The 72,089-nt window shown below is 35.2% G+C and overlaps 1 pseudogene; it reads right to left on the minus strand.

The window, feature by feature from the left end:
- Positions 1–1,091: 1,091 nt before the first annotated feature.
- Positions 1,092–40,272, minus strand: LOC141401818 (fatty acyl-CoA reductase wat-like; annotated as a pseudogene).
- Between the last annotated feature and the right edge of the window lie 31,817 nt (positions 40,273–72,089).

Consider the following 72,089-nt stretch of genomic DNA (forward strand, 5'->3'; position numbering starts at 1 on the left):
TGTTTTCTCATAATTACAGCACACAAAGTCTAATAATTTATAGTTGAAGCAGATAGGTACTTCAAAGGGCAAGGACGACCGACTATTAATAATGATGGTCATTATAGGCTACAACATCACAATTATCATCATTAGGAAAGACTTCGAAGTGAGTGTAAACCGTAAATGTATGTTTTCTTGTCAGTGTTTACCACAAACAAGAAAGACTTTTAGTTGTAACACCTCATTTCCCTCTTTTCCCTTTCTGTGTGTTTTTTCTCTTTACGCTTCGAATGTGTTTGAAGTTGCAGTTGTTGTTGAGGATTTGTGGTATTATTATAAGTTATGTTACATAGAATTTAAATTTTCAGTTTTGGTATAGTTTTAAGATGTTTAAAATAAAATTTAACCAGATACATTAGAGTAATAGATACTTCTATACCAACTTACAAAGCTCTATCTTAAAAATTGCGAGCTGTATCTTGATTTCAACAGACGGATGGACGGACAGACGGACATGGTTATATCGACTTATAATTTTACCCTGACCAAGAATATACATACTTTATAGGGTGTCCGACGAATATTTCGATGTGTTACAAACGGAATACCGAATTTGATTATACCCTCCATACTATGTATGGTTAAGGGTATAAAAATGTTAGGAAAACTACAAGAAACAAATATCTAAAATACATTGATTATGTAACTCAACCTAGGAAGCGTAGAGTTACATTATCAATACTTTTTCCCTAAAAATTTGTTTATGACAGTAATATATGTATGTATTAGATAACCATACATATTTTATACCTAACCGTAAAACGCGAAGTTCAACGCAAATCCAATGTCGCATTGTTATCATTCTTTTCATGTTTATTCCTTGGCCTATATACGAGTGTGTATATGACAAAAGTTTCCTTGACTTAAAACGTCATACATATCACAATGAAATAAATATCTTCTTTTTGTAAGGAGAAAAATTGCCACAAATAAGAAAGCAATTAAAATGTAATTAAAAACTACTAAAAATCCAAAGAATTTCAATGAATTATCCGCAAACAACATCTTACCTTCGATATACAGTTTTGCATTTTTCCTTGAAGACATATTTACGAACGAAAATAATATGTCCAATTGATGGTGATTATGTTGAATTGCAAATATTGTTTCTCTTTACCCGTCAATAGTTCATCCAATTCGCTGACATTACCACTGGCAAATGACCATTGCTTTAGGCCAAACCAGGACATCATATAAATAATTTTGTAATCATTGCTTAGGATTTTATGTATCTGAAAAAAGTACAAAATTGGGTTAGTATAGCTCGCTTTATGCCTATTGAAGCGCATTGAGCGCTTCACTGACTCTCAAGCTGCACACGTTGTGTACTTACATGCGTTTTTGACCTGTAATTAGGGCAATAAAATCCAATATGTAAGCCGGTAAACGATGCAGTACAATGGAGCCAGCATAGTGTAATGGCATCCATGGTATTATAATGTATGAGAAACACCTGGCTACCAACAAACACATCATCATCAGCAGCAGTATTGTGATAGTAAAACGATAGGGTTTAAAAATTGCAGTAGAAAGAACAAATTAAAACAAGTGACAGTATTAGCCTGGGGTGGGCTGACTATTTTATGCCATTTTCTGTAAGGTGATTTTCTATCCAATACGAACCCGAGTTCGGAAATAAATCAAATCTCCAATGTACAGTGAAACAATTGAACACGTTTAGACATTATCTTAATCCTAAATAAAATAATTATTTTATTTATTTTTAATTTTCTTTTTACGTCCTGAAATTCTTACTACGCTTTTTATACATGTTCAACTTCTTGTTTAACTAATTTGCAATACCCCTTTGATTATTACACAATAGAGCATTAAAAGTTTTTATTTACTGATAATACCAAATTCAAAGTTACAATTTAGTTACTATAAATGTTTCAGACAAGGCTGCAGTCTGTTGTGTGATATAGAAATATTTAATGGCCATGTCGTATCCATTTTAGGCCATCTTCCAGTTACAACGCCATGTCCTATTTTCGAACAGTTTTTAGTATTGTTCTATCTAACGATTACTGACTCTCTTGATTTGGAAAAATCAACCCACTCTATTACACATGTAAGTATCACAATTTTGGCTTAGTTTCATCTATAAACATAATTTTGAACCACACATTTGTGTTTCTTTTTTTGGTTCAGGTTTTTGTGTGATGTTATCTTTAGCAATTATTTGTTAGTGGTTAGATCTAGGGTATATCATGCATGTGTGTTCATTCTATTGGTTATAGATTCAATGGATATGATATTGTACATAAAGTTATTGGCAAAGTATTTGTGATTGTTTTTAGATAATTTAACACAAAATGTATCGTTTTAACTTTGGCAAGTATTATCGAAAATTTGAGGTTATGTTTCGTCATTTAACTGTTTAATCGAACGCTTTATTTAAAAATTGAATGTTTGTTTTTAATTTACAACTTACCACAATACTTTATCGAATGGTTCATGGAAACGTTTACGAGATAAATGCATACATTGCACAGTGGATCCACCCATTGGCCGATATTAATTTAGTTCCCATAGGATATTAGCTTATGTTACACATTTTTTAATTTTTGAGTAAAATTTTAAACTGTTTTAAATTGTTAAAGAAATATGTAAAGTAATTGAAGCTTTACAGAGAATTATTTAACTACATTGGTATACTTATTGTCCAACATATTTGAAAATATAAAAATAATGAACAAGTTAGGCTTTTAGAGCAATTTTATGCATAGTTCTTGTTAAGTTTTAAGGTGTTGTTTAAGCGTTTAATCGGAATTTTAGTCTGACTGTAAGTGTTACTGAGGTCAGAACAATACTTTTATTTGTATCTATTGAACGTTTGTAACATATTACGTCCAATTCTTTGGCTTATAAACAACAACCAGAAAAAAAAACATTTTTGCGGATATAGCTGCGAAATGGAAATTTCTTCGAATTTCAGTTGTCAATTTAATAAAATTCAAAGTTTAGAGTGCAGTTGCATAATTTATTTGCAAAAGCCAGAAGTCTGGGTTTTGAAAAACATATGATCGTAGGGATTTGGTCCATATCAGTATGATGGATACTGATGTATTCAAGTTATAACGGGCGGTATCATTGGAAATTTTGGATTCTATAAACTTAAAAAGTTTTAGAAAGCTCATCAAATGATAACTAAACACCAAAATTGAGTATATAGACACTTCCAGAAAAACGAAATGAATGAGCTATAAGTAATTGCAAATAAATACTTAATTTTAATTTCAAAAAAAATTCTCTCGTAAGTGTAAATCCTATTACCAAAGAAGAAGTCATATATGCAGTAAAATCGTTAAAGGACAAAAAAGCCGTTGGTCCAGATGAAATTCCCGCCGAAATGCTCAAATTAATCGATGAAAACAATATACAATTGTTTGTGAAACTGTTCAATAATATATACGAGACAGGACAATATCCGCGAGATTGGTTGAAATCTACATTTGTCCCCATACCAAAGAAAGCAAACGCCAGAAAGTGCAACGATTATAGATTAATTAGCCTAATGAGCCACGCCTTAAAAGTATTCCTACGTATAATTCACAAAAGAATATACCCCAGATGCGAGGCAGCAATGGGAGAAACGCAATTTGGATTTAAAGAGGGAATGGGAACTCGAGAAGCACTAGTTGGTGTTCAAGTGCTAATCCAAAAGTGTCGCGATGTCCAAAAAGACGTATTTATGTGTTTTGTAGACTATGAAAAGGCTTTTGACACTGTTAAACACGACAAGCTAATGGAAATTCTGACATCCATAGGCATTGAAAACAATGACATAAGATGCATAAAAAATCTATACTGGAACCAGACAGCATCAGTAGAAGTATCCGGTGAAACTACAGATGAAGTAGTAATATCAAAAGGTGTTCGACAGGGGTGCATACTTTCACCATTATTGTTTAATGTATATGCTGAACAAATATTTCGAGAATGCGTAGAAGGAAAAAGGATTGGGATACAAATACATGGACAATTCATTAACAATATTCGATACGCTGATGACACCATGATAATAGCGAGTTCTTTAGTTGGACTCCAAAGTCTCTTAAGTTCCCTCAACGAGATAAGTAATTCATACGGATTATACATTAATCTTAATAAGACAAAATATATGATCGTTAGTAAAAGTACCAATTTCTACAACTCCACACTAAAAATCCGTGAATCAGAAATAGAGAGAGTAAAATCATATAAATACTTGGGAGCACAAAAAAATGAGCAGTGGCAATCTTCTAATGAAATACGATGTCGTATAGAAATGGCGAGAGAAGCGTTTCTCAAATACAAAAAAGTACTAAGCAGCCACGACATCAACATTGAGCTTAAAACCCGCTTTATCAAGTGCTATGTATGGTCTGTTCTATTGTACGGGGCTGAAACATGGACTGTAAAATCAGCAGACGAGAAGAAATTGGAAGCATTTGAAATGTGGGCATACCGACGTGTGCTCAAAATTCCATGGACCGATCGAGTGTCAAATGCCGAAGTTCTGCGAAGAATGAATGTACAACGGCAGCTAATTAAAACCATCAAAACCCGGAAAGTTTCCTATTTGGGACATTTGATGAGGAACAACAAATATAAGATCCTGCAGATCATTCTCAAATCCCAAGTTGAAGGAAGACGTGGTAGAGGTCGAAGAGAATTGTCCTGGCTAAAAAATATTCAAGACTGGACCGGATACCGCGATGAACTCAGTCTTCTAACAGCGGCTAAAAACCGACAATTATCGCTTTCCACATAAACTATATATTTGCAAGAACAATGTAATAAAATGTAATATTGTATGATCGCTTAACATCCGGATAACGGATATGCAAATAAAGAAGAAGAAAAAAAATATTTTAAATAAAATTTCCTAAAACGTGCAATTTTGTTGCAAATGTATTGGCCACCGCTGTATTACATATTATATCCAATCGGAAACAGTTTCTTCTTTGTCAAAATCTCAACAAGTACCACATGACTTTGCGGACAGGAATATACCCTGAGCCTGTGCGAACTGAAACTTTCATCTATAGACAGATCGAATAGCGGCTTCACAGCCAAAATCCTTAAACCCAAAAACTATGCATTAGGAGATTTTCAGAAATGTTTAGCCATTTTCGGACGTATGAACATGCAAACAAAATATGGATTTGTATCATTGTGTTGCGGAGGAGGTATAGAGAAATGGACCGGACCGACATAGTTCATTTTGGAAGTAGATCTTATTTTGGGAGTCATTCCTTTTAAAAGATATAGCGCCCACCAGTCATTTCAGTTCGCCACAGTATAATTTTCACCTTTTGACTCTAATGTCAGGAAATATGTACTTGCCCACGAAACACAAGGAATACCTTCAGTAAAAATTTCTAAAGATCCTCAAATATACATCAAACTGCACTTAAACAACTATTTTAAAGGTTTGTGAGGGAGGTACCCCCGTATGGCCCATTTTCGAGCAAAAACTAAGTTTGGAAAAAAAATATTACTAAATCCAAAGTTTGGACCAAATCTGTTGCTCCGTTCAAGAAAACTCGCGCATACCACTTTAGCTAAAATTCTTCGAATTTTGTATGTATAAGGCTCGCTGAAATATTGCGATAAACAAAGTTGGGACCAACGCAGTATCCGGTTCGAAAGTTGTCGTGCGCATTAGCAACTACACACGATTGCATTAGGTGTTCTTTATAGCTTTCGGGCCATTTTCTCTGGAAGTATAGACTTGGCTCTGGAAAACTTGTACGGTAGTAATAGGAGCCCCGGGAACACTCATTGCAAAAAAGCAAAGCATTTCCAGAGAGTTTTTTTATTTATTAATTTATTTATTTCATATTTTTACTTATAACTAAATTATTAGCAAAAAGGAAGTGAAGCCATGACCATTGAGGTCTTAAGCCTACACAACATATCCAGAGAGGTTTTAACTGCACTTCGCTTAAAATTTTTGAAATACTCTGCGGAAGTTTGCCGAATGAGTAGATCGATATGGCCCATCTTCGAAGTTGATCAAAATATCACGAAGGCTAAATTTTGGACCGAATCGGTTGATCTGTTTGAGAATTATCGTGCCCTACAGGCATCTACACAGACGAACGGACATAGATAAGTCGACTCCAAGTTTTCTGAAACAGATTTCTTCCAAACATTTTCGCCCTAAAGTCATTATTTCGATGAGGCACATTCTGGCTAAAGGCTGAGAGAGTATAAAAAAAATTAGATTGGAAAAAATTTTCTTTAAGGATTTTTGCTAAAAGAATGTACACATGTATAGACCTTGGATTGGGCAACATAATTTCATTTTTAAAGAAGTTAAGACTGGATTCCAAAGTTTCCTTTGTTCCTGATAAATTTATGAGAAGATCCAGAATTTCTATAAGTGAAGTCCGACGATTGTACGCCAAAATTAGTCTATTGACAGATGCACGATTTGGCGACAGAATTTGCCATTTAGATAACTGCGATTAGGTGCTAGAATTTCTTGATGCATAGACTAACTATTGCTCAGCATTAGTTCTCGGCCTTCAGAAATTCTTTGTGATAAGAAGACATCGGATTTTTGCATATTTTTGAAAATTATAATGTTAAGATATTTGAAAATTAAATGTTATGATATTTCTAAGGTTTTCCGTTGTATTCGCTTTCTTTGGTCTTACCGAAGTGATATCACTGAATTTCATAACATTCACTGTAGTTGAGAATTATTTGATAAATGATACGCCCAAAAATATGTGGGATTATTAATATATTCATTGTTTTGACAATATATTAACTGTGACATATTGTCAAAAAAGTTATAAAAACAAGATAAACAAGTCTTACGCCATTTGAATTAAAAAATAGTAATGAAAATCATTTCATCAGTAGAATAGGTCTAAAATAAGGTTTACATCTTTGCTAAATAAGACATTTTCGCTAACACGAATTTTCAAAATTGTGTTCAGGTGGGCCTATTTTTGCATCATAAGATAATCGGGACCTTTGTTCATGTCATTTTGTATTAACAGCATAAAACAATTCTTACCGTATACCCCCTCCCGAGGGGAAAGGGGGGAGAATGTTACGCTCGTGGTTTCTTAAAACACTCTTCGCAGCAGCACAAAGCTGTAACCAGCGCATTGGCTTGATATTTACACGGGAAATATTTTTGGCCACTTTCTCCATAGAAGTGGATCCACTGTGCATTGGTCCCATGTTAAGTTATTGCGATCAAAAATGTAATTTCATACCGCTATTTCTCATCATACACTGTCGCTCACTTGAAGACCCCCCTGCAAAATTTTTTTCAACCTCCATTTTTTCCGAATTATACAAAATATGAAGTTTTGAATTGATAATTAGTAATGCGTTCCAGTACCATAAAAACACATTCATCGCTACAGAAACAATTTAGAAGATGGTCTTCCATTCAATAGACGGAAAACTATAGTTATATAGTTATGCAATTGTTTACTTAATGAGGAGAGTCCTAAATAATTATGAAGGACTTGGGCGTTAATTTCTTTCACCCTGAAGGCGCACGACAATTTACAAAGGAGTTCTAAAACAGGCATTTCCAGTGGTGAGAAGCATTTTCGGATGTCCCGAGTGGCAATTTCATCACGATTTTATAAACTTCTGTACACTTCGAGTCATCAAAAAGTAAATTTTTGAAAATAAATTGGGATATCCTGGAGGGGCCGCTATATTCTGCAGTAGCAAATATTCTCTAAAATGTATGCGTAAATTATACGACTAAAAGGAGACAGAACGCTTCCAAAAATAAACTAGTTGAAAGAAAAAAGCAAGCTTTGTTAGGCATAACACCTGATTATTTAAAGAATCCTTGCCGAAGAAGGATCTACAGGTGTATCCTTAATCAGGAGGAATATACTTTTACTGAATATTACTGAAAGTACTTCGATTTCAATATAGAGTGAATATGCATCGATATTCTAATAAAATCTTTCTGTATTCCCAAGTTTTAAAGGCGGTTCTATACAAATGAGCCAAATGTTCTACTTCAATTTTTGACTTTATTTTGTTTTCCTTGTATAATTTCTATACAAATTGGATATCAATGCAAATGAATGACTTAATTTACTCCAAACACACGAAGCAAAATATGATAAAACTTAAAAAGTTCATATCTTGTATAATTCGGAAAAAATAGAGATAGAAAAAAATGTTGGAAGGGGGTGGTTCTATTCAAGTAAGAGGCAGTGTATGTCTGTTTTTGAAAATTCAAATCTGAAAGAAGAGTGTAAAATCACTTTAATTGTTTAACAGTGTATTTATTTATAGTTTTTCGCACCACCTTGAAACATCCTAGGCATCAGATATCATGGCATTAACACAATAATCTGCCGGCACCATATTTGCTTTACATTGGGCATTTCCATAAAAACAACGCACCAAACCTCTGTCAGACTATGTACACAATCCAGGGGGTCCATATACATTGTCAGTCCAACCGGAATGGAATCTTGGTATATTGACATAACTTGAAATTAAATATTGGAATGAAGGAGTAATTAGAAATTCCTATGAATTTTTATTAAAATCTAGTAAGCAAGACCTGTGCACAAACTTGTAACGGATCGATTTGTATACACTCAGCATTTATTCTAACGAGGGTATATACAGTGCATACACGTATACACGTAGTGCTGCCAGTCTGTATACTGTACCGATCTTTGCGTAATAAGTGGCGTACTTCAAGGATTTTGCCATATTGGTGTTGCGTAAAGAATAATATTTTTGGTAACTCCTGCCAGATTTTTTCTCTTTAAGTATCTTGGACCGCTTTACAAGTGTTTCCAGATTTCGGCGTTACGTAATTCAAATGCTCCTTTAATGATAGACGATTGTCTATAAAAACGCCTAGGTATTTTAGGCTTTTCGCTGCGATTTGGATATTTATCCTTTCCACTACTCTACGACTGAATACGGCTTCGGTTTTTTTGGTCGGCCAATGTCAGGCCTTGTGAAAACAGCCATATTCTAATGCACTATATGCTGGCTTCTTAGATTTTTCTTGCTTCTTCGGTTGTTTTTATTACAAGTGCAATATCATCTGCAAACCCAATAATGTTAGCCTCCTCTGGAAGTTTTAGCGTTAACAACGGATCCTTGAGGTACTGCCCCTGTTATTTGACATTCCTGGGTTTTTTTGTGTCAGATCCAGCATGGATTTTATGGCCCAATCTAAACATGGTTAAATATTGACTTTTTAAAACAATTCTGGGCTACATCTCGGAAAGCAATGCGAATCTTCATTTGACCTCTGACGCAAATTTGTAGATAAAGACAAGAATAACCTATTTGGAGAATAATAAATAAGTAAGCATTTTAGAGTTTCAGAATGTTCTGAAGAATTGCTAAGAACATTATTTGGAAGATTTTTGGAAAAGGTTACTTGGTTCAACTCCCAACAGCTTAGCTGATACTGACCAGAATTTCTTTCTTATATAGTTTGTTCAAAAGATAAGTTCAACTAGTTTAGGGCTACAATATTGCCAAAGACAACAAGGCCAAATTCCTATTCGTTTCTGAGATAAAGGCCCGATAAATGCGAAAAACTGTAGTTTTAGCCCGGTTTAGATGAGGCCATAAAATCCGAACTGGACCTGACAGGACAAAACCCAACTAGGGTTTTTGTAGTCTAAATATATACTTTCAAAAAATGCATACTAGAAGTTGTTTGCATTTTCAGTGTTGCAAAGTGTAATGCTCTCAAGGAGTTTTCAGCATGTATCTATAATACATAGTGGGAGGTATGATGAGCTTTTAGAACACAGTTGGGAATTCCATCGAGGCCTGGCGCGTTGGAGTCATCGAATTTCGAGACAACAAGATTTATCTTCTCTGATGTAACATGTGGGTAATCATAATGTCCATCAGGATCTATGTTGCCCTTGTTGTTAGCGCTTGGTGGGGAAAAAGGCGATTCATAATATTTTTTAGTGTTTTAGCATCCGTAGATGTATTTGAGCCGAAGCATTTAAGTTTCTTGGTCACAATCTACACAAAATAGATAGATAGGCTAATCCAAGCAGCTGGTTTTCTACATCATCACAAGTAGTTAGAAATCATGCTCTTTTGCTCCATTGTATTGCTTTTTGAGGGCTTTCTTCTTCATCAAGAGAATATGTCTATAAGCTTCATTATCGTCTCTTTCTCATTATTTTACAAACCGTCTTCTAGCACGAAGGCAGTCTTTGTGTAGTTCAGCAATATCAGCGTTCCACCAATATACTGGGAGTTTGCTAATTCCTCGTTTTCTCTTTCGCATGGATGCGTTTGCATGCCTGTGTTGCCTGAAGAATGAGCTTTTCAGCCATATTTTCCGGAGTTCCTTGCAGTTCTGCACCTTCCATACATAGGTCGAATATACTTTATCAAAGAGTCTTTTTTCCAACCATATATTTCAGGCGATCAAACCGATCTTCTTGCTGCTGTCATCTCATTATGGGTAATGATTATAGGGTTATGATCACTATTGGTGAATATGTCCGTGATTTGCCAGTTAAACTGATTATAGTTGTTTGTACTGACGAACGCGATGTCGATTATGGAACTTCCAAAATTTCGGCTGAATGTTGGGTTACTCCCCGTGTTTAAAACTTCCACGTCTAATTGGGCAAACGATTCTAAAAGTATTCGTCCCCTTTCATTTGTTTTTGGACAGCCCCATTCTGTGGCCCAAGCATTAAAGTCGCCCGCTATCAAAATTGGTTTTTCAGATGCAGCATCATTTGCTAGATTGGTAATAATGTTTTTGTACACTTCGACATCATATCATGGAGGTATGTAACAACTGTAGACTATCTAGTCCGGTCAAAATAGACATGCGTATAAGGGGGAAATAGCAAAAATTCCCACAAAGCTGAATTTTGGTGGAGAGCTAGGGTTGGCCATTAGAAGCAACGCCCTAAAAGTCCCCATCGATCCCATGTGTGCAAAACAAGTTATTCGGGGTCAAAGGTCATTTTTGGAGGCATTATTCAGTTTTTTTTTTAATTTTTCTCAAAAACGGTAATACTTAGCAAAAGCCCGCTTAAGTAAAAGTTGTAGATTCAATAATTGTCTACAAGATTGGTCCTTATGATTCTTAAAAAAGACTTACCATTTTCGAGATATCTCGATCTAAAGGTCAAATAAAAAATTAGCTGCGTAAGTACATTATGAGGCGAACCGGTTAAAGTAACGACACTATGTGTTAGATACTTCCGTAAGCTTACAAACGATATCCACTTTGCAGTAATCTGTACAGTAGAACCGGGTCTAACCCGGTTTTTAGATTTGGCCTTTCGGGTCTAATAACCGGCGAACTGGATCCGCAACCGTTGAAAATTATACATTTCCGTAATCAGCGCAACAAAACCTACCTTCGGACAAAACTTGAAAAAAATCGGAGAGTTTTCGTTGGGTTCGTTCCCGTTGGGCTTTCGATTATACATGTGGGTTAAATGGGCTATTTTTGCATAAAATGACTCTAACATTGAATAACTCTACTAAACACACTCCGATTTTTTTGGAATTTTTTTTAGAAGATAGCTATAATTTCGCTCTTCAAGAAAATATATATATATTTTTGGGGGACAGACTCGATTACTTCGCTTATTTTAGCCGGTTCGTCTGAATATGTGCATATTTCCCTTATAAGTGCATAAAAATCATGTGTTTTTAGAACAGCTATATCTCAAGAATGGTTCCTTCTAAGAAAAAAATTATAAGAGTCAAACTTGTAGATAATTTTTCTGTCTACAATATTTATTTTAGTCACTTTTTGATTAGATCAACCGTTTTCAAAAAATAAATCCGAAAACATAAAAACCCTTAAATTTTGACCTTTGACCCCGAATAATTTTTTTGCGCACATGGGATCGATGGGGACTTTTAGGACGTTGCTTCTAATGGCAAACCCTAGCTCTCCATTAAAATTCAGCTTTGTGGGAATTTTTGCTATTTCAATGTCTATTTTGAGCGGACTAATCAATCCGGCAACAACATTTTGCGTTGGTATCGCATATCCAATTTGATGATATGGCAAACCCTAGCTCTCCATTAAAATTCAGCTTTGTGGGAATTTTTGCTATTTCAATGTCTATTTTGAGCGGACTAATCAATCCGGCAACAACATTTTGCGTTGGTATCGCATATCCAATTTGATGAGCTAATGTTCTTGTATGGCTCGCTAATAACACTGTGACACAAAATGGAGGTGAAAATCTGGGGCAGAGATAATTCCTTTTGGGAATGAAAGCTCTTGGTGAGTATATTAAGAATTCCGAAGGACAGATCCGCCGTGAGTCGAATTTCCGAGTTATGGCGTGATGAAGTTTCTGCTGTACACCCTGTAAGCATCTAAAATTAGCGTTATATCTTTGTTAACTGTTGTTTTAGCTTATTTATGAGATGACTTGTCTTCAGTCAAATCGAATGAGGATTATTTTCGTAGAGCATTTCGATCTTCTAACTCGCTTCCTACAATATTCTTTTCGTCCCTTACTTTAAGAACCTCTATAAAAGTACCACAAGATGACGTTTTTCAGCTTCGAAATGTTCTGCAAAAATTCCGCTCAGAAAATTTTAGGAACGACTCTCATTGACAACTGATGGGTTTTGTCGTGTTTTCATCGTCATTTTTGACATTTACCCTGTTTTGGCTTAGAAAAAACTATGTTTTGTGTTTCTGTTATTCGTTATTTATTGGTTGTTCGAATATACAGAATATACAAAAACACTAAACATTGAAGGAAGGTAGTTAGAAGGTCGAAATGCTTTACGAAAATAATCCTCCATAAATAAGCTAAAACAACAGATTACAAATATATAACGCTAATTTCAGATGCTTTACAGGGTTTTCAGCAGAAACTTCATCACGCCATAACTCGGAAGTTCGGCTCACCACTGATCTGTCCTTCGCGACCTCAGGGGCTTTCATTCCCAAAAGGAGTTATCTCTGCCCCAAAATTTCTGTTCACAGTGTAATTGCTACATCCACTTCTAGTTCTCGGACTGTCTGTTTTAATAATTCTTGGGCAGCTTCACAATGTTTATATTTATTTTTTTTTTTTGATTTTTCAAAATAGTCTGGCTTAATCCCTTTTGTTGTTTTAATATTTAAAACAACAAGTTTATTAGTGGAGAAGGTTTGGCATTGTTCGCCAAGGGGTAAGGCAAGGAAGACTAGTTTCGATCCACGCCACTGGATCTCATCAGTTCCCTTTGTTTCTTATTTGTGGATATTCTCCACCGAAGTTATTTTTCAATAACTTCTTCAACAAGAAACGTTTTATACCCAAACATCAATCGTCAGCTCGAAGTATAAACGTTAACAAAGAAAAGCATTCAATGAGAAGTTTTTCTTTGGTAACCTAACACAACTCCGACGAAAGTGTTTACGAAACAAAGCAAACCTTCTTCCACTCGTATGTGTCGTTGATTTTTCAACAAATGCACATACCCAAATGCTGTTTGGTAGCTTATATACCAACAACACACAAAACCGTGCCAGTGTTTCTTAAATAGAACATTGGTGGCGTTTATTTAATTGGGATAGCTGTTACAATTTTGATTTTTCAAAATAGTTTGGCTTAATCCCTTTTGTTGTTTTAATATTTAAAACAACAAGTTTATTAGTGGAGAAGGTTTGGCATTGTTCGCCAAGGGGTAAGGCAAGGAAGACTAGTTTCGATCCACGCCACTGGATCTCATCAGTTCCCTTTGTTTCTTATTTGTGGATATTCTCCACCGAAGTTATTTTTCAATAACTTCTTCAACAAGAAACTTTTTATACCCAAACATCAATCGTCAGCTCGAAGTATAAACGTTAACAAAGAAAAGCATTCAATGAGAAGTTTTTCTTTGGTAACCTAACACAACTCCGACGAAAGTGTTTACGAAACAAAGCAAACCTTCTTCCACTCGTATGTGTCGTTGATTTTTCAACAAATGCACATACCCAAATGCTGTTTGGTAGCTTATATACCAACAACACACAAAACCGTGCCAGTGTTTCTTAAATAGAACATTGGTGGCGTTTATTTAATTGGGATAGCTGTTACAATTTTGATTTTTCAAAATAGTCTGGCTTAATCCCTTTTGTTGTTTTAATATTTAAAACAACAAGTTTATTAGTGGAGAAGGTTTGGCATTGTTCGCCAAGGGGTAAGGCAAGGAAGACTAGTTTCGATCCACGCCACTGGATCTCATCAGTTCCCTTTGTTTCTTATTTGTGGATATTCTCCACCGAAGTTATTTTTCAATAACTTCTTCAACAAGAAACTTTTTATACCCAAACATCAATCGTCAGCTCGAAGTATAAACGTTAACAAAGAAAAGCATTCAATGAGAAGTTTTTCTTTGGTAACCTAACACAACTCCGACGAAAGTGTTTACGAAACAAAGCAAACCTTCTTCCACTCGTATGTGTCGTTGATTTTTCAACAAATGCACATACCCAAATGCTGTTTGGTAGCTTATATACCAACAACACACAAAACCGTGCCAGTGTTTCTTAAATAGAACATTGGTGGCGTTTATTTAATTGGGATAGCTGTTACAATTTTGATTTTTCAAAATAGTCTGGCTTAATCCCTTTTGTTGTTTTAATATTTAAAACAACAAGTTTATTAGTGGAGAAGGTTTGGCATTGTTCGCCAAGGGGTAAGGCAAGGAAAACTAGTTTCGATCCACGCCACTGGATCTCATTTGAGGTATGTATATCGGCTTCTTTATGAAAGTCGTCAGTAACTTTAAAATAAATTGTCTTTATCGCACGCATCTTTGATTGTATATCTTTGTGAATATTGTTTTTCGATTTAACGAATTCATCCAACTGTGATATCTTTCTTCCCAGCCTCCTTAGATTTTCACTTCCAGAATTTTTATTTTTGGATCCTTCCTCACCTAGACTATTATCAGATACCCCCTTTACAATCACCGAACTTCTTCCATATGGCGAATCTACACTTCCCATATTTTATACTCGTAAACCCGAGCATCTTCCTAGTGGGTTTTCTTCAACTCCTATATTTGTTCTTTTTGTTTCTAGATTTTCTTCAATCATTCTAGTTGTCGTGGTCCCAACTCAAAGTCGCTATCTACGCTCGTAAAATGTGTAATCACGTAAAGATCCCATGGGTCCCTATTTCTAGGTCCATGCGAGGGTTGACGGGAGACCCTTATGAGATCTCCCGTTCGGAGCCAGATTCGTATTAATAGGGAATGTACTTGCGAGCCAACTTAATGCCAGGTTTTAACGGAACGGAAGCAGCAGCTACATTAGCCTGAAAGCCATTTCTGTAAGGTTCCACCCCGACATACTCAGGTTCCAGATACCAAAGCGTCAGCCCAGGGTTCGGCAATTCCAAATCGTAGTCCAGTAATGCCATAACCAAGATCATGCTGGCTTGATCTTGATGCATTTCGGCAGGTATCCATTTCCTTCTCTCTTGATATGTGCCGATATGGTGGAATACCTACTTATGGGCGGTATTCATTCGCCCTGACACAGGGTTTCACAGAGCACTTGCACCATTTAGGTACTCTATCCACGCCTGCCAAAACTAGGGTCCGCGGGGTCGCTACTCCCGTTTTCCTCTTCCGAGGATACCCTTGCGGGATTAGTTTACTACCTTAATCGGGTGTTAAATGTAGACGCTCTGATGACGCCATGGTACTTTGTGATGCGAAACATAGCATCCCTGTTATTTGCTATGTTTAACATTACCAATGTGTACGTTCACAACGTTAAATTTGTTGGTGTCTCTCTTTAAAATGTTGTTGCTGTTGTTGTATTTGCTTTTTAATAGAGATGCTACAATTCCTTTTGCATTTAAAAGGAAAAAATTGGCTTGGTTTTTCTATTTACATCTTTCGCAGAGATTCTCCCTCTACACTGCTGCTAAATAGTAAAGTTCACATTTTCGCAAGCCATAGCTGTTCTAACTTACATTTTAGATATAAAGACATTTGTTGAATCTAACAAAAAATAAGAGCTACACAGACAAGTATTTATTCAACATCAAATAACATTTTATCTAGACACTAATTTTTGTAATGAGTCTTCCATTCTCAAATAATAATGGCAAAATTGCCGCTATATTGGAATTTAAGTTTACATACGCTCACTTTCGGAAAAGTCCGATTTTAAAATTGTCCAATATGAATAATTTTCAGCGCCTTATTTCTCACAGTATTCATTTCGAAAGTTTCTTGTCCAAATGTTACTATCAGCCACTAGGACAGCAGTTTTCTAACTAATGCACTTGTTATATGGTTCGGTTCTCTGCTCTGCACTTTTGTATTTGACAAACAAATGGCTGCAACTACAACATCAACTGTTACAAAAATGTGCAAAATGGTAATTTTTTATCAACTCGAGATGCTTTTAAACATTTTGTTCTCCTCGTTTTTTATCACAACTAAAACCATTAACTGACTATTCGAAACTTCTATTAAGTTAGGAATTTGTGTGTTTGTGTTTGCCTTTGGGATATACTAACTAAAGTTTTGATTATGGCACAAACAACAACAATAGTAAATGCATTGAAACTACAGACAGAAAGAACATGCTTCATTCCTAAGTGTATTAAAATATTTTGAAACTGTTTCTTTGACATGAGCTTACCAATTGGTGGTCGAAATATTCCGGCTGGGCAGATGAAACGCTTTGTGGTTAACCAAATTCTCAGCACATTTCTTGGTCATGGTATAGGTATTTGGCATTTCTACAATTCTAGTCATCAAATATGCGATAAATCTAAAATGAAGGGTTAGAAAGAATACCATCAATTTTGGAAGGTGTTAAGTTAACAATTGACTAAAGTTCTTCCGAACTACCTGCATTAATTTTTCATAGCCAATTTCCGCTTCGTAAACTTTCTGTTTGATGCGTTACAGTTGCAACACCGAACTGAAATGTGAAGGAATGACTGATTGAACAAAAATGCTAGGTTTATTTATGTTGCAAAGAATTTAGAAAAAGCGATATTTGTATCTTTAAATGCTTCATTTCCACAGCTAAATTTAAAATTTTATTTGTTTCCAGAACATTGATACCGATGGCATCGCTTTCTTTTTCATTGAATTTCACTGAGGCGACAATCTGTAAAATGTCAACAAAACATGTTTGTATACTTTTAATCAACTGTTTCAAAAAACAACACATACATTCGTATGTAAAAATCGGTGTAAACAGTGAGACCTATTTAAAATATACCATGACTTTAATATGTGAATATGTTTAAAACACAGAGCTTTAACTACCACGCGTCAATTGTTTCCCATTTGTGACTGTAGAATTCTATTTTAAGAGGTTTGACTGTAGAAATGCATGTCTCTGGAATTCATTTATTTGTTCACTAAAAGTTTACAAAAGACTGCTTGTATTTCAATTACTTACAACGGACAGTGGCCAAATTACCGAAAACCTGGCCAAAGTCCGAAAATTTTTTATAAATTTTCACTAAATATTTTATAGGATCCCACTGCGTGTAGTTATGAAAAAATATATACGTTTCTTGTTTAATAAGTGGATGTAAAAGCAGGTCAAAGTGACCCTATTTGGAATTTGTATACCCTGGAAAGGGTATTATAAGTTTGTTTTGGCAAAAATTCATGTAACACCGCGAAATATTAGTCGGAGACACCCGATGTGGTATACCAATTTTCATTTCTCGACGAGGTAAAGCGATTTTGAGATATGTGTCCTTCCGTCCGTCCGTCTGTCCATTATAAATCGTAATCAAACTCCAGGCCGCAATTATGGACCGATCGTCACGAAATTTTGTATGGAGGTCGGGTTTAGACCAGAATAGACACCTACTGTTATTGGTGATGATCGTGAAATATTTAGCGGGTGAAATGGACCCAAAACATAATTTTTATCAAATTTTTGTAGCGGCTCTGTAGGTCACAATAATAGTCCGATCGCCTCGGAATTTTAAATAAGGTAAGAGTATATGGAGTATATATGGACCACAACTTATGTAAAAGTTGTGAAATTTTTTAACATTTAGCTTAAATCTTTATTTCTGGGAGACACATTTCGCCCACGTGAGTTATATTTGGAAGACGATCTCTCGACCTTTCCATTGATGCGAATTATCTTGATGCACGATGTCAGATAACAGAGCTACAGCCTAATATTTACAGTTATTTGTTTGTAGTGTAATCATTAAGACGCTGGAGGTCGCAATGATAGCACAATAATCACGAAATTTTGCACGAGGTAAGGGTTTAGGTCGAAGAAGATGCCTACAATTTTGGACGATGGCCTGATATTTTTTATTCGATTTTTTTTGAAAGTTTGACAGTTTTTAGCCTAAGCGTACGTAGGACAGTCTGACATGCGACCATGTGTTGGGTTGTTTTCAGTGGCTTGATTGTGACACCTCGAAAACATGGTTTTTGAACGCTTTAACAGCATCTTATGGCGACGAAAATCTTTGACTACACATTTTTTCTTGATGTGCTGCAATCAAATGAAGTCATTGGATCCCCATTCAGATCAGTACGGCGCATGACCCATCCATTCTACGTTTTGTCCTGTCAAACAGGAGCTGGTTTGAATCGATGTGTGAAAGCTCGCAGTGTCATGATGCAGAACGATTCGATTTCTCTTGTTCGTTTTTCGAATTTCTCAGGAGACTTTAGGTAAACAAATTGTAGTGTATCACTCAGAAATAACCGTCCTACATATAGTAGTAGTAGTAGTAGTATCACTTTATTATTCTTCATTAAGTTACATAATTACATTTCTTTTATATATATAGACATTATTGATATTAACTATGACATCATGTCGTCAGTCGGTTATGAAATACATATTGTGTACAAATTTTGCTTATTTGTTAAGAAGGGTTTACAAATATTATTGAAATTCACTAACAATTAATCTACGATATTGCAGTGCTACTTTAAGATAAGCAACTAGTTTTTTCCAATCATTCTGTTCCTCTCCATTTAAGATAAATAATACCTCTTGGTGCTGTAGTAAAGGATGGCCAAAAATTTGTAATCGATACTCTCTGTAAATTGGACAAATGCCGATGAAGTGTTGAAGGGTTTCTTTTTCGCGAAGGTTGCAAATCGTACAATTATTTCCGTCTGATTCTGGTACGTTGTGGCTTCCATTAAGCCGGATAAGGTCACACCTAGCCTTAAATATCCAGGAAATCTCTTGTCGACTGTAGATCTCATCAAAATATAATACACCTCGTGTTAGGTCTAAGTCCTTATAGATACGGTAATTACTTTGAAGAGCCCTCTGTACATTAGTTGCTTTATTATTTGATAACAATCGATCTATTAAAGTTGCCTCCATAATATTCCAATCATTCTCAGAAATACACTCATCTATTGTTTGCATTTGTAATGTACTAAGCCGATCGTTTAATGATTTGGCCCAGAAGATTTGTTTCCGCAACAGTATTTTGCTCAGCTTACATGGTAGTCTGTCTTGGCTATATCGGAACAAAGTCCTCCATATATATTTTAGATGCAATTTGAGCGTGTGGATATGTCCTGCCTCTAGCCCTGTTTCAATCGAAAGGGCATAGTTTGGCGTCGAATCCGGTAATTTATAAACCCGTTTGAGAAAGAAACGTTGTAGCTTATCTACCTCATCAAAGTGTAGGTGACCCCATACTTGCGCCGCATACGATTGAATTGCTCTACAAACTGCTTGATATACGTTCCATTTCTGAGGTAATCCAATCTCATTTTTTTTATAAAATTCTTCCATGTAACTTTCAGTGCACTCTTTGCTTGGCTAATGCGATTTTGAACGTGTTTTAGGAAGGACATTTGTGGTGTAACGATGACACCAAGATAATTATATTGTGGGACGATTTCAATTTCCTCGCCACGGTAGCTCCATTTTTCCTTTGTTGATAATCTGCCTCCATTTCGAAAAACCATTATTTTTGACTTATTCATATTCACTATTAAATTCCACTTTGAACAGTATTCTTCCATCCTACATATCTCAAGCCGTATAGTCGCCACACGGTCAGTTCTGCCGAAGAAACAGGCTACCATTTGCTTCGAAGGTCTTCTTCCATGAACAACTTTCGTTGGATTGGGCTCGTTTTCGAAGACCCAAACAGTCGATTCCTTTTTTGATTCGGGCTCCTAAGCATAGACCCAAGATTCGTCGTCTGTGACGATCTTATAAAAGTCGTTTGAAGCTCCGCGATCGTTTTTATACACAATTTTTTTGCACAAATCTACAATGGCCTTTTTTGAGCGATTGGCAAATTTTGCTGGATCCAGCTAGAAAAATCCATTTTTGCGGCCAGGTGTTCATGCAATATCAAATTTTAGTCGGTGGAAGAAATGCCCAAGGATGCCTCTATCTCACGGTATATAACATGGCGATCTTGCGTTATCCGTTCACGAGCGGCTTAATATTTTTCTGGGCATGGGGTCGCTTAGCCACTGTTTGAAAAATTTACTAGGCGTAGCTGTCGTTAAAGTTTTTTTTATACCCTCCACCATAGGATGGGGGTATATTAAGTTTGTCACTACGTTTGTAACTACTCGAAATAATCATTGTAGACCCCACAAAGTATATATATTCTTGATCAGCGTGCAATTCTACATCGATATAGCCATGTCCGTCTGTAGAAATCACTCTAGCGTCCGAACGGATTGACGTAGGTTGATGAAATTTTGGGAAAATATGTTATATTTACGTAGGACTTTTGGTATTGAAAGCGGGCTATGTAGGTCCACGCTTTCGTATAGCCCCCATACAAAATGACGCGTGACGCGTCGTCGTTTTAAGGAATTTTTAAGATATTTGGCCCATTTTACCACCGAATTGGTGGTAATTTGGTACTTTGTGTCTCCAGAGGCCAAAAAATATTCCTACTAAAGTTGGGTTATATAGATCCACGTTTTGGTATAGCCCCCATATAAGGCCCCATATAAAGTACGCGTCATTTTAATATATTTTGAATGTATTAGACCCATTTGACCACAGAATTGGTTGTAATTTGGTATTTTGTGTCTTCAGAGGCCAGAAAATATTCCTACCAAAGTTGGGTTATATAGGTCTACGTTTTGGTATAGTCCCCATATAAGGCCCCATATAAAGTACGCGTCATTTTAATATATTTTGAATGTATTAGACCCATTTGACCAAAGAATCGGTTGTAACTTTGTATTTTGTGTTTCCAGAGGCTAAGAAACATTTCTACCATAAAATGTTTATATAGGTCCACGTGTTGATATAGCCCCCATAATACAATATCTCCCGATTTTCGATATTTTGAACGTTTTGGCCTCATTATCACACCGAGATGGCTGAAATTTGGTATTTAGTCTTCTTTAGGCGTATAAAACTTTCCCCCAGAAATTTGTAGGTATAGGTCCACGCCATCATATAGCCCCATAGAACGGTACCTTCCGAATTTCGTTATTTTGAAGGTTGTGGCCACATTAATCCGAAATGGCTGAAATTTGTGGTGGAGGGTATAAAAAGTTCGGCCCGACCGAACTTAACACTTTTCTTACCTGTTAATATTAAAATTGGTGAAGGCCTTCGCCCATAGCCTCCTGACGTATAATTGAATATGCATTTTTCCAGGCCAGGCAACATAAAATTTGTAATGGTGGCATAATACCCTTCAGTAATGTTGGCGACATTTCCTGAGTGTTTCAGCCATGAACAACTTCTTTGCAAGTGGAATCTTAGGACGATAGAATCCACAAAGTTATTTCTTACGATAAGTTTATTTGTTATAGAAAGGAATTTTGATGTGCTAGTAGCTAATTGCAGGCGTAGTGGTGTAGAGTATCACATGGTCGGCCCCGTCCGACTATAGCATTTGCTTACTTGTTTTCTTCTCAACATTTAAGTTGTATATTAAAACTAGCTGAACCCGGTACGCTTCGCTACCCCCATTAAGAAAATATATAAAGGAATAACTATAATTATATTTTGGGTGCCACCGTGGTGCAATGGTATGCACAACTGCCTAGCACGCAGAAGGTCGTGGGTTTGATTCCCCGGCCAGGCAACATAAAAAAATTCACCGGTGGCAAAATACCCCTCAGTAATTTTCTCCACAAGTGGTGTCTTAAGACACGCCATTCGGACTCTGCGATAAACAGTATGTCCCATATCATTGCGCTAAATATAAACCGGGGTGCACTCATTGATATGAGAGAAGTCTCCCTTGTCCCGTATGGGATGTTGTGGACAACGTTTTGTTTATAATTATATTAATCTTAAATGCTACCATTTTTAAAACCTTAATGAACAAATAAAGGAGATAAGAAACGCTTATCTACCCGTTCAGTGGTGTATATGGTGCATGAAATCGGCCGAAAATATGTATGGGAACTATATCCAAATCTGAACCGATTTCAATTTAATTTGGCATACTTATTTCTAGACTAAATTCCGTCACACTTTCCAAATTTCACGAAAATTGGACATACATAGCGTGTTAAGTGCATAAAATACATGAACTCGGCCGAAAATATATATGGGAGCTACATATATCTAAATCTGAACCGATTTCAATATTATTTTGCATACTTATTTCTAGAACAAATTCCGTCACATATTCCAAATTTAAGGGAAATTGGACATTCGTATTGTGTTTAGTGCATAAACTACACGAAATCGGCCGAAAATATATGTATGTGGTAGCTATATCCAAATCTGAACTGATTTCAATATAGTTTGGCAAATTTATTTCTAGACCAAATTCCTTTACTTATTCCAAATTTGGAGACTGTATCTGTAACCGTTCGTTAGATATCAGCATACAAAATCTACATAATTTGTGATTTATTTTCTTATTTGTTATGGCTTTATGATATTCCTTATGTTGGGGTATGTGCATGGAGGATGGGCGCAATGGAGTAGTTATGTTTCCTCATTCGACGTGCTGTCTTTTCAGTTAAACCTGACAAAACTCTGCCATGTGTTGTGTTTGTCAATACGCATAATATTAAACGTGACATTTATACCAAAGTTATGTGGAAAGTGTATATGAGATTTATATAGGATCAAATCAAAATGTTCAGTAACAGGTTTTCTGGGCTTACAATCGTTTTTGAAAAGATTCTTGATTATGATATTTCCTACCATCGGTATTGTTAATAATTTTTACAATATTGAGGAATTTCGCAAGTTGTTTTGTATATTTGGCGCAAAATATTTTATTTTTGGATTTGCAATGGCAATGCTTGAACAAAACAAATGAATAGTTGGAACAAAAATAGATTTTGTTTGTTCCAACAAAAACGAAAAATATTTTTTCTCTGCGTGCATATGTTTGTATTTAAGCAGGTTAGTATGATATCACAATATATGAATTTGCTTGCAGTACATAACAAACTTCAATGAATAAATAAATGTTTGTTTTTTGCTATCCATCAACCTGCTGGCAATCTACATTTCAATCAGAAGCACAAACATGTCAAACTGTCGATAGAAACTTTTAATGTTTACATGGATTTGCAACAAGTTGAATGTTGTTGCTACTTCCACATAATAACTTAGCATAAAATACGATGGACTGAGGCAAAAATATTTTAATGTGTTGCTGTAAAAGTGTTTAATACTATCACATTTGAAGTTTGGTTTAAAGTTTAAATCTTTAAATGTCATTGCTTGACACTGGCATTCATTAGTTTGCCACCCCATGTGTGTTGTGTGCCATGTACAATAGGCCGGGGCGATTTGTATGGAAGGAAAAAAGTGTTATCGGGCGCCTGGAGTTTCTGATTCTTGGGATTGTACTGAGCAAAAAAGTCAACTAGACCATATGTCTATGGTGAAAATCGAGCCCCCGGATTTTGACTTGAAGTTTTTTTTTAAGGATTTTTGGATACTTTGGCATATATCAACCAAACCACTGAGATTTTCTATCCAATACAAAGACAACAATTGTAGCCAAGACAATAATAAAGAACTCTCTAGTACATCGCAAAAGCATTGGAACGCTCCTTAAAGCAGTTATGGCCTCGAGAAAGTGCACATTTTTCGGAAAATATCGATAAATGACACTGTGCTACAAAATGGGACTCAAATTCAGTGGGTGGAAAATCCCTTTTGAAGATGAAAGCCCTCGGTGAGTGTACTAAGAACCTTAAAGGAAATTTTCACCATAGATCAAGTTTCCGAGATATTGCGTGATTAATGGTTTAATTTTGGCCCCTTAATTTGTGAGAAAATAGCTTTATATCTCACTAAAGCGTTATTGTAGCTTCATTTTGATATTACATGTCTGCAGTCAAATCGAATGGTGAATCTTTTTGTAGAATATTTCATCCCTCTAACTCCATTCCTGTTATGTCCTTCTCGTCCTTTATTTTTTGAACCGTAGTAAAAGTACCAGAAAAATAGATTTTACAGCATCCAAATATTCTACAAAAATGTTGTCCAGAAGATTCTAGGTACGGTTCTCATTGATGACCAATCGATATTTCCCCGTTTTCATGGTCCTTTTTGACATTTACCCGGTTTTTGTTCAGAAAACTATGTTTTGTTTTTATGTATATTCGCTATTGGTATGTGGTGCTTTTGAAATACTTACCATAAATAGCTCTTGTAATGACGAACTCGTTAATAACAAATTTTATTGAAGGATAGATCCGGTTATCTCAATTTTCGAACCGGTTATTCTGATATCAAAACCGATTTTGGAACCGGTTTTAAGTAACCGATTAACCGTATATGTATATCATTAGAAAGCTAATAACATGGTCAATCAAATGACAGCAAGTTGCTGATTACAACTTTGTTGGTTCTGAAGCTAGAACAAAAAAACCGCTTTCTTAAACCGATTTTGATGTAAAATATCACTGGTTTTAAAAATTCTTTTTGGCGATGAAAGCCGATTAAGATAGTATTATAACTCTGGAAAGACAGTTATGCCATAGGTAAAACTTCTGAGTTATGGTGAGATGAATTTGTGTTATGTTGTTTTTTTATCATGCACTTAAAGTTCATCAAGAATGAATTAATTCCCCATAACCACGTCAACCCAGTGATATTTTACATTTTTTTCTGGCTCGGAACCAACAAAGTTGTAATCAGCTACTTGCTGTCATTTGATTGACCATTTTATTAGCTTTCTAATGATATACATATACGGTTAATCGGTTACTTAAAACCGGTTCCAAAATCGGTTTTGATATCAGAATAACCGGTTCGAAAATTGAGATAACCGGATCTATCCTTCAATAAAATTTGTTATTAACGAGTTCGTCATTACAAGAGCTATTTATGGTAAGTATTTCAAAAGCACCACATACCAATAGCGAATATACATAAAAACAAAACATAGTTTTCTGAACAAAAACCGGGTAAATGTCAAAAAGGACCATGAAAACGGGGAAATATCGATTGGTCATCAATGAGAACCGTACCTAGAATCTTCTGGACAACATTTTTGTAGAATATTTGGATGCTGTAAAATCTATTTTTCTGGTACTTTTATACGGTTCAAAAAATAAAGGACGAGAAGGACATAACAGGAATGGAGTTAGAGGGATAAAATATTCTACAAAAAGATTCACCATTCGATTTGACTGAAGACATGTAATATCAAAATGAAGCTACAATAACGCTTTAGTGAGATATAAAGCTATTTTCTCACAAATTAAGGGGCCAAAATTAAACCATTAATCACGCAATATCTCGGAAACTTGATCTATGGTGAAAATTTCCTTTAGGGTTCTTAGTACACTCACCGAGGGCTTTCATCTTCAAAAGGGATTTTCCACCCACTGAATTTGAGTCCCATTTTGTAGCACAGTGTCATTTATCGATATTTTCCGAAAAATGTTCACTTTCTCGAGGCCATAACTGCGTGAAGGAGCGTTCCAATGCTTTTGCGATGTACTAGAGAGTTCTTTATTATTGTCTTGGCTACAATTGTTGTCTTTGTGTTGGATAGAAAATCTCAGTGGTTTGGTTGATATATGCCTAAGTATCCAAAAATCCTTGAAAAAAAACTTCAAGTCAAAATCCGGGGGCTCGATTTTCACCATAGACATATGGTCTAGTTGACTTTTTTGCTCAGTACAATCCCAAGAATCAGAAACTGCAGGCGCCCGTGGTGGTGTTCAAATCGCCCCACTCTAATGTACAAACTTCTTGTGGCTTACTTTAGAATATTGCATCAGAACAAAATAGATGACAGCCACTACAAGTGCAGGCGTAACCAACCAGCCAACCAGACGTTGTTGTAATCTTGCATATTGTTTTGTGAAATTGCAAAATGTTTTCAATAGTTTACTTACGGCAACCTCATTGCTCAACAGCTCACGATCTGCGGGTGTAATATCCAGATCGATTGCATTAAAATTTGCACGTATGGGATGCACTTCTCAAAAATTTTGTGGATTTTGTTCACGTATCGTATCAAATATCTGCAAAAGAGTCAAAGGTAAACATCATCATTCAGGTGTGATGGTGCTTGCAAGGAACAAGTTTTTGATTAACATGTTCGCAATAAGTGTACAGTGATTTGGAGTTGAATTCAATTTTGAAAAGCTGTTGGACCGTTATTTTAACATTGTGGGAACTTAAGCCAATATTTTAGAGTTTTGTGAAACAGAGTGTACCGATACAGACTTACTTAGAACTTGATAAAGTTTGGAAACAATATTATGACAAGTAAAAGCAGCGTTAGGATAGGTCTGGCCGAACTTTTTTACCCACCACCATAAATTACATTGAGACCAGATTTTAACCAATTTGATAAGATAATGTGGCTAAAACTTTCAAAGTGTCGGAAAGCGCGAGTTACCGTTCTATGAGTTCTATATCAAAACGCAGATTCTGCACCAAAAAATCCCTGGAGAAAAGAGGATCTATTACAAAACTGCAGCCATTTCGGTGGGAAAATGAGGCTAAAATCTCAGAAATACCGAAAATGTAAAGATGCCACGCTATGGGGTTTATATCAAAACGTGGGTCTATGTATGCTTTTTAGCCTCTGGAAACACAAAATACCGAAGTAAAAGTGAAGTGACTAATACCTTCACAATTCCTTAATGTGATGCGCTGCTTTATATGAGCAAGACGTTATTCTGTGTACAATATATAATAATTTTTCCACAAACATCCCAGGCGGGACAAGGGAGACTTCTCTCATATCATTGAGTGCACCCCAATTCATATTAGCTCAATGTTGTGGGACGTACAGTTTATCGCCGAGTCCCAACGGCGTGTTTTAGGACACCACTTGTAGAGAAGTTTTACATGGCTGAAATACTAAGGAAACTTTACTGAGGGGTATATTTTGCCACCGTTGAAAATTTGATGTCGCCTGGCCGGGGAATCGAACCCACGACCTTCTGCGTATAAGGTGGGTATGCATACCATTGCACCATGGTGGCACCCTTTTTAGTATGTGTTATCTTAATCAATCTATAAACAATTTCGAAGGTAAAGTTTTGGGATTGAAGATGGGCTATGTTGGACCACTTTTTGGTATAGCTCTCTACGGAACTACAATACATATGACCAAAATTTAATCCTACTACCTTCCATAGACGAGCGGACAATAAAAATTTTTGGCACATATATGGGAGTTATACATATAACGGTACCACCCGATTTCAGTCATTGAGTAGATTTTATCTTCATTTTCTGGAGGTATAGATCAACGGCCATATAAACCCCTATAGAACGGTACCTTCTGAATTTCGGTATTTTCAAGGTGTAGCCTCATTATTATAATTAAATGACTTAAATTTGATGCTTAGTCGTCGCTGGGGGTAGGCAACTTTCCCCCAGAAATTTGTTGCCTTCGTGTAGCCCCCATAGAACGGTTACTCCAGATTCTCGGTATTTTGAAGATTGTGGCCTCAATATTCCACCGAAATGACTGAAGTTTGGTATTTATTCTTCATTTGGGGTATAAAACTTTCTCCCATAAATTTATCTGTATAGGACCAAGCCTTCATATAACCCCCATAAAATATTCCAGAAGAGAATTATTAGTACAGGTCCACGTCTTCTTATAAGCGTAACTCTTGATCTTCGGCATTGTCGGAATTATGGTATTTAGTCTTCTTCTTTTAATGTAAGAATTTTTCCGCCATAAATGTGTAGGTATAGATCGACGTTTTGATATGGCCCTATAGATCGGTACATCCCAAATTTCGGTATTTTCAAGGTTTAACCCTCATTTTTACACCAAAATTACTTAAATTTGGTACTTAGTCATCGCTGTAGGCATAAAACTTTATTGACTCCTAAAAATGTTTTAAAAAATTCACGATTCCTGTGGTCTTTATTGACTCCTAAAAATCTTTAAAAAATCCACGATTACTGTGCTATTTAGTGGCTCCTACAAATCTATAAAAAAACTGCGTTTATTGTGGCCTATGTTGACTACTAAAAATCTTTAAAAAATCCACGTTTATTTTGGCCTTATGGTTGCTGCTAAAAATCTTTAAGCAATCCATGTTTATTGTCCTGGCAGAAATAAATCCCGGGATTCAGGATTTGAATAATCCTAAAAAACCCGGTTTTTCGGTATTCAGGATTCCCTGTCTGGGATGTTTGTGGAACAATTGTTATAATTATCTAAACGAAATGCGCGAATTTTTGTACATAGTCTTCCTTGTGTAATGTGTACCCCATCTTTTCCCCAGAATTTTGTCTGCATAGGTCCACGCCTTCATATCGACCCATACCTCCCGAACTTCGATATTTTGAAGGTTAGCCACATTGTTGTACCGAAATTGCTGAAATTTGGTATTTAGTCTTCTTTATAAACGAAAGGAAACTAATTGTTCCATTATACTCCAATGCAACTCGTGGTGAAGCGTAAAACTTAACGCCGTTCTTACTTGTCGACTGATAAAAAGGTTAGCTGTATTTTGGCATGCTTTTCGATTTTGTACTATTTTACATTACATTTTGAGCAAAAACCAAGTCGCCTGGATATCGCGTAGGAGATGTTCAACATCTTCAACGATGATCTTATTTACATATAAATGGTCATAACTGGCTATGCATCGCAACAGAAACGTCCACAAAGCCAAGACCAAAAAATACGTCAAGTTCGGTCAAATGTGAAGACCTTGCTCACCGTTTTCTTCGAATACAATGCCTTAATGCATCATGAATTCTCGCCACAAGATCGAACGGTCAATAGGGAATACATCCTTGAAGTTATTCATGGTTTGCGCGAAGCAACTCGTCAGAAACGCATAGAATTGGGAAAAAAACAATAGATTTTTAACGTACCAGCTTACACATCGATGCTTGTTCGTGAATTTTTGGCCGTTACCGTGTCTCAACCACCGTATTCACCGGACTTGGCACCCGCTAACTTTTTGCTCTTCTTAAAACTTAAAATAACGATGAAAGGAAAGCAAATCACCTGTGCAATAGAAATAAAGTGAAGTTGTTATAAAATAACTCCCTGATGATAATCGTCAAAGACGATCGAAATATCGGAAGTAAAATAAAATAATAAAGCAAAAATATCATTGTTTTATTACTGACCCCGAGCCAAACAAACAAAGAAGGAAAGCGTTTTGCTAAGATTGAGAAGATAAAAGAAAGATATAAACAGGAGCTATTGGCTCTACCAAAAAACGCGATTCAGAAGTGTTTCGATGATTGGAAAAAAGCTGGTATAGGTGTAATCTGAGGGATATTACTTTGAAGGAGACAAGATAGTTATGATGAATAAATAAATAAAGTTTATTTTTGATCACTCCTAACGGTCAAAACACTTCTAGTCTATATAATGGTACTAGATTTCCATAATTTAGAAGAAATTATCTACATTTTATGTCTAAATTTGCAGTAATTTGAAGTTTGGGGTTTGAGGAAGTTATACTAAAAATTGTGGACATTGGTCCACGTTTTGAAATATCCCCAAAGAACGCTACTACCGGACTTCAGGTACATTGAAGATTTTAGCTAAATTTTTAGGCCTAATTAGTTATTATTTGGCACTTAGGGTTCATAGTGGCCAAAACACTTCTCCACCGAAAATTGTGGAAAAGGTCCACATTTTGGAACTGCCGAATTCAGGTATACTGAAGTTTTTATGAATCTTTTTTATCTTTATTTTTGGTCCAGGGATACAGTATTTATGAATACATTTTTTAGTACTGGGCAATATGAGCCGCTTTTGGCTGCATAAACAGTTAAAAAACAAGTAAGAACGGCGTTAAGTTCGGCCGGGCCGAACTTGTTATACCCTCCACCACAAGTTGTATTGAAGTAAAATGGAATAATTAGTTTCCTTTCGTGTATGAAGAAGACTTCATACTAAATTTCAGCAATTTCGGTAAAACAATGTGAGGCACCATTCTATGGGGGCTATTTCAAAACGTCGATCTATACCGACAAATTTCTGACGGAAAGTTTTTAGGCTCAAAGAAGACTAAATACCAAATTTCCTATATTTCGGTAAGAGAATGTGGCTAAAACTTAAAAAATACCGAAAATCAAGAAGTACTCTTCTTTGGGGATATAGAAAGACGTGGACCTATACTGATAATACTCTTCTGGAATATTTTATATTTCGGTGGAATATTGAGGCTAGAACGTTCAAAATACCGAAAATCGGGAGGTACCGTTCTATGGGGGCTATATGAAGGCATGGACCGATACCGACAAAGTTCTGGGGGAAAGTTTTATACCACCAACGTAGATTAAGTACCAAATTTCAGCCATTTCGGTGTGATAATGAATCTGAAACTTTCAAAATACCGAAAATCGGGAGGTACCGTTCTATGGGGGCTATATGAAGGCATGGACCGATACCTACAAAGTTCTGGGGGAAAGTTTTATACCACCAACGTAGACTAAGTACCAAATTTCAGCCATTTCGGTGTGATAATGAAGCTAAAACCTTCAAAATACCGAAAATCGGGAGGTACCTTTCTATGGGGGTTATATGAAGGTGTGGACCGATACCAACAAAATTCTGGGGGAAAGTTTTATACCCCCAAAGAAGACAACGTACCAAATTTCAGCCATTTTGGTAGGATACTGAAGCTAAAACCTTAAAAATACCGAAAATCGGGAGGTACCGTTCTATGGGGGCTATATGAAGGCATGGACCGATACCGACAAAGTTCTGGGGGAAAGTTTTATACCACCAACGTAGACTAAGTACCAAATTTCAGCCATTTCGGTGTGATAATGAATCCGAAACCTTCAAAATACCGAAAATCGGGAGGTACCGTTCTATGGGGGCTATATGAAGGTGTGGACCGATACCGACAAAATTCTGGGGGAAAGTTTTATACTTCCAAAGAAGACAACGTACCAAATTTCAGCCATTTTGGTAGGATAATGAAGCTAAAACCTTAAAAATACCGAAAATCGGGAGGTACCGTTCTATGGGGGTTATATGAAGGTGTGGACCGATACCAACAAAATTCTGGAGGAAAGTTTTATACCCCCAAAGAAGACAACGTACCAAATTTCAGCCATTTTGGTAGGATACTGAAGCTAAAACCTTAAAAATACCGAAAATCGGGAGGTACCGTTCTATGGGGGTTATATGAAGGTGTGGACCGATACCAACAAAATTCTGGAGGAAAGTTTTATACCCCCAAAGAAGACAACGTACCAAATTTCAGCCATTTTGGTAGGATACTGAAGCTAAAACCTTAAAAATACCGAAAATCGGGAGGTACCGTTCTATGGGGGCTATATCAAAACGTGGACCGATATATCCCATTTTCAACACCAACCATCCTGCAAGTAATAAAAATTTCTGTACCAAATTTTGACTCTCTATCTTTAAAATTGCGAGCTGTATCTTGATTTCAACAGACAGACAGACGGACGGACTGACGGACGGACGGACGGACGGACAGACGGACATGGTCAAATCGACATAGAATTTTATGCTGATCAATAATATATATACTTTATAGGGTCTCCGACGAATATTTCGATGTGTTACAAACGGAATGACAAATTTAATTATACCCTCCATATGGTGTACTAACTATTATTAAAAAACATATTTATGTTAATATGTATATCTTCATTATCACTGTGCTGCCGACTTTTACCATTTCCATTGGCATCAACTTACCGTTTTACTGAAATATTCCTGTAAACTTTGCTCCACCGTCATATTATTCTTGTAACGTATTAACATGTAAATTCGACGCACTTCAAAGGTACGCAATAGCTATTGTATCAACACCTCTCCAACGAAACCAGTACCGCCCGTGATGAGTATATGGTGGCGTTACGATAAAACTGTCCTTGATTGGTGTATCGCTCTTACCACAAGTGTGTTTGGCAAAGGTTTGTTGTAGCTGCTGGTGGCAGGGACGTACGCAGGGGGGGGGCACGGGGGGCCCGGGCCCCCCCCGAAATGGTTTGGTCCGACAAAATTTGTTGAGCTACTTTAGCAAATTATTACGATTTTTTCTCTAAAATAATTTTTGTATTTGAAATTTCAAATGAAATCTGATATTGTTCTGAAGGTTCTGTACTGAAAATGTACTTTATCAACAAGTTGTCTGAAAAAATATTGCATTTTTTGTTTGTTTGAAAACTCTCTTTGAAAGAAACTTACAGTAAAACTGAATTCCTCCCTTATGCCATGGCTGTGTTTTGGAATTCGTATTCAAAAGATTACAAATTCATTATTGTGCGGATTAGAAGTACATAAAATGAAGTGCCTATTTTACAATATGTACGACATATCAATGGGTTTCCGTGGAGTATATCTCGAAAACCAATTAGCAAATTAATATACTGCCTGTATCAAAATTTTGTATTCCTATTTTATATTAACTTATTGCTAAATAGTGAGAGAAAATAATGGAGAAAAATGTATTGTTTTGCATCATAAAGTGATGATATCTGCTATAAATAGCATGCCCATCTGAAGTTTTTCCTATCAAATTCGTAGCTGAAAGCAACCGTAAACGAAATTAATGCTCAAACTTTGGTTATTTGGTATTGTATTAAAATCTGCTGTTATTTGTATTGTATATAACGGTGCTCTTGAATCAACTTTAAACGAATGAAGCTTACACCTGGGTTTATAGATGAAAAAAATAAAAAAAACGCATTTTTAAGGTTTTTCAGGTTTTGGCCATTTTGCTGAAAAACCACAAGCCCTATCTAAATGGAAATAAAGAAAATATTGTAGCAGTGAAAATTCTTGTTCTTTTATGATATTTTCCAACGTTTTACTATTTTTGAGATATAGAAATTCTAGTTGGGACATTTCACTGACTGTATCGTTTCTTATAAATGTCATGACAGCAATTTCCCAACTTAAACTTATATATCTCAAAAATGGTACAACCGAGGAGCCAATTTTCAAAGCTACACCATTTTCCTTAGCCCCATTTCGATAGGACTTGCAGTTTCCAAGCAAAGTCGCGAAAACCTAAAAATGTGAACTTTGACCGCGATTTATTTAAAAATCCCTCCAGCGATTTTTTGTTTTTGGATTTTTCTCGTCTATGAATATTGTTGTTTCAGAATCCGCAAGAACTTCCCGGTTTAACGTTGGTTCAAGACCACCGTGATATTGTACCCTCAGCTGTTAGGCTAATGATAAAAATGTAACCCGTGTTACAATTTGGAGTCGATTTATCCCAGTTCGTCCGTCCGTCAGTCTGTATGGCTCGAGCGCATTATAACTCTCGAACAGATCAAAAGATTTTGTCCAAAATTTGGATCTCGCAATATTTTGTTCAAACTTTCTTTGGACACTTCCCCAGCCAGACTTCAAAATGTTTCCCTAAAATCGCGAGCAAAGTCCGATTCGATTTTTTCGAGACCTAGAGTATTTTCGAATATGGATCGATTCACTTGAGGGCTTGTTTACAGCGATATTGTATTTTTTGTGGGTGAGTCAATGGTTATATCAGTATTGGTCCAAAAGCTGTAAATCTTACGCCGACAAAATTAAAATTAGGCCAACTTTTGCGATTTCATCGAAGTCACATTTTTGATCAGAACGCCAACAATCGAGAAGTTGTACACCCCAAATATTTCGAAGTTTTTGTCGGAAAGTTTATACGTCTAAGAAAGGAGACGAAATTCTATATATACTCGTAAAAGTCTCAACTCACATATGCTGAGGGTATATCTCTGTAGGCAAACCCGACTGTTACTTTTTCTTGTTTTTCAGAAATCAAAAGCTATGAATTTTTATAAGTTTGCCTCCGCTGTGCTGACAGAAGTGATTGGTTGTTGGAAACCATTGATGTATAAGATGGAGTTTTTCGACTCAACCTTTTTTTCAGGATTTAGCTAAAATGTTTTTGCAAAGTTTCAAACAGTACTACGAGTTGGATTCGGAGTCAATGAGGCTATAGCCCAGCTCCTGATATTTTTTTAATGTAACTTTCTGAATGTTTAGTTGGATTTCATTGACTCTATCACTTCTGGTAAAATAGTAAAGCTTTGGTGTTTTTATGCACTTAAAGAATGTTATTTTCTTACAATGATACAAAACGTTTTTAATGGCACTGAAATTAGTGTGTTATATATGGTAATATTCAAAAATGTTTTACAATCGTTGAAGTTGAGGTTCGCCATTTAATAAGTCGCGAACTGTCAATATATTTTATACAATATGAATATATTTATATTAATTGAAGTGTTTTAGCTGGGGTCGCATAAAATGGACCATAACAAATTATTTATGTGGAAGCTGTGTTGGTGGTAATACTCGTACTAAAAATGGGTAAAAATGTGTTGAAGTTTACAAGTTTTTTTTGTGTTCTTTCTTGATTTCTGGTCAAACCACGGAAAATTCAGACCTGAGATCAAAGAAAGAATTGAAGAATACCCCATGGGCAACATGGTTCTAATGTATGACTTTTCGATATATACACTGCAACCCCCCTAAAATCGATGCTGACATTTTGAAGTTTTGACATATGGGTTTTTTGAATATTTCTTATAATTGGAAGGCGCAACCAGATAAATACCCAAACTATTTATTGGATTGAAGAACTCGTGAATCCACGTCGTTTGATGTTTATCTCATGAGTGTGCTTCATACAGTTCCCTAGTAATAGGATTCCAAAGTCGAATTTTTGGTGCGTACATTTTCTTTAAAAACCTATTTTTTGGCTACAACTGTGACTCAGGTACCCTTGAACCCCGCGTGATTTTAGTTTTTTTACGCGCAAGATCTAACGAACCCACCCGCTTTCAAATCCATCCACTAAAGCGGCGGTTATAGACACCTTGAAAGTAGGAAATTCTGCAAAATTATATTTTGATGATTCCGCGCATTAAACCTCGATTTTCTTTGGTTATTTTTATATAAATGTAATACTTTATACGCGATTATATTATTTTCCAAAACATTGTGGCATAAATTACCGAGATTCTGGAGTAATATTCGTATTTCGTATAAAATAGAATTTGGTAGCACATCCGCGCTTCTTGACGAATTTGTTTAAAATTTGTTATAATGACGTATTTTTATAGGCGGTCACTGAAATCGGATGCGCCTTATAATCTTATGTACATCACGCAATTTTTACCCACATTAAGGTTTTTTGAACAGTAAGATGCAGCTGACGGCACACTTTTGCCGCTGAATGAAAAGAGGAAAATCGCTACATATTGATAGAAATGCACTCGCTGTATCTGAAAAGCGCATGCGCCTTAACTAATTTTAACGAATTCGCGAATTATACGTTTTTTAACTTTATTGTTTTTCTTTGGTTGTAATTTCAATATTACTTTCTATTTCATTATCCTATTGTTTATCAAAGTAAGCAAATACACTTTCGGGTTTGTCATCGCATTTACCCTGAAGAAGTTTCAGCGATGTCCGTCAGTCCTTGCATCGAAATTTAGCGAAATAGTAGAATAACTCCCAAAAATGTTTTTTCTATTTTTCGTATTAAACAAAAAATATATTTTTGAAATAATATTCCAACAATAAGTTTTCTTTTTTTGTTGTTGCTGTAATTTAGCAGTTATAAATCCTATCGTTAAAATTTTGGTCTCACATTTTTCTACGCGTTGTCTAGAATCTGTACGTATTTTCCATTTATTTTTTCTAGTTTTATTTGGACTCTAAATTAGAATAAATTAAATTTACTCCAAGATTTTTTCAGTATTTCTTGATTCTCCGCGAAAATAGAAATAAATTTAGTAAATATTTAGGCATCTACGGATAGATATTAAATGCTGTTAACGTTTTATATATACATTTTCTTGTTACAGAAAAAATTGAATTTTTAAATATATGTTCTTTATAAGGGAATAAAACCCCCCATAACTTTGGAGCGCAGCATCCAATTTTGTGAAAGCGAAAAGGTTTGAAACCACAACTTTTTTTCTTAATCTATGTTCCAAAATGACGTCTGGCGACACTGCGTGTTGCCTAGGCCAGAAGGTTTTTAGTGCCCCTCATACATAAAATCATAAAAAAACCCTTTAAAATAGCTTTACGTAACGATACATAACATTTTTAATTTTCATGATTTTTGGTGAAGTTGGGCCCCCCCCGAAATGAAATCCTGCGTACGTCCCTGGCTGGTGGTAATATTGTCCTTGTCCCCACATTCAGTGTTGATCTGAAATGTAGCGAATATTTTGTCAGTTGCAGCAAAACTAGTAGCATTTTTATGGTGGTATAGCTGGCTATTCACAAGTAAAGAATTCATAGCTGCTTTTATCGTTGCTATTGTGGTGAGAGTTGGTGCTGGTGCTGTACTTTCATTACTGACCATATCCAGTCTGCTCTTGTGGTCGAGGAATTTTGTTGGTGTTCCTGACGATGGTGTTGAAGGTGATGAAATTGATTTGCATTCCTTACATGATCCAATGTTGGTTTTTCTCGTATCTGAATATGAAGCCAAAGATTGTGATAAAGATGGCATTTAACAAAAGTGTCATTTCGTTAATTTTGATTTAAATGAAATATGTAGTTTGTATAAAAGCAAGTATTTTTGCTACCATTTTATCCGTTCATTGCGTTTTGCTAAGAATATATTGATTTTGAAATTATTATTTGACCGTTGTTCTAAACGTTTGTTAATAGACTGACTAAAACGTTAGAACTTGAATATTAATATATTTAGGTGAAGGTAGCCCACATACAGTGGATGAAATTTCAAGAAAAAAGAAAAAAGTTAAACAAAAGTTCACAAATTAATTTAAGGGTTGGAATTGACATGTTATAGCCTGATAGAGATTGTGCACATAAACTGCATATATACTATTTCGGTAAAATCCCATACAATAATTAATGTGTACTTCTAAAACTTCATCAAGAAATATGGCTTACCATCGCGAAAGCTTAACTGCTTACTGTGATAACTTATAAGAATAAGAAATTAAGAGTAATATGAAAATTACAATCATTCAAAAAATTTGAAAATTAAAAAGCTTATTATTCGCGAATTAGTTAAATCGGTTGTTGCGCATCCGATTGTGGATATAGCGAATCAATATCTTTCAATTTTTATGCATATTTTGATGTTTCACTTAGCGGCCAAAGTGTGCAGCCAGTTGCATTACACAATGCAAAAAACCTTAAAGTGGGTAAAAGTCGCGCAATGTGCATACGATTTTGATGGGCATCCGGTTTCAGTAACACCCATCAAATAGATTCTTCAAGAACCGCGGATGTGCCTCCACATTCTACTACTCTCGTATCTCTGTAATTTATGCCACGCGTTTTTGCAAATATTATAATCGCGTATAAAGGATTCCACTTGCGCGGATTTGTCAAAATATATTTTACTGATTTTCTTAATTCCAAGGCATCTATATCCGCGGTTTTAATGAATGGATTCGCCGAAGTTCACATTAGATCCGTCAGATCAATTTTAGGTGGATGCGGTGGATATATCGAAAAATTATACACTAGTATCATGTTGCCCATGGAGTATTCCTTTAGTCTTTCCTTGGGCATAGGTCAAAGAATTGTAAGGTTAAGCCATAAATCGGAAGGGGACATAAAAACAATTGTTGGCTGCAACCCATTTTTCTACATTGATGCCAACACAGTTTCCACGAAAATTAATTTTTATGTTCTATATTATGCGATCCTTCCAAAAACACTTCATTTTAAAGAAATACAGTCATACTATATAGAATATGTTAATAGCTCGCGAATTCTTGAAGGTTGAAACTCGGATTCATCGATTTTAAAACATTTTTGGTTTTTGCCATATACCCTAGTTAGCATAAATGCTGAGGATATAAAAAGGAAAATACGTCTAATTTAGCTTATATTTAAATTTACAGTAAAATAAACAAACACCGATGTGAAGTGTAGACTGATATTATGCATTTGTCAAAAATCTATCCTAGAAAGTGCAAATTCTATTGCAATACCATATTCAAGTTATGACCTGAAGTTGCACTGTATTCCTTGTGGTATAAACTACTGTTCCTTGCACCATGGTAATGAATAATTTCTTTAAATCATTATCATCATACAGTTTCCCAGTATCTCCCTCTCATTCACTCGAATAAACTACCTCCTGCTTCAAAATTATATTCATCCTCTGTTGGTGTCATCGATCTGGATATTACACCCGCACTTCGAAAGTTTTTGAACAATGTGTGTTGTGGCGAGCTAAATATTTGCATAGAACACTATTTATTTTCCCAACCAACTATAGCATGCATGTACATGTTTTGTTTGTAAATGTGAATTTGTTTGTACCAGCATGATTCCATCAAATTTCTATTCCTAATATTCATGTTGATGAAACAAGACCAGAGTATACGCATACAATAAACGACAAACTCTGCACAGTGGAACCACTTGTATGGAGAAAGTGGCCAAAAATATTTCCAGGGTAAATATCAAGCTAATGCGCTGGTTACAGCTTTGTGCTGATGTGAAGATTGTTTTAAGAAGCCATGAGCGTAGAATTCTCCCCTCTTTCCCCTCCGTGGGGGTATACGAGGGGGAGGGGGAATGAATTGTCGTATAATGTTAATACAAAATGTCGTGAACAAAAGTGCCGATTATCTCGTGATGCAGAAATAGGCATGGAACAGTAAAACAGTCTTCAAAACAACATAAAAACCAGCCAACGGGTTGAATAATACCAATATTTTTGTCTGAAAATTTGTAAAATTTTTAATATAGATCTTATAGTGTTCTTACTGGAAGACACGCACCACACACGTAAGTCGTATTTGGAAGAATTTCTTGATCTTTCCATTGCTGCCAATTATGTTAATGTACGTGGTCAGGTACCATAGTTATACCCTAATATATCTATAGAAACCATATTCTGGAGTAGTTTTAGTCTGCGACCCACCATTTAAAGTCTGGCGCTAGATGCCAGCTCATATTAATACTGGATAATTGGGTGCCACCGTGGTGCAATGGTATGCACGCCCGCCTTGCACGCAGAAGGTCGCTGGTTCGATTCCCCGGCCATGCAACACCAAACATTTTTCAACGGTGGCAAAAAAAAAAGATACCCCTCAGTAATGTTGGCGACATTTCCTGAGTATTTCAGCCTTGAAAAACTTCTCTATAAGTGGTGTCTTAGGACACGCCGTTCGGACTCGGCGATAAACAGTAGGTCCCATATCATTGAGCTAAATATGAATCGGGGTGCACTCATTGATATGAGAGAAGTCTCCCTTGTCCCGTATGGGATGTTGTGGAAAAATGTTTTTGTTTTAATCTTGGAAAATTATTCTCGAGGGGGGCACTGGTGGGCATCATGACCAAAATCTTAGTTCAAATTTAAGTATATGATCGAATTGGCATTACAAAATACACTAAGAAAACATACAGTTAAGTGGAATTTCACATACGTTAAAACATTATTTTTTTATAAAAGAAAAATACGTTATTACCTCATCTTTCGAAATCCATTAGAATATTTTGCAGTACGTATTTGGAATATATTTACCAATAAATTGAGCTATTCTGAAGATGAACGCGTTCGAATGAAACAAAAATAAATATATTTTGAAAAAGTTCCATATCATAGCTGTCAGAGTTGCCAGATGTTGTACCAAAAATTTGACATTCAGTTTTTTTTTGCCGATGGCTAGATCCACTGTGCAATGATAAAAGAAGAGATTTGAACTACTTACAATTTTCTGGATAAACATCACCTTTGAATATTGTAGGAAAACAAAACATTTTATACTGGTTGAACTTTCTGTGCAAGGTGTTAATTTAATTTACCGGTCGTGTAATGCTATGGGGTAATCCAGAATTACAAATGTTGCAATATGCTCTCCCCCTGCAGCTAGTAGCATATAATGGTACTAAAATGCAAAATACATACATGCAAATACATATTTATGTATTGTAGTACAGTGCATTACTCTCCAAGTCATCTCTTATTAAATTATTTATTCCTTAGTTTATTAATCTCTAGATTATTTTTCACTCAATTATGTTGTTTGCTCTCATACTCATGGCATATGTCGATGAAGGACCTTCTTCTAGTAGTATGAAAAACTTAATCTCCCCACCTTTTTTTGAAAATAAAAGCATATTTTTATTAATATTTTAATATTTTAATTAATATCGTTGGCTTTCCTTTTCAAAAAGCATCTTGGTCAGTACGCTCGCCTCTAACGATAAATTAATAAAAAATAAATAAAAAAAGACCTTCGCCTAATAGGCAAAGTTTTGAATTAAAAATAAAAACAAGTAAGCAAAGGCTATAGTCGGACAGGCCGATCATACGATATCCTACACCACTAACCTACGAATTAGCTTTCAGCAAATCAAAATTCCTTTTGGACAATTAAACTCATTGTAAGAAATAACTTTTTTGAGTCTGCAACCTTATCACATTAAGTTTAAATAATAATATAATAATAGTTCCACAAACATCCCAGAAGTGACAGGGAGTGCCCCACGATTCATATTACATCAATGATATGGGTCCTGCTGTTTATCGCCGAGTCCGAAAAGCACGTCTGAAGACACCACCTGTTGAGAAGTTTTACGTGGCTGAAATACTCAGAAAATTTCGCCAACTTTACTGAGGGGTATCTTGCCATCGTTGGAAATTTGATGCTTGCTGGCCGGGATCGAACGCCCTACCTTCAGCGTCCAAGGCGGGTGTGCATACAATTGTACCACGGTGGCACCAATAAATAATTTTACCAAGGTCATTCAGTTTGGACCTAATTTTTTGCATATTTTGACATATTTGCATAAAATGAACATATGCAAAACCATATGCAAGACTTTGTGGCCTAAATATCCCACCGAATTGACTGAAATTTTGTATTAAGTCTTCGTTTGTGGTATAAAATTTTCGACCTGAAATTTATCGGTATAGGTCTATGTCTTCGTATAACTCCCATAGAACCGTACCTCCCGATATCCGGTATTTTGAAAGTTGTGGCCTCAAGATTGCACTGAAATGGCAGACATTTTGTATTAAGTCTTCGTTGGAGGAAAAAACCTTCCACCTGAAATTTGTCGGTTAGGTCCACGTCTTCATATAGCTCCCAAAGCCAGTACCTACCAATTTTCTGTACTTTGAAGGTTATGGTCTCAATATCCCTACGAAATGGCTAACATTTTGTATTAAGTCTACTTTGGAGGTATTAAACTTTCCACCTGAAATTTGTCGGTATAGGTCTAGGCGTTCATATAGCTCCCATAGAACGATAGCTCCCCATTTTCGACATTTTGAAGATTGTGGCTCTGGTTACAGATTTCTCTATTTTATTGACTTGTCTGAAGTGAATTTCAAACAGAAAAAATTTACACATAAACATTTTCGAAGATATTATTGAAATATATGTTGCTTACGAAAATATGTAAAATACATAAATTTTCCATATGCAAAAAATAATATTTGATTGATCGATTGGAATTTATTCAGAAGCCAAAAATATGCCCAGTCCCTAATTTTGACAAAAATAGGTGTTGCATAAAATTCCGCTGTCTACATATCATTGAGCTAGTATTAATCGGGGTGCACTCATTGATATGAGAGAAGGGTCCCTTGTCCCTACTGGGATGTTTGTGGACCAATTATATGTTATACATTTTTAATAAATATTTTTAACTTGGAAAATTGGCGTTGTTTAGCCCCTTCAGCTACATGTTTAAATTTTTGGACAAATGGACAAGTAATACGCTAGGGCTCCACGCAATTTGCAAAAACTGGGACTTTCTCAGTCATGATAGGGAAAATTTATAGGATCGGAGGAAGATGTGGTTCTCTTCACAAACTCATTATATACTATATACCGTTATCAAGCACACATTATATTGCAATTCTCATCAGAGGAAAGGTTAGTAGTTATTTTTCCATATGTAGGCGACTTTGCCGGTATATGCCCTCCAGGAATTCAAATATGGGCCAAAAATAAAATGTTTCTATTTTGCATACAAAAGTAATGGTCCATTACACCCGCTAAAAAAAGTCAGAACATCATCCAAATTTGTAGGCATCTTCTTCGACCTAAACCCCTACCTCGCGCAAAATATCGTGACTATTGAGCTATAATTGCGACCTCTAGCGTGCTTATGATTACACCACAAGCAAAAAATTGGATATATTAGGCTGTAACTCTGTTATCTGAACACGTAAATCAACATAATTGGTATCAATGGAAAGGGCAAGAGGTGGCCTTCCAAATATATCTTTACGAGGGCTGAATATGTCTTGCAGGAATAAAGATATAACCGGTATATTAAAAATTTCCACAATTTTCACACAAAAGTTTTGGTCGATTTAACCCTCTAAAAATCATCAGATCACCATCTCAAATTGCAAGTACCTTCTTTGTCATATACTGTTACCTTGTTCGAATTTTTGCGGCGATCGGGCTATTATTACGACCAACAGAGCAGCTACAAAATCGGATAAAAATTATGTTTTTGGTCCATTTCACTCGCTAAATATTTCACGATCATCACCAATAAGAATAGGGATCTATTCTGGTCTGAACCCGACCTACATACAGAATTTCGTGACGATCGGTCCATAATTGCGGCCTGGAGCGTGTTTACAATTTATAATGGTCAGACGGACGGACGGACATCTAAAAATCGCTTTATCTCGTCGAGATATGAAGATTGGTATACCACATTGGGGGTCTCCGACGAATATTTCGCGGTGTTACATGAATTTTTCCCAAAACAATCTTATAATACCGCTCCCCACATAGTGGTGTAGGGTATAATAAAAATCAGCTTGAGCCAGGTTGGGGTTCGAACCCACGTCCTTGAAAAACACATGGAAATAAGTGTTGTCACGGCGTGTTAGTGTTCAGAACCAAACTCCTAACTTTCAAATGCTACGCTAAGCGTTTGTCATGAAATTCATTCAATGATTTGAAAAAAAGTTAGCTTTGTAAAAAACAAATTGCATTTGAAAGAGGAAAAAAGTTAGATGATAAGGAAGCCGCCCCACAATCGATGTGTCTGAGTAGCCTTCCTAAACCAAAGGCGAAACATGTCATGTCACACAGTGGTGGTTGTGTGGGTTCGTATTATCGGCTTTCCTTTTTCAGAAAGCATCTTGGTCAGTAAGCTCGTCTCTAAAGAGAAATTAAAAATTAATAAAAAACAAGCAAAAAAGCGTCATACCCTCCACCAAAAAAAAAAAAATCTGAACTAAAGCGGAATAATTATCTTCTATCCTGTCCACAATTTGAGGCGGAGATATTCTGTGACCACTGATACCTAAATAAGGTAAACAGAACGCATATACAAATACCTTCAATCGGTTGGCAATTTTTAGTAGTGACCATTGGGAACCTTAAATATCGAATTACAAATAGTTCGGTTAAAAATTGTTGCTAAAATCTGGGGTGCCGCTATTCGGGGGCTATACCAAAACATGGACCTATGTTGAAACATTTTAATGGAGAAGTTTTATGACAAATTACAGGTAGTGTGGTCACGAAATGTAGCTAAAATCCTCAAAATACCGAAAATCGGATGATACCTTTATATGGGGGATGTACCAAACTGTGGACCTATGTTGACAATTTATGGTAAGGTAGATTTGTGACCACTGGGAAGTCCAAACGTCAATTCACAGGTAGCTAGGCTTAAAGTTGTACGTCAAATCCTCAAAATACCAGAGTTCGAAAATAAACAGTACACTAACATAGTGTACCGCTCCGAGTACGGTATCAATAAAATATTTTTAGCGTTAGTGTTCCGGAACACAAACACTAAAAAATATTTTAGTGATACTTTTCCAGAGCACAACGATAAACGTAGTGTACCACATTTTGGTACACTAAAAACGTTGGGTACCGCAGTCGGAACACTAAAAATCGTAGTGTTCCGCAGTCGGTGCACTAAAAATCGTAGTGTTCCGCAGTAAGAGGACTAAAAAATCGTAGCGTACCACATGTCGGACCAGTAAAAAATAAAGTAATGATAACGTACCACACACGAGTTTATTACGATTAGCGAGGAGAATTAAATATTTATAATTTTTGAAATAAGTACAAATTAAGACATAACAAATAAAAAGAGATATGTATACCCTCAGCCTGTGTATATTGAAACATTTTTTCCCAAAAACGTATGTATTTAGAGGGTTTTGCAAATTTTGGGCGTTTGAACCGACAAAAATGTTGAATAGGATTATTGATCAAAAGTTTTGCGGAGGAGATACTAAAAAGAATGGATCTCCAGTCAATACATATGGTGCCATAGGGTGTTTTTACACCCTTCTGGCTGTTTGCTCAAAAAGTATGGACTTGCCCCTGAAAAAACTTTTACCCTCGTAAATGAGGCAGCGAATACAAGTTGCTTATACAAAAATCAAAGTGATTCGATATCAGGTCATAAAGTGAACTTTTCCGAAATTTTATGTGGGGGGTACCGGATGGAGTAGACAAATATAGTCCATATTTGAACCTGATCTATATCAGGTAGATATATTAGGATGTGTAAAGTATGGACGAATTCGGCCACTACCTTCAAGAGTTACCGTACAAGCAATTTTTCCGAACATTATTGAACTTTTGTGGGGGAGGTACCAGAAGGAGTGGACCGATATGGCGTATCTTCGAACTTAAACTATGTTTGGACAAAATATTACTAAGGTCAAATTTTGGACCGAATCGTCAGATCCGTTCGAGAGTTATCTTGCGCTTCAACCACCTCACACGGTGTCATAGGGGTTTTTTGCAACTTTCAGGCTATTTTCTCAGGAAGTATGGACGTGCCCCTGATGAAACTTGTACAGTCGTATGAGGGAGTTGAATAAAAGCTGCTACAACAAAAATCAAAGCGATTCGAGAGATGGCCCCAAAAATGAACTTATCCGAAATTTTGTGTGGGAGGTACCAGAAGGACTGGACCAATTGAGTCCATATTGAAACCTTATCTAAGTCTGGTACACATTTCAAGATGGGCAAAGTATGGACAAAATCGGTTACTCCCTTCAAGAGTTATCGTGCGCACAAATTTTCCGAACATTTTCGAACATTTGTGGGGGAGGTACCAGAAGGAGTGGACCGAACTTAAACTAAGTTGGGCAAAACATTACGAAAGCCAAAATTTGAACCGAATCGGTTAATCCGTGCGAGAGTTATCGTGCGCTCCAGGCAGCCAGACAGACGGACGGACATGGCTAAATCAACTCCAAATTGTCTGAAACACATTTCGTCCAAACATACTTGGGGTCTAAAACCGTTATTTCGATAAGGCACATTTTGCCCGTATGAAAGTGTATATACCCTCGTTAGCATAAATGCTGAGGGTATAATAAACTCGCCTAATAGGCAAAATTTTCAAAAATATTTCTGCGATCTATATAGCATTTCCAAATTAAATGAAACCTTTTCCAAATTGAATGAAACCTTCTCCAAATTGAATGAAACCTTTTCCAAATTAAATGAAACCTTTTCCAAATCAAATTAAACCTTCTCCAAATTGAATGACAACTTTATTCTTATTGAAAGGAAAAAGCCAGAATATTTTGAAAAGAGAATGAAATAAAAAATTAGATGGGTTTTTAACGATCTTTTACTTAAATTCTAATCTTAAGTAATGACATAAAAGTGTAACTCCCTGCATGTTTTGCTTCCTTGAACATAAACATTTCATAATTTTTGGACATCAATTAAGGTTATAGCGAAATAATCCTATAAATAGAATTTAATAACACTGTGACACAAAATGGAGGTGAAAATCTGGGGCAGAGATAATTCCTTTCGTTGATGAAAGCCCGTGGTGAATATATTAAGAATCCCGAAGGACAGATCCGCCGTGGGTCGAAGTTCCGACTTATGGCGTGATTAAGTTTCTGCTGAAGACCATGTAAGTCACCTGAAATTAACGTTATATCTTTGTTAACTGTTGTTTTAGCATATTTATGAGATGACTTGTTTTCAGTCAAATCGAATGAGGTTTATTTTCGTAGAGCATTTCGACCTTCTAACTCGCTTCTTTCAAAGTCCTTTTTGTCCCTTATTTTAAGAACCGCTTTATAAGTACCACATGATGACGTTTTTCAGCTTCGAAATGTTCTTCAAAAATGTCGCTTAGAATATTGTAGGTACGACCCTCATTGACAACTTGTCGATTTTTTCGCGCTTTCATGGTCATTTTTGACATTTAACCTGTTTTGGTTCAGAAACAACTATGTTTTGTGTTTTTTTGTATATAGTATTTTCTGAACAAAAACCGGGTAAATGTAAATGCACAAAAAGACCATGAAAACGAGACAAAATCGATTAGTTGTCAATGAGAGCCGTACCTAAAATTTTCTTAGCGATATTTTTGCAGAACATTTCGAAGCTGAAAAACGTCATCTTGTGGTTGTTTTATAGCGGTTCTTAAAATAAGGGAGGAAAAGAACATTGAAGGAAGCGAGTTAGAAGGTCGAAATGCTTAAGTTTTTGCTGAAGACCCTCACTCTGGCACACTATTATATCTTCGATAGTTTTTTTTAGTATAGTTTTTATGCAATAACTTAATACGTAAACGAATACACATAATGATAGAATTAAACCGGCGAAATTTGAAATTTTTAATGTCATATTCAGCAATGTTGAACAAAATAGTAAAGGCATTTTCAAATATAATAAAATTGTGTACCAGAGTGTACTACGCGATCAGACAATAGATCGTAATATCGTTGATGTGGTTGAGCATAGTAACCAACAGCTCCATAAACAGGACTGCTTGAATTATGTAATGAGTATGTCCATTGAAAATTCCACAAGCAGCAAATAGTGAACCACTTCATTAGGTAATACAATTAGCCCCTGTTATTTTTAGCAATTTCTTAAACCTGAGTTCTCTCTTTAGCATTATTTCGCTATATATTATACTAGCCGACCCGGTCCGCGTTGCTGGCCCGTTGTTTGGGTTCTCCGTGTAAACTTTAGTTATCTATCCAGTATTGATACACCCATAATTAGGCATCCCTGTTGGTATAGGTCCACGTTTTGATATAGCTCCCATAGAACGGTACAGGCTTATTTTCGCTATTTTTGAGGATTTAACATCATTATCACATCGAAATGGGTGAATCTGGTTTTAATATATTTTAAAGAGGAGAGCATAAATATTCGTATCGACCGAAAGACACGCCTTTTTATTTGCGCTCGGTATGTAACAGTAATAGGTTCACGTTTTGATATAGCTCCCATAAAACAGTACCTCCAGATTTTCGATAGTTCAGAGATATAGCCACTGTTCAGTATACGTCCTCGTTTTGATATAGCTCCCATAGAACGGTGGCAACTGATTTTCGCTATTTTTGGTGGATTTAACCTCATTCAGGCCGATCGAACGTAACGCTTTCTTTCTTCGCGCTCTATATGCAATAGTGGTAACATACCCCTCAGCGAAATGTATGTTCCTTCGGGATATGTATGGCAACATTTATATAATTCATAAAAAAAATTACTTCTATAAATTGTAGTTGATATTGTCGAGATTTTGCTGTATTTAAAAAATGTATCTTTACCTAGCTATTCCAAGGACTGAAATCAATGCTCATGAAGTTTCACTTCCCACATTTTGAGATTTTATCCGTAATTATAATATTTTCAAAAATCGAACACGATCGCGGTATTCTGATTCCAATGATGATATTGTATTGTATATCAATAACTTTGTCTGATTTCCAATGGATCTTTCTGGAATTTCGATCTTGTGACATCTCAAGTTATTCGGATTTTACTGTATTCCAAAATGTGGAGTTGATCGCGCTGTCCCACTTATTGTTTAGTGTTCAGCGTTTTTAGCGTTTTTTAGGCACGCTTACAAAATTATGTATATTATCTGAAATAATAAATGTTTGCAAATTTTGTGATGACCGCGATATTTCACTTTTCGCGATATTTCACTTCCGCGAAGACCATTCAGGGTCAAGACAGTAATTACAGTAGTATTGCAAACAATCTGTAAACAATACGTTCAAAAATATCATGGACTTCAGATTAAAAAAAAAAAAAAATTGAAGGAGAACCTCCGGTCACTACACTTAGCCGTATTAAAATAGCTCACGACCGCGCTATCCCACTTGTTCAAGCTAGTATTTATATCATTTTTGTGTCACGCTTACTAAAATTATGTATATTAATTGAAATAATACATTTTTGAAAACTTTGTGATGACCGCGATCATTCAGGGAAAACAATCTGTAAACAATACGTTCAAAAATATCAAAGATTTCAGATTTTCTTAAAAACATTGTGGGGGGGGACCACCGGTCACTACTCCTAGTCGTATAAAAACAGCTTACGACAGTTCTAATTAATTGAAATAATACATTTTTGATAATTTTGGGATGACCGCGATTTTCACTTCCACGACGACCATTCAAGGTCAAGACTGTTATTACCATAGCATTGCAAACAATTTGTAAACAATATATTAAAACGTATCTTGAATTTCGCGGTTTTCTTAAAAAAATTGTGGGGAGGACCACCGGTCACTACACGCAGAGAAAAAATATTTTTCGCTTTTGTTGGAACAAAAATATATGTTTTGGTTCCAAAAATGTATTTGTTTTGTTCAAACATTGTAATCCAAATCCAAAAATACCATCTTTTGTTCCAAACATAGAAAACAAAAACAACTTTCGTATTTCCGCAATATTGTTAAAATCGTTAACAATACCAATTGTAGGAACTATCATAATCTAATTTTGTTTACAAAAAGTATTGTCAATACAGAAAACCAGCCCAGAAATTTTTGATTTGAGTGCATATACTTCTCATATACACTTTTCGCATAACTTGGATATAAATGTCGCGTATAATATTGCAATCATTGATGAACACAATACATGGTTTGCTGCATTGGCTGACAACAAAGACAAACAAAAAGCCACAAGAACCCACCACAACATAAGGAATAATTAAACACCATAACAAACATGAAAAGGAAAGAAGAATGAAACAGAACAGAAACAAATAAAAACAAGAGTCTCACAAGTACATACACACACAAAAACAAAGGTAAAGGCAGCATGTCATACAAACACACCACAACTCACCAAAATTGTTTTTTCAACACGGCATCGAATAGCGAGAGAAGAGAAACAAATTTTCGAAGAAAAGAGAGAAATATTGTTCAGTTGACACAAACTATTTTTGGATTTACAATACTACATGAGGAATCCAACAATATTTTAACAATACATATTTTGCTCTTGGAATATTGTTGGATCAAACATATTTTTTTCTCTGCGTGTACACTTAGCGGGATAAAAAAATAGATTACGACCTATTCTCAGACCTAAAAACTCCACATACAAAATTTCATAAGATTGCCCAATCGATTTTTCGGAATTTCTATATAGTGACATCTCAAGTCATCGGGATTTTACTGTATTCCAAAATATGGCGTTGACCGCGTTATCCCACATATTGAAGCCAGTGTTTTAGCGGTTTTGTAGTCACGCTTGCTAAAATTAGGTATATTATCTGAAATAATACATTTTTGAATAATTTGAGAAACCGCGATATTTCACCTCCGCGACGACCATTCAAAAAAATATATAGCCCATTTTCACCACCGGTGTTCCCAGTGCATTATCTGAAATTTTCAAGAAAATCTATTCAGCCGTTTTTAAGTCTATTCGGAACATACAAACATACTAACATACACACATTGCCTTTTATATATTAGATAAAATGTTTAAGTTTAAGGAAGCAAAACATGCACCGAATTACACTTTTATGTCATTACTTAAGATTAGAATTTAAGTAAAAAATTTTTCAAACCCCTTATAATTTTTTATTTCTTTCTCTTTTCAAAATATTCTGGTTTTTTTTTTCTTTCAATAAAAATAAAGGTTTTATTCAATTTGGAAAAAGTTTCATTTGGTTTGGAAAAGGTTTCATTCAATTTGGAACAGGTTTCATTCAATTTGGAAAAAGTTTCATTTAATTTGGAAATGCTATACTTTAAACACGTGGCCCTAAATAAAAATAAATTATTTTTGTTGATACATAAGTATTTACTCTGAAGACATGAAGAGATATGACGGTATCTTATGACGAATGCATTGACAAAATATTGCTAGTTTATTACTGTGGGTGGAGTTGATAATCGTTTTTCAGGGAATTTACTCAAAATTGCCCTTTTATGTAAGAAATAATATTCGTATGCAGCTATTTTTATAATGTACAAAATTTGCAAACTTTACCGATCAATAAATGCATTTTCATAAAAATGTCTGTCTTGTCATGCACAGACATACCTACAAACAAATTTAGGCACACACCCGAAAAACGGCAAGTCTAACCTGTGCTCAAAAATGGTAGATGATATGAAAAACGCAACCAATATTATACACCTCTTTCCGCACTAATTAATGTTCATAAACAAACGACTACTAACGTTTAATCCTTTTATGAAAAGGGGCATATGTGTCAGATTGTGTAACTACTCACGCCATTGTTGGCTTAAATGTTTATTCCATGTTTTTGTTGTTTTCAAAGCTCTATTACACCACAAAATAACAATAGTGCTGTAAGCAGGCTGCAAATGCATGATGTTGATATAAAAAGTCCCCATAATATGATGGTGATGCCTAGATGCTACTCCAACAATGTAATAAAACGAAAAACATAACATGGTGCTGTGTGCGTAGTCCTATATCAAAAATCGCCAACATATTGCCATTGATTGGCATTGTTATCGGAGAATTAAAAATGCGTGTGTGTGTTTTGATAACGATACCGAACTATTTAGATGGTTCAATAGTTTGTCAGCAACAAATTTTCCAATAACGAGACTAATTGGTATTTTTAACAGAAAAAATCAATTTCATTTATTTTTCAGAGTTGCACTGGTTAATTGATAGTTCGATAGAATGAAAACATTTTTAGTTTTGCCGATATTCTACATAGATAAGTTTTCAGAGATTTTGGTATCCACAAGGCCAACGAAACCCTGACAAGCCTCGAAACGTATGGGTCCGTCTGCTGAAGAAGCTATGTCTTTCTCGTAATCTTACTTAGAACACAGCAAAACTCCTACCTTTCATAACCCCATAACGGTTGTTGGGCTAGTAACAAACGCCGACATTGTTATACCCTACACGACTTCGTCTGGGCACTATTTTTCCATGAAATTTATTATATGATTGCGACACGTTATGTGCTATTTTCTTTATTTTATAATGGAAAGACGGACCGTTTCCTTCAAAAAATTTATTGTGTTGTGGCCTCAATATTCCACCGAAATGGCTTAAATTTGGTTTTTAGTTTTCATTTGGGATACAACATTTTCCATATGAAATTTGTCGGTATAGCTCCACGCATTCATATAGCCCTCCATGGAACGATACCTCCCGATTTTCCGTATTTTGAAGGTTATGGCCTCAATATTCCTCCGAAATGGGTGCAATTTGGTATTTAGTCTTTCATTTGGGGTATAAAACTTTACATATGAAATTTGTCGATATAGATCCACTCCTTTATATAGCCCCCATAAAACGGTACCTCCCGATTTTCCGTATTTTGAAGGTTTTGGCCTCAATATTCCTCCGAAATGGCTGAAATTTGGTATTTAGTATTCATTTGGGATATAAAACATATGAAATTTCTAGGTATAGGCCCAATCCTTTATATAGCGCCCATAGAACGGTACCTCCCGATTTTCCGTATTTTGGTAGTATACAACTACCCCCAAGCTTAACGTCGTTCTTACTTGTCTTAATTTATTTTTCGTTGTAAAAAGTGTATGCGTTTCAGATCATTATTCGTAGGTTACGAGCTTGAATTTAAAGAAAAGAAATCCTTCAGAATTAATATTTAATATTTTTTTGATGAAGTGGGTGTGATACCACTTTTTGAGCTTGCTAAAATGACCGTTTTAAACTTTAGTGCTGTGGTTGTGTAACCCGTTAACCATATGTTACAATAGTTTTTTATTTTTTTAATGTATCATCCATTACAAAGGCAAACCACTCGATGCTTGAGGTTGGTATTCTTTTATTCATTTTTTCTTTTGCCCTCGGCGGAATTTGCAAAGGAAAATATTTTGCTATTCAAGCTCTATGGATTTCTTTATTGTTCAACAGCATGTTTTTGTTACTATTGTTGTTTCTGTTGTTATTCCATAAATAACCGTTGCTGTTGTTGGTGTCGTTGGTAAGTAGAACACACATAGAGCACTGCAAATGCGGATATATTGCAATGTTTTACAAACATTGTTTTCCGTTCACAATCACGCATACTCTCACTTATACATTGGAATTGGCTTTCAATTGCTCATAAGCAGGCGAATGCCATGTACATTTGCTTTTATTTTCATGGGTATTTGGCCGTAAGCTAAAACAGCAATTACCAATATTCCATTTTATTATTGTTTAGGAACATTCATTCATATGATTATTATCCTGTTTTAGTTGGTATGTAGGTAAGCAGTATTGGGCTAGTAATGCAATCTTACTCTGATTCCAATACTGACCTTAAGAAATTGTTAAGTAATTGGGATTTGGTATATCGATGTAACGATCGAATGTTTCTTGGTTCGCCAGTTTTGATAGAATTTATTGGCCATATCCTCCATAAAAAACTAAATTTTCTTTTAAAATAATACCATCCTTACGTTTGCATCGGGCAGATTGGAACACTAAAAGCGTTTGTTTCTTGGGAGGCACTGATAAACATAATTTGCTTATAAGAAACATTCGGCCGTATACTTAACACAATCGTAAAATATTTGCAACGTATACGACACACGGTATCATATTGTAAATGTTTATGACATCTTCGTTTACCCGAAACATCAACTTGTATATACCAAATCATTTGTATATGTGTGCGTGTTGGAATCTATACATGTGTGTGCATGGTTGCGTGATGTCTTAAAACGTGTGTTAGTTAACGCCTTCCTATAATTGTGTCTTCAGTATGCACTATTGTCAAGAGCTTTACTTCAATCTAGCTAAATCACTTTGTTAGCACCCACCATAAGGATAAAAGTCAATTTTGTCTTTTAATGTGTGAAGTGCTTAGACGTGTTAACCAAGTACATTATCTTGTATTCGACGTGTGTATCGCGCCAAGTAAAAGGTTCAATGTTTACATGGTGATAAAAGGTAAAAAGACCTAACTCAATAATCACAAATGTTGAAAAATGAGAAAGTGTGATCCACACCTCCATATGAAATAAGTTTTAAAATTAGTGGACCTATGATAAACTAATTTTCAAACTTATTTCATATGGAGATTCAATTTGATTCAATTTCGCCTACTTTTATGATTTGTCCATTTTTGAATTTTACCTCACACATTGTGTTTGGTGAATTGTTTCGCGTATTATACATTACATTCAAAGCACAATTGGCGTAACACTCAACTGACAACTTACATTGCAAAGACATTCCATGGGGAATGCTGGCAGTTAGTTCGCTTTCCTCAGTACCATTGAAATCAACATGAGAATTGAACTGATATGTGGAAACACGCATCAATTGTCAATAACGCTACTACATACAGTTACAGTTACGTTTTGTTTTATATGTGTGTACTAAAATGGGGTACTTTGAGAAAAGAGAATACATAATGTATCCATGTTAAATGTAATGTATATGTAAGAACAAAACAAGTTGTAAACTATAAGAGGTTTTTGCAGACACTGGCATACCTTCAAAATGTGAGAATTATGGACAATAATATACTGTTTTCCTAACAAAATCTTTAGCACTATATATATTAACTCTAAAAACCAAAAAAAGCCAAATACAACATCCAAAATCCCTTTTTATACCCTCCACTATAGTACGGAGGGTATACTCGTATTAAGCTTGTTTTTTTTCTTTGTAATGCATTTAAATAATTACACTGTGAACACAAATTTTGGGGGCAGATATAATTCCTTTTGGAGATGAAAGCCCTTGGTGAGTATATTAAGAATCCTAAAGGACACATCCGCCGTGAATCGAACTTCCTCGTTATGGCGTGATGAAGCTTTTGCTGGAGATTCTGTAAGGCATCAGGAATTTGCGTTATATCTTTGTTCACTGTTGTGCTAGCTTATTTTTGAGATGACATGTCTGCAGTCGACACGAATGAGGATTATTTTCATAGAGCATATCGACCTTCTAACTCGCTGCAAAAATGTCGCTCAAAACATTTTAGGTACGGCTCTCATTCACAACTAATCGATTTTGTCGCGTTTTCATTGTCATTTTTGACATTTACCCCTGTTTGCTCAGAATAAAACGGCTCTTAAAATAAAGGACGAAAAGGACATTGAAGGAAGCGAGTTAGAAGGTCGAAAATAATCCTCATTCGATTTGACTGCAGACATGTCATCTCTAAAATAAGCTAAAACAACAGTGAACAAAGATATAACTCTAATTCCTGATGGCTTACGGAGTCTCTAGCAAAATCTTCATCACGCCATAACGCGGAAGTTCAGCTCACGGTGTATCTGTCCTTCGGGGTTCTTAATATACTCACCAAGGCCCTTCTTCCCCAAGAGGAATTTTCCGTGCCCCAGACTTTCACCTCCAATTTGTTGCACAGTGTTATTTGCGACCCTATAGTGTATATCACCAATATTTTTGAAAATTTAACATAGCTGAAGCCAAGGTTTACCCTTTTAGAACACGCGACTTGTGATTGTATATTATACAAATTAAATATTTTTGGATAAATTGAAATGTTTTTGGACGTGGCAAAAAATATTGGCCTTAAAAGATAATTTGCGTGGAAGCTGTGGCTATATTTATGTTAAAAAATGGGTAAAAATGGGTTGAAGCCAACATGTCTTTTTTTGTTTTCTCTCGATTTGTGAGTAAACCACACTTCTCTCGATTTTCTTGTCAAAGTAAAAGTAGATCAAACTAAATAAGGATCATCTCTCTAATGTATTACTCTTCAAAATTTGAACTGCTTCTACTATTAAATGATGCTGACATTTTGAAGCCAGATTTACAGTGTTTTTTGAAATTGTCTTCTAATTTCATTCCGCAAACATGTTTTTCAAAAAATCATATATAGGATTGTAGAACTTGCGATTCCGAGTTATTTGAAACGTATATTGTGAATGTAGTCTGCACAGCTTCATAGAAATCTGCATCCAAATGCGGAAATTTTTGTGCGAACATTTTTCTAAAAATCATATTTTCCGTGTATAATATTTGCAATTGTCTCTAGAATATCACGTACTCCATTGCACATTTTAGTTTTTTACGTTCGGGATCCAATAAATCATTCCTCGTGAAAATCCATCTACTAAAACGCGAGTTACGAGAAATTCCAAAGTAGAAAAATCACCTAAAATTGTTTTTGAAAATATCGCGTATTTTATCGCGTTTTCTGCGGATCGTTTCCACTGCAATGAAAAAAATAGCGCAGCATCTTCGTTTTAGCGGAAACAGAGATTTCAAAACTTCACTGATAAGGAAGCTACATTCATTTTATCCCAAAAAATAGTGTGTGATGCTACATCCACGGTTCTTGATTGATCGTCTTGAAATAGATATATATCGATGTAGATTTTCATGGTGGACACTGAAATCGATATTTTATAGGTTTTTTAATGCTAAGATGCAGTCGATGCTACATCTTAGAGTCCAAATTATATTTCGAAAAATATATACAACTTAATAGATATGGTCTTGCTGTACATGAAAATCACATGCGGACAAAATGATTTTGATAATTACTAGTGTTGGGCAATCTCGTTCATTGAGCGGATCGATCTTTTTCATTCCGTTCACCAAAAAGATCCGGGTCGTTTACTTCGTTCGTTGGCTCTTTTTCGTTCAACAATACATTTGACTGTATTATTTTCTTTTGAAGTCGTTCGTTCTCTGCTGCATATGACTCCGTCGTTCTTTTCACCGAATCGTTCTTTTGAAAATGTTCGTTCACGAATGACACAACTCTTGTGTTACGTGCTTGTTTGTGTGCTAATGGGGGTGGTTTTGTTTCTGAACGTAGTGGTGGTGGTTTTGATATGAAAGAACCAGATGAACGAATGATGCAAAAGAAAGATATGACCGAGATGTGCTACTGAATGAGGTGAGTTACTGAGCGAGAGTAGCTCTCTGAATCATTGTTTGTTTTGTGTGGAAATTTGTGCTGCTTGCCTGCAAAACCAATGCTGCTAATTTTGTAAGTAGCAATGACTCGTCCATCGGGTATCTAAATGAACGATATAAAAGAATGAGCTGGATACGGATCCGTTCGTTCTTTTTACGGAATCGTTCCTTTGAGCCGGTTCGTTCATGAACGACGCAACTCTAATAATTACGCGATTTACACGTATATTAAAATGCATATAAATTAAAATGGGTTATTCGACCTCTATTTCCATTTCAGAAGTTGTGAGATATATCCTCATCAACCCAATTACCTTCCCTTATGGGAAAGCTTTAATATGAATGTCAATAAAGCAAAATCCGTCTATTTTATTGGGAGATTTAAGCAAAATGAAGGAAGTATACCTATAGATTTTTACAATATTTTCTACAACATAACGCATGTGAATAAATATTTTGTCAAACAAAAAAAAAAATTTTTTTGACCAAAATATGTGCTTATTTTGGCTGTAACATCGAAATTATAACACCAATCTTTATGATTGTAGTCTAATTTGATTCGCCGTGAAGTTTTGATTCACAGCAAATTTTTATGTAATTTTATGACCACTAAATGGGCCCTAATTTTGGAAAAAGTTTACTTATATTCAATAATTTATCAATTTTATGTACATTCCGCGAATTCAGTGTAACGTTTTGCAGGTATTATGAAATCTACTCGCTGAAGTCGCTTCGATAGAACTTTTTGTAACAATTGTGCTGACTAAAATAATTAGCGTTTTTATAATATTTTCTTTCTTAAAAAGCGAAATAAAAGCGACATAACTTTTGTCCGCAACAACCAAAAATTGGCTCGCGACCAGATTCGTACTGGGAATTTTTTTCTTAACCTACATATCAAAAATCGTTGATGTAACGCGAAAAATTATCCGTTTTTTTTTTTTCTGAAACGGAATATGAAATAATTGACAATATTCGTGATATATATTCTTGATCAGGATAAAATTCGGAGTAGATCTTGCGATGTCCGTCTTTTGTAATCACTGTTCAAAACTTGAGCTAGAGTGCTTTATTTTTGCAACCGAGGATCTCGAAGATGGGCTACATCGGCGCATAGATAACGATATAACGATACCTCCCGATTTCCGGTATTTTTAGGATTGTAGCTACGATTTTTAACCGAACCAGGTGTAATTTGTTATGTAAGATTCTTAGGGGTAGTAACAATTTTTGACCAAAAATTGTCAACATAGGCCCATGTTTATTTTGTGGGTTTTAGCTAGTAGTTTTTTTACATTGTCATCATACAGCCTGTCAGCAATTGGCTTGAGCGCATAAAAAAGTGAATAAGAGTCTATTTAAGAAAACAATAAACCTATTTTTGATGGTAAATATTCGCGTTTTCATTGTTAGACCAGATAGTTATCGTGCAGCCCTCGTAACTGTCGAAGGGAGTCACCAATTTAGTTTTAACAACGTTGGTTGTGATTTCGAGTCTCCGACAACATCAAGCCTATTGCAAATGTTTAATCTTATATTTTTAGGAAAATGTGTATAAATAACAATTAAGCAAAGGCTATAGTCGGACAGGGCCGACCATACGATACCCTACACAACTACCCTGCGAATTAGCTTTCAGCAAATCAAAATTCCTTATGTACGCATAAATTCATTGTAAGAAATAACTTTTTGGAGTCTGCAACCTTATCACAATAAGTTAAATAAAAATATAATAATTGTTCACAAACATTCTAGAAGAGACAGGGATTGCACCACGATTCATATAACAGCAATAATATGGGGCCTACTGTTTATCGCCGAGACCGAAAAGCAGATACCTACTACAGAACAGCACCACGATTCATATAACAGCAATAATATGGGGCCTACTGTTTATCGCCGAGACCGAAAAGCAGATACCTACTACAGAACAGTTTTACATTTTGCCATAGTTGGAAATTTGATGCTTGTTGAACGGGAATCAAACACCCGACTTTCAGCGTGCAAGGCGGGTGTGCATACAATTGTACCACGGTGGCACCAATAAATAATTTTACAATGGGCATTTAGTCTGGACCTATTTTTTTTTTTGCATATTTTGACATATTTGCTAAACCATATGCAAGACTTTCTGTCCTAAATATCCCACCGAATAGGCTGTAAGTTAATAGCTTCCATAGAACAATAGCTCCCTATTTTCGACATTTTGAAGATTGTGGCACTGGTTAAAGATTTCGCTATTTTATTGGCATGTCTGAAGTGAATTTCAAACATACGAAAATTACACATAAAAATTTTAGAAGATATTATTGAAATATATGTTGCATACGAAAATATGTAAAATATATAAATTTTCCATATGCAAAAAATAATATTTGCATATGCGTAACTTATACATTTTGCATATGTGATATATTTCGATTGGAATTTAATCAAAACCCAAAATGTGCAAATTTTACATAAAATTCCGCTGTCTACATATCATTGAGCTTATGTTAATCGGGATGCACTCATTGGTATGAGAGAAGGCTCCCTTGTCCCTACTGGGATGTTTGGGATTCTTAAATTTGAAAATTGGCATTGTTTAGCCCTTTCTGCTACATCTTTAAATTTTGCACAATTGGACAGGTAATACGATAGGAATTTGTTGTCATGATAGTGACAATTTGTAGCATGGGAGGAAGATGTGGTTCTCTTCACAAAACTCATTATATCTTAGGTAGTAGCCGGTATATGCCCTCCAGGAATTCAAATATGGACCAAAAATAAAATGTTTTTATTTATCATACAAAAGTAATGGTCCATTGCACCCGCTAAATAATATCAGATCATCATCCAAAATTATAGGCATCTTCTTCGACCTAAACCTTTACCTCGTCCAAAATTTCGTGACTATTGAGCTATTGTGCTTATGATTACGCACAAGCAAAAAACTGGATATATTAGGGTGTAACTCTGTTATCTGATCACACAAATCAACATAATTGCCATCAATAGAAAGAGCAAGAGTTGGCCTTCTAAATATTATTTATGTGGGCGGAGTGTGCTGTCCAGAAATAAAGATATAACCGGTATATTAAAATATTTCACAATTTTCACACAAAAGTAGTGGTCCATTTAAGGTCTCAAGAGGATATCGATTAGTTTTAATGACAGTTATAGTACTTATAGTAACAAATACAACGCACACTGTGTAGAAAAATATAGAAAAATTGGTCATCTGTAAATACAACTACCGTAGCGACAAAATTCCGGGTGTTATGTCCTGTTTAAGAATCCTAAAGCCATGAAATTCCAGAAAAGCTATAAATTTTCTATATGCGGTGATCTTGATCGAGTTCCAACTTGTCCTGTTTGAAAAATTTCAAATTTGTTAAGGGAGACCCAAAAAATCAAGAATTTTTCACACAGTTCCACAAGGGTTCTGCGGTGCATACTAACTTTTGCGATATAAAATTGGGGGTTTTGGTATTCGAACCGTACATTTTCTAATGAATGCAAATATTGCGCACCTCTTATTGTTATCAACGAAGACTACCTTCGTGTCTATCAAAAACTAATTGTTTTTTATAAGATATTGTGCTTTTTATGCCTAATACATTTTGATTTCAATGCGGCATTCTAACTTTTGAGACAGACTGTAGGTCCATGTTAAGGTATTTCCCTCATATACCAGTACCTCCCAATTGTCGGTATTTTGAGGAGTTTAGTTACAATTTCTAAACGAACTAACTGTAATTTGATATTCTTAGCGGTCACAATACTTCTCCACTGTCAACATAGATCCATGTTTAGCTATTGCCCCCATATAACAGTACTTGAGGATTTTAGCTACAATTTTTAACCGAACTAGTTGTAATTTGACATATGCGGTTCTTAGGGGCCACAACAATTTTTCAACAAAAATTTTCAACATAGGCCCATGTGTAGGTAGGTATTGCTCCATATAACGGTACTGTCGATAATCGGGGAAAGAAGTCGGCGGAAGATATCGACATGAATGCCCTAAAAATCGATTAATAAATCATCGATCATTTTTATCATCACTTTTGAATAAAAAGTAGAGAGAACGAGTGGTGAAAGTGATCGACTGATCAAAATTTGTATTTTTTTTTTAACTGAATTTTTTTGAAATAAATTGTTGACCGCCAGCGTCGAAGTTTTTTTGAATTGAAATACAATTCGTTTTACATTGAATAACAATAAACAACACGTAAGTATCAGCAGTATACTTGTGTTGTGTGTGTCTTGTGTTTTTACCTAGAATTTCAATTTGTTGTTTGTCGCGCCGTACAACAACAAGTCAATCTTGGTTCCGAAAATATCTTTAGTTTTCTAAAGCCTTATAAGTCCTTTCGTCTGGAACGGAACTTATACAGGTACCTTCCAATTTTCAGTATTTTGAGGGGTTTATCTTCAGTTTTTAACTAAACAACCGGTAACTTAACATTTGAGATTCCATGCGGTGGCGAAACTTCTCCACCAAAAATTGTCAGCATAGATCCATAAAGGGGAGCTCAATCAAAATTATAGCCGGTGTTCTGGGTGACAGTATAAAGCGCATTGTCAATTGAATATGTCGAATATTAACGTGGTTTTAGACTTGACAAAATCACCAGAAGCAAAAGGAAATCGATCATTTAATATCAATGAGACTGATTTCACCAATGCGAGTACAAACTTCGGAGGTACCACCATATGGGGTTTATAGAAATGTGAACCTTTATTCATCTTCAGCGTGGAGGTTTTCTATCCATTGAGATTGCAAAATACCAAGTTACAGTAGAAAAATCCTTTAAAGACTTCTCTTAGAGCGTTATCGTTGTGTGAGAATCAGCAATACCTTTTCTATGGAGATTATATGAAAACGTGAATCAATACCCACAATTCTCTGTAGGCATGTTTCATACTCCATGTCCAATACTAAATGCCAAATTTCAATCATTTCGGTAGTATAATGTGGCTAAAATCATAAAATTCCGAAAATCGGGAAGTACCTACTACAGGGCCTATATCGAGAATTCTCTGCAGGAATGCCGCCTGTAAATTTTTCTGAAGCTGAATAGAGGTCAGCTTCAGACCAGAATAGAAACTTATACTTATTGGTGATGACTAGACATCGGATTTTGCATATTTGCATATTTTTTATTAATAAAGATACGAAAATTCTGATTGGACCAAAATTCGTTTTGAAGAAAACTGAATGCAATGACAGGCTCATATTTTTTTATTTTTTTGCATATTTGCATATTTTGCATATGCACAAAATATGCAAAAAATATGCAAAATATGCAAAAAATATGCAAAATATGCAAAATATGCAACTAATTTTTTTGACGAAAATCGTCAAATTAAATTTGGAAAGTCATCAAAAAGTGTTCTAAATTAAGTTTATTGTCGTTGAACGTCGATTTCATAACAGATTATATTAATTATTATTCCGCCACAGCAATAAATCTGGACTAAAACACTTAGAAAATTTCCTATAACCCAGCCTTCTTTTTACAACATAAGTTGCTTTCTAATACAAATTTGTTTAAAAACTCAATCAGAAATGTCAAAATGAACGTATCCAAATATGTTGATAGTTTCTGCTCGGCCAAATTGTCTGACAGAATAACAAATGAGCTAGAAATATTGAATATTACATAAAATCTTTCATATTTTACTAAAAACATATATCATATAAAAACATATACAGGGCAATCATGAATATTTCCCTCCGAATTTTCCGCACGGAAAATAATTTTAGAAAGTGAAACTCTTTTAAAATCAATATTTGTTAAAAGTTGAAAGCTACTAGATTCGCTTCATGATGGCATATTCTAGTCGAATCGACAAAAATATTCCCTTTTTGGGTATAAATATGGAAAAAAATTGTGAATTTTGGGAAAGGAAACAAATTCTGTAATATAATTGTTCCACAAACATCCCAGGCGGGACAGGGGAGACTTCTCTCATATCAATGAGTGCACCCCTGTTTATCGCCAAGTCCGAACGGCGTGTCTAAGACACCACGTGTAGAGAAGTTGTACTAGGCTGAAATACTCAGAAAATGTCGCCAACATTACTAAGGGGTATTTTGCCACCGTTGAAAAGTGTTTGATGTTGACTGGCCGGGGAATCGAACCCACGACCTTTAGCGTGCAAGGCGGGTGTGCATACCATTGCACCACGGTGGCACCCACCGGAATTGCACGGAATTTTTATTCATGATTGCACTGATAACTATATTTTAATACCCTAAGGGTATTATGTCTTAGTGAATGAGTTTGCAACATGCAAAAGGAAACAAAATAGACCCACAGTTCCTTTTGATTATCTGCATAGATTCGCACTTATCAGGTATTCGCATAAAAAAAATTTTTTTTGGCCCTAGGGCGATCCCTGTTTTGTTTGAAAATTAAGATTCCTTGAAATCTTTGCCTTTTAGGTGTATAGTGCCTTTGGCAATTTTAATGACAATATTGCGGCGAATATTTTTCTTAATATATTTATTTATATCCTAGACAACAAGACTAATGTGTTATAAAAGGTGTTATATCCTTGTACTCGATAATTTTTTCTAAATGTTGCTGAAAAAATTTTTACAGCAACTCCTCCATTAAACTACTGTCCAAATTCGAAACATTTGTAATAATTAGTTCAAATTATCGAGTACACGGTCAGGTATAAGTTAATTAATTGTATAATTTCTTTTCGACTGTGTTATCAAAATTGTTTTCCTGTAGTAGGAATGAAAGAACTATATTTTTTTTAGCATTCCAAATGCTTTTCTAGCAGAAATATGTGACTTATTTTACCACTACAACGCTATTGTGTGGTTTTTCTGAGTGATGTAATTTTGCACTAATCATTTGGTGTTCTTCACATCAATTTTAACTACATCCCAATTTAAATAAAACTTGTTGTTTTTAAAAATTTGAAAACAACAAAAGCCGAGATTAAGCTGAAATTATTTTACAACAATAAAATAATACACATCTCAACAAAACTGCCAAAAGTGAATCTAAAAAAAATAATGCATTACTCTTCGCCGAGGAGTGAACATTTCCCAATTCTGCATTAAGCGGTTGTATGCTTACAATATATGTACATATTAAATTATGTATTTTTAGTGCATTAAACTAAAATCATGTCATCGATATTAAAGCGGCAGTTACAGCGTTTTTCCAAAGAAGCTTTTTGACCACAAATATAGGACTAAACACTATAAAATATATTCAAATCAAATATGTGGATATTCAAAAAGTATACTTCTAATTATAGTTATATTCCAGAACCTGGAATCGTAAATGGTACTTTAGTACTTTTTCCCATTTTGCGCTAAAAAACGAACCCTTTTTCCAAAAACTAGAAAAAAATTGCGCTTTTATCTAAACAAAAATAGCGATTTCTGCTAGACAATTTTAGCCGATTAGAAACTATCATCATATTTGGACATGTTGATTTTGACATTTCTGATTGAGTTTTTGAAATTTTTCCATTATCTATCTACATTTGTATAGGAAGCAAATTATCCCAGCAAAATTTGAAGGAATGGGTTCTTTGCGATGACGTGATTTCATGTCATCTTTTGCATTGGTTCAAAGGAAGTCGTGAAAGATCCGATCTTTTCATCAGCATTTGTACCAATTCCATCGATCCAATAGAGATGATGTTTGTGTTTTTATTTGCACACCTGTTTATTTCCATTTTGGTATGTTCCAGTACTGGAAAAATCTAATTTTTACTATTTTTTCCGATAACATAAAGGCAAAATTGTTATCGTAGTAAAAATTAGTAGATTCTTGCAGGTTCTGGGACAGACCAAAGTTGTTAGAGCTGTCGTCGTGATGTTATCTTACATTTCCTGCATATCAGACAACAAAAACATCTAAACAATTGGTATTGTATGAAGCTCGAAATGTCTGCAATATAAATGAAGTCCCAATCATCGAGCTAAAATAGAATCGGACTGCACACATTGCTATTTTAAAAGTTCCCTTGTCTGTTCTAAATCTGACATAGAACGAAATCAATCAAATCTTGCTTCTTGGAATTTGAAAAAAAGTCCGAAACGAAAAGGAACAAGAATCTGAAAATAAAGAAGAAACGACTTTTGGAAAGCAACAATTAAAAATAAATTAATTAAGCATAAATGGTATTTTCCAGAAAAAGTCTCTCCTCTCCGTTCGTTACATTTTGTTCTTAGAGATCCCTAAAGCAAGCCGGGTTGTAGATCCCTACATATTTCCGTCACTAAACAAAAGAGTATAAATTACCAAAATGTTGTTATAAAATAACAAAATTATAAAATAAAAGTAATTTACGAAATAAAAATACTTAAAGGAGTGCATTTGGAGTCCATGTTGAAATCTGAACTGGTGATGGGAAGATAATTGAAAAAACCTTTTGTAAGATGAAAGAATATTAGTTGCGGAGAACGGAGGAAGTAATCTTTTGCGTTGCAGCGGTGGTGATTACATTGCAATTTTGGATGTAAACTTTTGAAAAACTAAACTGATAAATTAATTGTAGTTATTTCATGAATTCGTTTGAATTAATAAAGAGTTTTGTTTTTCATGAAAACCATATTTCAATACAGCATTTCCATTTTCCAAACAAGACATGAAAATTTCATGCCAAGGGGTTGGTGAAAATGACATGCCAAAGCATTGGTTAAAATGACATGTCAAAGCATGGGTGAAAATGACGTGTCAAAGCATTGGTGAAAATGACATGTCAAATCATTGGTGGAAATGACATGCCAAAGCATTGGTGGAAATGACATGTCAACGCATTGGTTAAAATGACATGCTTAGGATCCAGAAAAGAACGTCATCTTTTGGGGTCCACGCTCATATAAAATTCATCGATGAAGATGCTAAAAAGATGACATGCTAGATCACTTGCATCCATGATTGAATGTCATCTTTGGCATCGAACATTTTGCTGGGATGTTGTAATAGGAATGCTGGGTTATTTGACATTTTGCCACCTTGTGAAAACGGATTTAAGTCTTGTTAGTCTAGATTTATTGCTTTGGCGGAATATCTGGAGAGTCTCAATAACATAATAATCTGCAAAAAACTATGTTAAACGTCAAAAAACTTAATTTAGAATGCTTTTTTGATGATTTTCCAAATTTATTTGACGATTTTTGTCAAAAAAACACTTGCATATTTAGCATATTTTTTGCATATTTTGCTTATTTTTTGCATATATTTTGCATATTTTTTGCATGTATTTTGAATATTTTTTGCATATTTTTGATATGACCCCAAATATCGAAAAATTGACCCTCAAAACGCCTAGATCCAAAATTTGAGTCCAATCGGATAAGAAATAAAAAACATGCTAAAATCCGATGTCTAGTGATGACCGTGAAATATTTAAAGGGTGAAATGGACCAAAAAATATTTTCGATTTTGTAGCTACTCTGTTGGTCGCAGTAGTTGTCCGATCAGCGCTAAATTTTAAGTAAGTTTTGAGTTTATTACAGATAAGAAGCTTGCAATTTAATATGATGATAAGATAGTATTTAGCGGATACAATGATCCGATACATTTGTGTGAACATTGGTAAAATTTTTAGTATATATCTTATTTCTTTATTCCTGGTAGACACATTCCGCCCATAGAACTACATTTACCTTCCATGCTTCAAAATGGCGCAAGAATGATAGATAATTTGCAAAATCAATTAACTCCCCGTTTTAAATTGATGCAAATTATAATGATGTACGGGTCTTAAAGATTTTGTGCTACCTTTTGCTCAAAAATAAGAACTCGAAAAATTGGTCGAATTGGCAAAAATCAGCGAAAGCTATTAACAATTAAAAAGGCCTTTATTTAATGGTAATTTTTGATAAATATTGGTGATTTTCGAATATATTTCTTGGGCATTTTAGATACATGTGTATTTAGAACACAGTCAATAATCTTGGGAATCATACAATCTATTACTTGTCGTATACAGCAGTTGACAAATGTAAAGGAGTTTTTTTTTAATTTTATAACAAAAATATAAAAAAACATTTGTGGTTAATATTATCAATTGTAATTTATACAATAACCTAATAGATTCAATAAGCGCATTACTTCTAGAAATAATACTTCGACTTTTTACAATAATATATGCACATACATACATATGAGTTAAACATTTTCTTGGCATATGCCATTCCTGACAAAAGATATTTCAAAATGTTTTTATACCCTATACCACAATGTGGAAAAGGGTATTATAAGTTTGTTTTGGTAAAAATTCATGTAACACCGCGAAATATTCGTCGGAGACCCCCAATGTGGTATACCAATCTTCATATCTCGACGAGATAAAGCGATTTTGAGATGTGTGTCCGTCCGTCAGTCCGTCCGTCTGTCCATTATAAATTGTAAACACGCTCCAGGCCGCAATTATGGACCGATCGTCACGAAATTTTGTATGGAGGTCGGGTTCAGATCAGAATAGATCCCTATTCTTATTGGTGATGATCGCGAAATATTTAGCGGGTGAAATGGACCAAAAACATAATATTTATCCAATTTTCTAGCGGCTCTGTAGGTCTCAATAATAGCCCGATCAACGCGTAATTTTAAATAAGGTAAGAGTATATCACAAAGGAGAAACCTGCAATTTGAGATGGCGATCGGATAATATTTATAGGGTTAAAAAAATTTTTAAATTTTTAATATACAGCTTATATCTTAATTCCTGGAAGTGACATTCCGGACAAGTGAGATATACTTGAAAGTGGAACGCTTGACCTTTCAATTGATGTCAATTATGTTGGTGTGCATGATCAGATAACAGAGTTACAGCCTAATATATTCCGTTATTTGTTTGTAGTGTAATAATAAACTCGCTAGAAGTCGCAATTATACATCAATAGGCACGAAATTTTGCACCGGGTAAGAGTATAGGTCGAAAAAGATGCCTACAATTTTGAATGATGATCTGATATTCTTTAGCGTGTGAAATGGACCATTACTTTTGTACGAAAAATATAAAAATTTTATTTTTGGTCGATAATTTAACTCCTTGAGGACATATATATTTCGCAAAGTAGCCTACATATGGGAAAAAACTACTGACCTTTCCTCTGGTGTAATTGCAATAAAGTGTTTGCTAGATAACGGGCCTACTGCCTAATATATAATGGGTTCCGTGTAGAGAACCACATTTTTATCCCATGCTACATATTGTCTCTCCAAAAGTTTGTGTAACACCACGAAATATTTGTCCTAGACCTCTTATTTGGTATGCCAAAATTCATATCTCGACGAGATAAAGCGATTTAGCGATGTGTGTCCGTCCATTAAAAATTGTTAACAAGCTTAAGGCCACAATTATGGACCGATTGTAACGAATTTTTGAAGGAGGTTGGGTTCGGGACAGAATAGAAATGATTAATTTTGCTGACGATCGTGAAATGTTCAGGGAATGAAATGGACCAAAAACAAAATTTTAACCAATTTTGTAGCGGCTCTATAGGTCAAAATAATAACCCGCAAAATTTTAAACAAAGTTTGAGTTTATGATGAAGAAGAAGCGTACAAACCAACGTGAAGATCAGATAATACTTAGCGGGTTAAATGGACTGAAACTTTTTTGTGAAATTGGTAAAAACTTCAATAAAGTAGCGGTTAAACGACGGAAGTAGCAGTACTACATAAGTGGGTTTCATTACATTTTAGTTTGTGTGAACTAAATTTTCCTTTCCTGCTACAAAAATGTCTTTGTCATGCTAGATAACTTTTTGGTTTTGGTCATAAGTATTATACAATTCATCTCTGATATTTGATAATTAAATTTTCACAATCATTGAAAAGAAGTAACGTGGAGTGCGATTGTCCAGGGATAGTGGTATAGGGTATCCCATGGTCGGCTCCGTCCGACTATAGACTTTTCTTACTTGTTTTTTCATATATTCAACATTTGGTTATATTTTAATACACGTGTCCAAAAAGTACACGTAATTCGTTGTTGTGTAAGTGCGTGTGTCCTTCAATAGTAAAGGTTCACGTATGAATAGTTTCTTTGCAGTCGACATAATTTTAAATAATATTTTAATGCTTTGACATTCGTTGCATAGAAATATTCTTAAAAAAGTAAAATAGACACGTGCCAACATTTTCCAGATGATCACAAAAATATACCCTATTATTGTACAGTGGTTAACAGTAAAATAATAAACGCATAAGTAAATATATGAACTGTGTATACAGAAATTAAATAATAAACTTTTTGAATTGTTAAATGTTTTATTTTTATTTTCAAAACTATAGTTGTTGGTACTGGCAATGAATTACGACAAAAACATATTCATAATTCGTAACAAAGAATTTATTTAACGGGAGTTAACCTAACTCTTTGGAATTTCCCTTTTCTATTGTTTTTGTCATATTATAAAATGATGCTGAGTTTGACAAACGTTTGAAGTAGTTGTCGGGCTTCATCAGAGATGAATTGTATAATACTGGAAAATGTCTCTATTTTTTTTTTTCACCAGAAAGGTTCAATTTGCCCCACATCAGAATAACCTAAATGTGTTTCCATTATACAGAGTGTTTTATACCGTTAAAATACCTAAAATCCTGCATCTGCTATACAACGACAAAAAGACCGCGTAGCGTTACAAGAATTCCTAGACTTTGGTGGAGTAAACAATTGGAGGAGATATAAAAGATACGATATTCCAAATTGGGAACGTATAGTACCTATTCAAGAGGAGTGGAAATGGCCACCTTAATAAATAAGTAAGAATTGTTGCTCTAAACACGACCACTACCTTTAGCAATATTGTTGCCCTAAACTAGTAGAACTTATATTTTGAAAAACCCACATAAGAACAACTCCATCTAGGGTATCAAAAATATTACATAATTGCTGAAATTCTGGTCAGTACCGGCTAAACTATAGGGAGTTTAACCAAGTAACCTTCCGCAAAAATCTTCCAAAATCAACAATTCTTTAGAACATTCTGAAACTCTAAAATGCTTACTTCATGTTGTTTCAGCGGTATTTTGCATCACATCTTTTACAACACGTATTTCAAACACAGTTCACACCAACAGTTTATTCGCGCATTTCGGATTTTACCAGTACCTTCTTGTACTGTACTTGAGCGAAAATTCTGAACTTTTGTGAAAAATGTACCCAAAGGAAATTTTCTTCATGGAAATTGATGTGCGTTTGGAAGAAATACTTTGGTCGGTGCCAGCGAGTTTTTTGAGACCTTGTGTGTCATAATCACAGCGAGTATGGACTTGCTCCCGAAAAATGACACTGTCACAATAAGAACCTCAAGGACAACCTGATTTCGAAAAATTCAGGAACATGTCTCTAAACTGCACTTGTGCGAAATATTTGACAATTTTGTATGGGAGGAACCCGAGGATTGGACTGTATCGTCCATAATCTTTTTCTGGTGAAACATTACTGGGAGTACAATATTAACCTTTATTTTAAAAGGCGCTATAAAAGTACCACACGATAACGTTTTTCAGCTTCGAAATGTTCTGCAAAAATGTCGCTCAGAAAATTTTAGGTACGACGCGCATTGACAACTAATCGATTTTGTCGCGTTTTCGTGGTCGTTTTGTGCGTTTAAAATAAAGGACGAAAAGCACATGGAAGGAAGCAAGAAGAATCCTCATTCGATTTGACTGAAGACATTTCATCTCAAAAATAAGCTAAAGCAACAGTGAACAAAGATATAACGCTAATTCCTGATGGCTTACAGGGTCTCTAGCAAAAACTTCATCACGCCATAACGCGGAAGTTCGACTCACGGCGGATCTGTCCTTCGGGGTTCTTAATATACTCACCAAGGGCTTTCATCCCCAAAAGGAATTATCTCTGCCCTAAAAGTTGTGTTCACAGTGTTATTCGGGAAATTTTGTTTAATATTGTTCATCATCTTCTATATCTATAAAAGAGGAAAAATCACGTTATTACAGCTGATGTTAAATATTGCTGTTGACTATATGTTTAAGCAAAATCTATGAGATTTTTTTAAAGGAACATTTACAACGTGCCTCCTTGGGACACAAAGTAAAACACTATTGTTTCGTTCTGTAATGAAGAATTCTTTTGCATAGCTAGACCTCCCTCCGCACACACTTGAGTAGTTTACTAAATTTAGGGTCTCATTTGGTCGGTTATAAGTTTTCCTTCATTTCTGATTTTGGCAATTTTCAGGAAATCAAATCTGTAGATTTTTTGAAATTTAGAAAGTTGTCGTTTAAAACATGTGCAGGAACATTCTGGGATGCTGTGTATGGGTTACATGCAAATGATTTATCTAGTGATTGTGTGGTGGTAGTGGTTTATACTGCATACAACATTGTCTAGGGCAATAGTGTTTGTCAATGTGGTATTGTGATGTTTGGTCATTAGGATATCCTGGGGAATGGTTCCATCTTTTCTGTCGCATTTTACGATACAGTTTCAAATGTAAAGAAGAGAACAAAAGACTAACGACATAAAAGTGGAAAACAAAATTGCTGAGGTCGTTTTGATACAGGCTGATTGTAAAGGTGCACTACCTCACAACCACTTTTCAATGGCCATTTACCTTTTGCCCCCACCCAAACGAAAAACATTGTTTGCTGATGATGCAGCAAAATGTAACAATCCACCATAGTTTTGTCGGGTAAGTGGAAAGCGAATAGCCATTTCCCCCTAACCCCTTTATGAGTATTTGAGGATTCCATTTGTGGCAATTTTGATTTTGTATAGTATTCATTAGGAATTTTGCATCTACATTCATCAATTTACATTTAGCACGCATATTTGTTTGAAATTCCAGGAGTTTTGTCTCAAGAGCACATCTGTTACTAACAGCAACAACAAAAATATTTCATTTATTTTTTGGTCTGAAATGTGACTAAATTCAAGCAAAAATGGGTATATGTACATATGTATGTATGAATGTTTTTATATATTTGTGTGCTATACAATAGACGTCACTTTAAGGTATTTACTTAGGTTCGTAGGGGTTACAAAAGTGGTGAGAGAAAATTCCCAGCAAAACAATCATTACCGACTAGTGGCTTTTTATAGTACTTGCTGGTAGTCGAAACTACTTACAAAACCCCCTACTAACCCATTATTTTAACAAGGGCATATCGCACAGAATAACTAGTTATTCTACGAACACTAGAATATACAGTTATTTTATGGAAAAATAAGAAAAATAAGCTAAAAACATATCAGGAAAAATGTATATATGTTGTTCTATTTTTTGAACTGTTGAAGTGGAAAATTGTTTTAATGTCGCATTGAATTGCTAGTTATTCTGTAACCACTAGAAAAACTAGTTATTATACGGCCACTAGAAGTGGAAAAATAAGTTAAAGAAAATTGTATTTTTAGAACAGTTAAGGTTGAATTTGTTTTCACTTTCAACACACTTCATATTTATACCCTACACAACAATGTAACACCGCAAAATACTCGTCGTAGATCCCCATGTGGTATACCAAAATTCAAATCTCGACGGGATAAAGCGATTTTGAGAAGTGTGTCCGTCCGACTGTCCATTAAAAATTGTAATCAAACTCCAGACCTCAATTATTTACCAATCGACACGACCAGGGTTCCGACCAGAAATATTTACACGCAGAGAAAAACAATTGCTTTTGTCATATCCAACAATA

Source organism: Musca autumnalis, unplaced genomic scaffold (genome assembly GCF_047663935.1).
Source record: "Musca autumnalis isolate F117 unplaced genomic scaffold, ASM4766393v1 scaffold_4, whole genome shotgun sequence".
NCBI lineage: Eukaryota > Metazoa > Arthropoda > Insecta > Diptera > Muscidae > Musca > Musca autumnalis.